At 41.0% G+C, this 72089-nt stretch overlaps 5 protein-coding genes and 1 long non-coding RNA gene across 8 annotated transcripts in view; 5 read left to right on the top strand and 1 right to left on the bottom strand.

Annotated features, from left to right (window-relative positions):
• LOC146520362 (uncharacterized) overlaps nt 1-4423 on the top strand; it is a 17558-nt gene extending 13135 nt beyond the window's left edge. For both annotated transcript variants that reach the window (XM_085157032.1, XM_085157031.1), the window contains one exon: nt 3535-4423. In XM_085157032.1, the coding sequence (XP_085013158.1) occupies nt 3535-3963 (429 nt within the window). In that variant the 3' untranslated portion in view covers nt 3964-4423. The remainder of the gene's footprint in view (nt 1-3534) is intronic.
• Nucleotides 4424-41707: 37284 nt separating this feature from the next.
• Nucleotides 41708-44532, top strand: LOC146520361 (uncharacterized). Its single transcript, XM_085157201.1, has 3 exons — nt 41708-41823; nt 41953-42063; nt 42987-44532. Exons 2-3 carry the CDS (start codon nt 42026-42028, stop codon nt 44419-44421), a joined length of 1473 nt encoding a protein of 490 aa, XP_085013327.1. The 5' UTR covers nt 41708-41823; nt 41953-42025; the 3' UTR covers nt 44422-44532.
• Nucleotides 44533-47819: 3287 nt separating this feature from the next.
• Nucleotides 47820-62189, top strand: LOC146520359 (uncharacterized). Of its 2 annotated transcripts, none has more exons than XM_085157199.1 (4): nt 47820-49113; nt 58712-59102; nt 59232-59342; nt 60312-62189. In XM_085157199.1, exons 3-4 carry the CDS (start codon nt 59339-59341, stop codon nt 62180-62182), a joined length of 1875 nt encoding a protein of 624 aa, XP_085013325.1. In that variant the 5' UTR covers nt 47820-49113; nt 58712-59102; nt 59232-59338; the 3' UTR covers nt 62183-62189. The 2 variants fall into 2 exon arrangements, with proteins under 2 accessions (XP_085013325.1, XP_085013324.1); XM_085157198.1 differs by lacking the exon at nt 47820-49113 and adding an exon at nt 54846-54933.
• On the bottom strand, nt 51412-52076 carry LOC146520360 (uncharacterized). Its single transcript, XR_014873738.1, has 3 exons — nt 51887-52076; nt 51670-51800; nt 51412-51578 (listed from the first exon to the last, which is right to left on the bottom strand). It is a non-coding gene; the product is annotated as an uncharacterized LOC146520360 (long non-coding RNA).
• A 569-nt stretch (nt 62190-62758) lies between the features above and the next one.
• LOC146520358 (uncharacterized) lies at nt 62759-66259 on the top strand. The gene is made up of 3 exons (XM_085157200.1): nt 62759-62872; nt 63002-63112; nt 64083-66259. Exons 2-3 carry the CDS (start codon nt 63075-63077, stop codon nt 65674-65676), a joined length of 1632 nt encoding a protein of 543 aa, XP_085013326.1. The 5' UTR covers nt 62759-62872; nt 63002-63074; the 3' UTR covers nt 65677-66259.
• A 1221-nt stretch (nt 66260-67480) lies between these two features.
• On the top strand, nt 67481-70845 carry LOC146520357 (uncharacterized). The gene is made up of 3 exons (XM_085157607.1): nt 67481-67526; nt 67590-69656; nt 69786-70845. Exons 1-2 carry the CDS (start codon nt 67481-67483, stop codon nt 69065-69067), a joined length of 1524 nt encoding a protein of 507 aa, XP_085013733.1. The 3' UTR covers nt 69068-69656; nt 69786-70845.
• Nucleotides 70846-72089: the final 1244 nt, after the last annotated feature.

Genomic DNA, 72089 nt, shown 5'->3' with positions numbered 1-72089 from the left:
AAAACATGACACTAATTAATTGAAATTAAGGTAACACATTTTCCTTCTTTGACAACTTCATTTAAAAAAACACAGTTTTTCAATTGGTGACCTTGAGACACTTAGTTGCTGCTGTATGTCCATCGTTTCCAGTCTCTGTGCTAAGCTGAGCTAAGCAGCTGTTTAGTATGCAAACATGAAAGTGGTGTCAATCTTCCATTGGAGCCTTGGTAAACATATCTGTATCCGCCAACATCCTTAGTCTCATGAAGAACCGCACCCATTGCATTGCCAGGGTTCATAATTGGATGCCCAAATGTATTTTACAACTAAATGAGGGCAAAATAAATGTTTTAGTAGATCCCAAGGCTTCACTCCGTGTTAACTTGCGTGACGGAAAAAACCCGAAGCATGCCAAAAATGTGGGTGTGATCTTAGCTTGTAGAAGCACATGCTCACTATCTCCAAGCCGGCCTTTTATCATCTTTGAAAAACAACATATGTACAGTTGTAGGTGCTTCCTGTCACAGTCTCAGCCTTTTCTGATGCTTTTATTTTCAATAGAAAGTTATGCACCTTTTCCTACTGTAACAATGCAGCTATTAAGTAAATATATGCATAATTATATTTCACCAAATCAAAGGAATAACCCCAACAGTCAAACATTGACTTGGCGACAGCAGGGAAGAAAAACTCCCTTTTAACAGGGGGAAAACTCAAGCATAGCCAGGCTCAGGCAGGGGCAGCCATGTGGTGTGACAGGTTGGGGGTGAAGGGTGGTAGACAAGATAAAACACATGCTGTGGAAGAGAGCCATAATAAGAGATTAATAACTAATGATTAAATGCAGAGATGTGTTTAAACACATAGAAAATAAATAAGGGAAGAAGAATCAGTGCGTCATAGGAAGCCCTCAGCAGTCTAGGCCTATTACAGTGTAACTGGGAGGATTCAGGGTCATCTGATCCAGCTGTAACTATAAGCTGGAACAAAGGGTGGGTGTCTTTTATATCCAAACTGGGAGTTGGTTCCACAGAAGTGGGGCCTGAAAGCTGACGGCAGAGTTGCAGGGAGAGTCTTAAATAAAACCAAAAAGTTTAAACATCCTTCTTATTTCTTCTTCTCTTCGCCTCCCAGTAAAATAATTTCTCACTACTTGTAAAATCGATGAATGACAGCCTCTTTTCACTCTGTCGATGTGCTTCCTGAATCTAGACCTCCTGGCATCGCTTGAATCACAAAGCAAATACTGAATGATTTCTAAATCATCTAGTTTTATGGTCCCACTCTACCACTTACTACAACTACTACTGCTACACCAGTGTGTTCTTTTAAAAAGAGACTCAAAGCGTATCTCTTTTTGCACGTGAGTGATCAATGGGGAAATTTTTCAGGATCAGTGTTATTTTTATTCCTATATCTTTCATCCTGCTGATCAAAATCCCTTTTTAAAGTGTAAAAGGTGATCGTGGCTCAAGAGTTGGCAGTTCGTCTTGTAATCAGAAGGTTGCCGGTTCGAGCCCCGGCTCCGACAGTCTTGGTCGTTGTGTCCGTGGGCAAGACACTTCACCCGTTGCCTACTGGTGGTGGTCAGAGGGCCCGGTGGCGCCAGTGTCCGGCAGCCTCGCCTCTGTCAGTGCGCCCCAGGGTGGCTGTGGCTACAATGTAGCTGCCATCACCTGTGTGTGTGAATGTGTGGATGACTGAATGTGTAAAGCGCTTTGGGGTCCTTAGGGACTATGTAAAGCGCTATACAAATACAGACCATTTAATCTCTTATTTTAGAAGTTTTTGCCTTGTGTAATGTCCTTCTTTTTCCTTCTGCTTTGAAGCTTGTTAAGTCTATGCCTGTCATATGAAATGTGCTATATAAAGAAACTTGACATGACTGGAGTTGGTAACAACTTGAAATAGTGCATTTATCAAAGTGTCTTTTTGTTCTTCACTGACAGTTTTTTATATTAAGGTTCATCTAAGTTTAGAAAAATTGAATGTGAAAAGCTTTAATAACATACAGTATTGTGCTAAAGTCTTGAGCCACCCCTCATTTCTTTATGCTTGGGCAGGAAAAGTATATAAAGCAAAAACAGAGTTTGTACAATTCTCATTTTGAACCTTTTTTATATGACTGCATGTTTTTTCAACACAGTCTGAAGTCTGTTAGGCAGCCTTTCTGCAATTTCTTGAAGTAGTCTTCAGGAATAGTTCTCTAGGCTTCTTTGGATGTTGGCTGCCTTTTCTTTTGTTCTGTCAAGATGATCCCATACTGCTTCAATAACTTGAAGGTGTGAGCTCTGGGCTTTAATCACGTATTCTTTTACTGCCTTGGTAGTGTGTTTTGGATCATTGTCATATTGTCATGCTAATAAAATGTTTTCCAGAAGGTAATGCATGGTGGATTTTTTTCTGCATTCATAAATTCCATCAGTTCCAGTAAGATCCCCACCAGCTAAAATTCAGATCCAAATCATGACAGCACCTCCACCATGTAGACTTACTGTTTTATCTTGCACCTCAGCTGGCTCATGATGATTTAAACTAAATTTTCAAATTTGGATTCATCACTCTATAAGACCTGCTGACCCTGATTTTCAGTCCAGTTATTATGTGATTTGTATATCTCAGCCCTTTCTCTCTGTTTCCCTTCTTTAAGAATGGCTTCTTGACACCTTTCCATTGAGGCCATTTCTGATGAGGCTTCAGTGAACAGTAGATCATTGAAGGCCCAGATGCTTCTCTCAGGTTTATGCTGGATCCCCCCCGACCCCCCTCCCTGTTTCTGAAGGACATGACTTTCAGATACTGTTCCTCACACTGCAGGCTTATAGCTCTTTGGGAATTTCATCATTGTTAAACATGTGAAAAGTAGCCGTTGTTCAAAGAAGGAAAGCCTCAAGAACCATTGCTCAAGATCACTTAAAAAAAAAAGTAAAAAAAATATATAACAAAATCAGGGTTGGATCAAGAGTTTGCACAGTACTGTATATAATTTAAATCCTATGTAATATAATTTAAAGCATTTGTTTCTGTGTTTGTGTGTTGATCCATGAACCTTTCACCAGCAGAGCATCACTAAGTTGAAACACAACAGCACAACCATGCTTTGTTCATTATTGAAGAAGGATGCCTCGTGCGAATAAAGGTGGCATATTTATAATGACGTGCCGTGCGTGTTTGCACTGATAGAGTATTTAAAGATGAATAGGTTTCACATTTATTGGTGTTTAACTCACTCACTCTTGCCCCGAATCCACTGGCTTTCATCTCAGAGTACTCAGTCTGAGTCAGTGAAGTGTTGTTTGCATGTTTTAGCTTATTTCAGTCATGTAATATTAATGGACGTGGAAATAACACAGACACTTTGCACCCTCTCTTTTCCATTTGCAACAAAGCTTATATGTCGCTTGCTAATGCGTGTGTGAGTGTAAGAATCCTACACTGCATTATAGATAAGTTGCCCCACATATAATAGAATAAATATGAGAAACTGTTGTCTGCAGAAGTGTTACACACACCCTGAGTCAGACATCTCCTCTGTCTTTCTTTTTTCTGCAGCTTTCACACTCTTCTCCCAAACCTCAAAAAAAGAGGGTCCAACGTAGTCCGAATTTCTTTGATAATATGTCATCTCTTCACAAAACGTCAACCAGACCACCGCAACCACTGGTGACGGGTACTGTGGGATCTACAGCCGGACGGAAACGGGTCTCCCAAAGCCAGCAGAGCCAGGATTCAGTAGCACAGAACCAAACTCCTTATCCAAACTCCTCCTTACTCCATATGAACCCACAGATCCAGCTCAGTACTCCGTCTCACAACCAATCATCCGGACCGGAAGTGCAGGACGGGAGGACTCCATTTAACTTGAGTTTCAGCCGGCTGTACAACCTTAAGGGGATGAATGGCAAAGTGAACAAGACTCCAGAACACAGTAAAAGAGGCAGCGTGGCCACTCCAGCACATGAGAGTAAAACCACCAGCTAACGTGGTCACTGGTCATCACGTCTTTTTAATGTTACTGCGTCAGGCGAAATCACCACTGGGCCAATGTTTATATACCAAAACATGTTGTTACCTCTTTCTTGACTCCTTGACATGACAAATTTTTTATGTTTGCATTTAAACTCGTGGAGATTTATTTTTCATATTTAAATCCAGCTGCCTGCCAAGTTTACAGCGAGCTTTCTTCCCCGGGAGGTCATGACTTCAGGTGCAATAAAAAAGACTAGACCAGAGTTTGCATACATTTTTAATAACTTGGATAAGGAAACTGAAATAGTGTGTTTTCATTCTCCAACCTCGGGCGTCAGTCAAAGAAAACAAAAACTCTTACATCAATCAGCTCTTTGACTTACTGTATTTAAACATGCTGCACATATACAGCGGATAAAGCAAGAAGAAAAACAATATATTATTGGCATTACTGGATGACTCCCATATGTTTTTGTGGATTAACGTATGGCTTTAATATCGTATTTTCTATTTTTTTTTTTTTTAATTTTGCTGTTTGATTAATGGGGATTGATGAAAATGTACGTTAATAGTGTTTAAAACTGGTCCCATCACATTTTTCTTTTTATTAAAATGTACACACCTAACTGCATTTACATAGGACTATATTATATACCATATTAAAGTTCCGGCTGTTATCTAACATTACTTTACATTTAATAAAGAAAACGCTCAGCATTTTGTGACTTTTTTTTTTACAGCACTCTGGAGCATTTGTCCTTAATTTGTAATATATTTTTTCTCCTCTGTATATCTGTACATTCAAAAAGGGGGTGCATGTTAAAAAAATGAAAACAGAATTATAATTTTATTTAGGTCATTTGGTATTGTTACACTGAAAGGCTAAAGAGCAGTTTTCTTTTTTCACATCAAATGTATTTTTTTAGATTCTTAATATTTTTGTCCTGGAAGTGACTGTGCCAACAGACTTGCTGCCTCTGAAGACAGATAAAGATGTTCTGAAGAATTGCTGCAGGAATGCACCAGATAGTGCACAGGTTTTTCCAAATGAGAGTGGAAATGTGCAGGATGACCAAGATGCTAAAAATCACAAATATCAAATGTCGTTTGATGGTAAAAATCAATAAAATAAATAAAGAAGCATCTTCTGTCTGTAATGTTATAGTTAATGGACAATGCATTTTTAATGAATGTGCAGCATGCTTACGCCTTTGCCAAATATTTTGTATTTAACTGTTAAGTGTCCACATTAGTGTGTTTGTAGTGGATTTAGATAGATTTAAGATGAATTCAGCTCTTTTGAATCCACTGCAGACAGGTAGACATCTGCAAGCATGACTTCAGAGCTCACTTCATGTGAGCTTACACATATGGTCATGAGCTGTCACCATATTTATGACTTCAAATTAGATTCAGATTTGCAGAAAGAGTTGAATTATGCAAATAAAGAGAGGAAAATAAAGCTCTGTCTTTAAATGGCTGGAAAAAAAAAAGAATATCCTTTCTGAGCAACATACTAACATCTTATAATTAAACATCTTATAGTTAAAAATGTTTCACTTGATAGGAAACTATCACTGATGCACGTAACATGAAGTACAGATACATTAAGAAATGAAAGACTAAATAGATGATAGTTTAGGTTGCGGCTTTGGGAAGGCCATTCCAGCACATTAACGTTAGCCTGCTTTATCCAGCCCAAAACCAGTTTTGCTGTGTGTTTGGATTGTCCAGTTGGAACACCCAGATGAGTCCAAGTTTCAACCGTCTAGCTGTTGATTTGAGGTGAAGTTGAATAAATTGGAGGAAGCCCTGCTTCTTCATTATTCCATCCACTTTGTACAACGTACCAGTATGACTGGGAGCACAACAGCCACAAACATGATGATACCTCCACCATGCTTGACAGCTGCTACAGTGTTCTTAGGTTTGAAAATCTCACCTTTACTCCTCCACACACACTTCTTGTCATTGTGGCCAAATGCCTCAATCTTTGTCTTGTCTGATTAAAGAATTTTCTCTAAATAACATTTGGCTTGTCCAAGTGAGCAGCTTCAGCTTCTTTTTTGGTCAACAACCTTGCACTCCATTGTGAGATAAAACTTATTTCACTCTCTATGGCGATATTGGTGTTCCAGCTGTTTCCAGTTTATGGCAGGGTTGAGCCTTGGTGGTTCCTGAGTTGCTTCCAATTTCATCTCATCTGTGGGTGACAGTTTGGATCTTCTTCTAGACCTTGACAAAATTTTTGTCAATTAATATTCAGATTGGCAACAAAGTAAAGGAAGTTATGTGAGTTATGAAAATCTGTTGGGAAATATGTGTGTTTTAATCTATGAAATGTGAGGCATGTAATTTAAGTCTTCTTTCCGTTAAAGGCATGCAATGATCCATGTCACTGCTCTGCATGTTTTAGATAAGAAGAGGAAGGGAAAGTAACAGGAGACGTCTAATGCAGTCGTGCAAACACGCTAACACATTCCTACACTAGGTTTCACATGCTACAAGTCATTGGAGGTCAGGTCCTGGGTGTGGCTTGCCTCCACGCATTTGTTGAATCATATTTTCACTTAAAAATACATTGTTTGCTAAGCACATGGCTCATAGAAAAATATAGGATTAGATGATTATATGTTTGATATACCTTTATTAGTCCCACAAGGGGAAATTTCATAAGGCTGCCGACCTATTGCACGCAATGGCGGCGCCATCTTACCCTCCGACCATACATACATTACACAAAACATCACATGGGGAAGACAGGTCAGAGAGGTATAACAATGGAAAAATGCACCACATGAGGAAAGATAAGGAGAAAAAAAATAACTCCCCCCAGACTGAGCTCCAACAGGGAGATCAGTTTGACAACAGAAAAAAACACCTCTGCACATAGCACATGAAAAAAAAACTCTTAATACACCAAAGAAACACATGACAAGCAACAGGGGTGGGTAAAGGGTGAGAGACAGCCGATTTAGACAGTACATCCGGGCCTGCAGCTTGTGTGCTGGTCTCCTTGATCCACCGTCAGCATCGGAAGGGAATAAGCATCGAAGGCATTTGGAAAGGGAGGGGGATGAGTGTGTGCATATCAGTGTATATGTATGTGTGTGCGTGTCCAGAGTTCAGCTGAGACAGTATGTATGCAATAAAGTGTAATTACACAGTATTTTGGAATAGTACTTTTGTCCTGTCAGATCATGTAAGGTTAATATGGTCTATATGCAAGTTATAGCAACATTACAAAAACCATAAAAGAAAATAGTACATAATTTCGATATGCAATATGCCTTAAAAATTGTTTTCTGGGTCACACATCCAAACTTAAAACGAATCAGGTGGTCAAAACCCATGTGACAAGAGGTGAATGTGAATGTCTTCCACGTGCCACTTGTGTTGTTGTGCATGTGACCACAGTGCTCTTGAAACTTGATGCATCTACAGTCATGAAGTTTTTACAGACCTGCACACCTGGGAAAAAATAAGTGCATCCCATCATTTCAAAAGCTTGCAGAACCACCTTCAGGAGCAATGACCTAGACTAATCAGTTTATAGGTGACTATCAGTCTCTCCGATTGTTGTGGAGAAATTTTGGGCCAGTTCATGAAGTTTGCAGGCATTAGTTTATCTACATCTACAAGTCCTGCTGCAGCACCTCAATCAGGGTGAGGGCCGGACTTGAGGTCTGGGGCATTGCAACACCGTGATTCTTATCTTTCTCACTTATTCTGCTCTAGATTTGCTGCTGTGTTTGGATCACTGGATGAGTTTGGACTGCTGTCGGATAGATGGCCTCACATTTGACTCAAGAATTCTTCGCTAGCCAAAAGACTTCATGGTTGACACAGTGACTGCAAGCTGCCCATGTCCTGTGGCTACAAAAAGCCCAAATCATCACCAGTTTTTGTTCAAAGTAAGGAAAAAAAACAACAAAACACAAACAGGACAAAAACAAAGACCTCCTGGCTGATAAACCTACAACTTAAAACAGGACCACTATCTCTTGGTGGCTAGGCGCCCAGGCACCAGAAGCCAAAACACACCTTATGCATAACGGCAATACGCAGTTGGAATTTGATAAAACAACATTATATAATGCTCTAGGATAATAATGTGTTTCAATTAAACATGCCATAAGCTTGCAAATAGCATCTTTTATGTTATCTACTTGTGATGCTAGATGATCTGATCCTGACTTTGTGTTCACTGCTTGTTGCTATCTCGACTAAAGCCAGAAAATTACGATCTAAGCAAGTGGGTGGATCCGGGGTTTGGATGGTTCAGACATGCAGCAACCCCAAGGGGAACAAAACAGAAGAAAAATGCATCAGCGACGTGAATGTGTGCCAGATACATAACCTATATTGTCAGTAAGCTGTGCAGTGTTAACTGGGATCAGCACCTACGCATAAGACTTATTCATTACCTCTCTGCCCAGCTCAAAAATAATCCAGATCTTTTTGTTTAGTGAGACACACTCACACACACACACACCCTCAAACATGCGACAGCACTGTCATGATGATGGTTTTGTTTTTGTAGATGAGTGTAAGATTGGGATGGCTCAGTCCCAGAATAGCACACCATGCACAATGAAACACACACACGCACAATTTAAATAGAAACCATCCACTCTCCTCTTGGCTATTTATATGGAGATGAGAGCCTTGAATACATGGTGAACATGCACGCACACAGGCGCGCGCGAGAGCGTAGAAGTCAGCGTAACATCATTCATTCAGCTGATCGCTCCAAGCTCATCATAAATGAAAATGCCAGATTTACTCTCAGAGGTTGCAACACACAGAAGAATGACACAATGGGCTCTCTCTCTCACACACACACACACACACACACACACACACACAAACACACACACACTGATTCAAAACTGTTTTAGGTCACTGCTTTGTGTACAGCCCTTTGGGCCCTTTAGCTGCCAAGTGTCCCACTCACACTCACACACACACACACACACACACACACACACACACACACACAAATGAAAGCATTGTTTGCACTGCTGTACAGATGCACAGGTCTGAGAGTCTTGTGTCTGTGGGCATGGTAAGGTGCAGGTGACCTGGGGATTAATTCAAGACATCCTTTGATGCCAAAAGTTTCTGACACTTGACACGAGTAATTCTGTAATTAGTGCCTTTTCATGCTCGGCCCACCCTCTGTGTAATGAAGTGTCCTTTTAGCCAGTTTGGACTCGACTGCGGACACACGTGTCATTTAATGATGTAAGCTTCAGTTTTTCTGGGTGTCTCTGTTTAACTCTTGAATCAGCTGTGTGAATGAAGAGGAAAGTAATGCTCTGATTCTTTAAATAGCTGGAGAAATGTTCATATCATCCTTTCTGAGCAAAAGCGGATGATGACATACTAATGTCTGATAGTGAAATATGTTTGTTGAAAATGTTTCACTTCATTGAACCTATCACTGATACATGTAATAAAAAGTACTGACACATTAAGAAATAAAAGGCAGTTGTGGTGAGACATTTGCATCCACTCATCTGGGCTTTTAATGGTTCCTCTGAACTGCTCTTTTCCGATGGTGGGATAATTGTACAGCATACATCTTTAATAACTTTAAAAACTGAGAACACGGTGCACAGGTTTGAATTTATTTTGGATTTTCTTGAATCCACACAGGGTAAAAAGTATACATGGATTCAAATATGTACATATACCCCACTAATATCTGATTAAATGTCATTTAGCAAGTTGCACCTCAATCAGATGCTTTTGGTAGCTATCGACAAGCTTCTGCCAAAGCTCCGTCTGGATATTTAACCACTCTTCTTTGTACAATTGGTAAAGTTAATTTGAATCGGTTGTTTACTGGCATGAATCTGGCTTTCAAGCATAGTCCTCGAGGTCAGGGCTTTGTGAAGACTACTCCAGAAGCTTAATGTTAGCCTGCTTTATCCATTCAAAAAACAGTTTGTGTGTTTAGGATCATTGTCTTACTGGAGCACCCAACTGTGTCCAGTTTCACCCGTCTAGCTGTTGATTTAAGGTGAAGTTGTATAATTTTTGGCTGTAGTCTTCTTTTCTCTTTATTCTAGCCAATTTATGCAATGTACTAGTAGCACTGGCAGCAAAACAGCCACAAGTATGATGCTACCACCATTATGATGCTACCACCTGGGTTATTCCTGAATATCCACAACAAGTGATGACACATCTGAATAACTTTTACTTGTGTGCAGTTGTTTGAAGTGATGATCTCAGAGTCTGCAGTTGGTTAAAAATGGCTCCAAGAGACTTTCCCAACATGTGTAGATTTAAAATTTTCCCTCTTACATACATCTTAACTTAGTTCTTTAGTTTCCCGTTGTTCTGAGTGTTGGTCAAATTGATGAGTGCTGTCAAACAAATCAACTTTTCACTAATTTGAGTCTATATGTACACTTTTGACCATGGGTGGATGAGAGAAAATCCTAAATAAATTCCAATTGTACACCCAGTTCTTGTTTTTGAAGTCATTAAAGATGTGTGCTGTACAGTCATTCCATCCTGGAAAGTAAAAGTAAAAGAAATAATTAAAAGCCCACAATTACAATGACCATCGTGCCAATGACGACTGGCTGCAAACTATATGACTTATTTGTTTTCTGCATTCACCAGCTAAATCACAGCCTAAACCAACTAAATTATAAAGATTTAAATGTACCCCTAGAGAGACACCCTGCAGTGGATTAATATTCTCTTTAAGCAACAAATTCTAATAAAAATGTCTAATTTTAAAGTGTCTCTGCAGTCACAGATATTGAACATTTGTAGATTTTGTGAGAATATAGGTGTGATTGTGCTCAGTTCTTTGAAGCAGCATTAAAAATAGCGGTAGCAGCTTGCAGAAGCTGCAGGGCTCATCCCATCACACAACTGTTTAGCTGCCCAGTAGTTTTATCAACTGACTTCAGTTTGACTACTTTTCTTAGGGAGGTATAAAACACCACGGACTCAGACGCTGAATGCACAGACTTCATTAAACGCAACTCTCTCATGTTCTCTTGTACTCTGGGGACCCTACAGTTTATAGTATCAGCTAAAACTGTGCTGCAGAAAGTATCTGGCACAGGATCAGACTACCTATTTGGGTAGAAAAGAAAAAAGACAATCCCTGCTAACAAAGACAGAGTCAGTCCTTTACAAAATAAGATGCACCTCACCCAGATGAATTATGTGTCTGGATCCTCCGGGAGGAAGGGTGTGTTACATACTTCATGGGGCAATCAGGTGCATGGGCTTGTTTGCGAAGTTTTAAAGATCACAGCCTTGTTACAGTTCGTTTTCATTGTTGGTTTAATGTATCATAGTTAATCTACTAACCTGCTTTCTGTTATATGCAGAAGGGGAAATACCATTAAACTGTTGATTCTGTCTAAGACCAAAAGAGGCATTCACAGTCATGCAAATATGCACTCCTGTTGGAAACTAAGTCCAAGTGCTTCCTGGAATTGAAAGGGTAAGCAATAGCTTGGTGCAGCTAATCATAGGCACTTGAATAACTGACAATCAGAAAGTGTGAGCACCTCTACAAAAGCTTGGCTGAAACTGGGTCATGTAAGAGGACATTGATCCCAGGCACAGCAGCAAATCTACAACAGAATGGGTAAAACTGTTGCAATGACCCAGTCAAAGTCCTGACCTCAACATGATTGAAATGCTGGGATGGGACCTTAAGAGAGCTCTGATAAATAAAAGCTGCAAACAATGAACTGGAGCAATGCTGTAAAGAAGACCGGGCCAAAATCCCTCCATGTAAGATGTAGTAATGTAATGTAAGAGACTGATAAAATCACACAGTAATTGCTTAAGTTGGTTCAAGCTTTTAAATCGTGGTGCTGTACTTACCTTTCACAGGTTTGCAGAGAGTCTTTTTCACATCACTGTACATTCACAAGACCCACTGCATGTAAACATTAACTGTAACTTTCCTTTGTGAAATCATGGGCTGAGTTCCAATTGTCCACTAGTTCCCTCATTCATCCACTCAAAGTATTAGCCACATTTTAAACTAACTCAGGAGCTAAGGACCAGTGTCATTGTGGACACTGGTTTGATGGAATGCTTCTATGTAATTATGTACAGCATAAACCACAGCAAAAAAACAAAACTTTATTTACAACATAATTCAGCTGAACTACATCCACCTTCAAAAGGATGATGGAAGCTAGTCATCAGGCCCTTCAGTCAGTTTACTATTTTTTCACACCTGACTGTAAAACAGCAACCTCATTAGTCAATGACATACCTAAGCAAACCCTTGACAATCCTCTTTTCTGACTCTTAGAATGACCAAAATGTATTAAATGGACTTACTGATTTAGTCTGTATGATCAGAAACGAGTTGTCACAGCTGTCTGGACAGAGGGCTGATTTCCCATAGACTTCTATAGAACTAGAAGTCTCTTTGTAACCACAGGTTTTTGTCCCCCTGCTGGCCATTAAAGGGAATCTAGGTTTAAGTCTTTTCCTCATAAAGACAATTTTTGGCAAACTCTCCAGTACCCTTAACAACGCGTTTTGACACATCAGTATATTTTAATAAAGATGCATGAGGACCATCAGATTAGTTTCCCGGGTTTTCTGCCTAACTACCAACCTAGTTAATGACGGTGGTCTCTGCATAGGTAGAGGCCACCCTCATTAACTTGATGCACACCCAGTCCATTTGTTTCACAAAATGTTGTTTTACAAAATGACCACTCAGTTCAGAAAAAAGCTTTAAGAGTTACTCCTAAGCTTTCAAGAGGGTAGGCAGTTAAAACGACTGACTAAGCGCTTCCACTCTTCAGACCTACAAACTACATCCATCTTTGTATTCTGAAAGGACTTTGAGATGGTCTTAAAACATAAATTGTCTTAAAACATTGTATAAAACATAAAGTCCCCTTTGTAAATGTTGGTTATTCTAAGAGCAAGAAGGAAGGATATCCAGGATATTCACTAGCTACAAAGCTGTTAGCTTCATAGCTGCTAGCTTCAAGTTACCTCGATTTTATAACAACAGGTTTTTGGTACTGTGCCTAAAATTAAGTCTAAAGATATGTTCTCATTTCACTCTACAACATGCAATATCTAAGTTAGAAAATTATAATCTTATATCTTGAAGCTTTTTATGTGTCCTATAAGAGGGCTAAATATGACGACAGTTAGCTTAGCAGTTGTAGTGTTTTGACAGTCTTTGTAAAGAGTGTCTTCTCTGCATCTGATGCTTATTCTCTGCAATAATAGAGAAGTCCATTAAAATTCCAACTCAGGTTTTTGTCAAAGGAGCTATGGCGACAAAATTAGGTCATCCATGGTGCACTTGATTGATTTTCTTAACATTTTAATGACATCATAACCCTCTCTCCTAAATGTAGACAGCTTTACACACCTGGTCTATGGGGAAAAACAGTCTTTTGGTTTTAGAGGATGACTACAAAAACCTCTAAGGTGTGTGAGTGCTGTCTGCATTTAACTTATACAGTAGAAGGTCTTGCTATTAACAACTGTCATTTTTCTCAGTTTGGTCTGGGCTAAATCAACCACTAAAGGTGGAAGAAGAAGAAAAAAAAGTCCCAAAGACATATATGCAAGTTCAAACTTTAGTCACAGTCTCACACTGAATGTCCCTCGCAGCAAACCTTTGATTTTTGGATCTGTTGAGCCCGAGTAGCAGGGGGAGTAAATATATAATAAAAAGCTTGAGGTCACACAGACCCACCCACACATGCCATTCTGTGGCCCACTCCTTCCTATGGCATGCAGCTGGTTGTTAGAGTGACATCTAATTAATCTTGTCAGAGAAGGTTAAGAAAAAGAAGAGACAAGGGAGAGAACAAAATTGAAGAAAGGCAGGGGGAGAGATTTTGTAAAGCGCTCCATTTGCCTCTTGAAAAACAATTAACTTCACTAAAGCGATTTATCTCGGCTTCACGCCGCAGACAATTGGTTGTAGCTGAACTTTTACTTCACTAAATCCAGAGTGTGTTTGCATACCAGGGATGAAGGCTAAACGTTTTAAGCTCACAAGATAAGCTAGGTGTCACTGGAAATCTACACAGTGTTTTAGCAGGATGTTCACTCATCCAATCCTCGATCTCTGTTTTAAGTCCACAGGGTGGAATGAACTCTGAGCCAGCAATTTAACCTTTACCATAGTTCGCAGGAGGCAATGTGTTGTATGTACAAATGTGATTATGTTATAGGCTGAATCAGGAAATATAGATAGATATCTGCACAGGTTTCCTTGCAAATATATAAGCAATATAAGAGGAATTCATGGAGGTTATATGGGAGTATTTTACGAGAGCACTTTTTCTCAGAGGCACTAATGAGCAATAAGAGGTTTTTTCTTTTTACTGCCCCACACCACAAAATGAGTGTAACACTATATCTGCAGCGGGCAAGGAGGTCATTGATTAACTCATCAGGGTCCAAATTTTCTGCCTTTCAAAGTCATTTTCCATTATATCTTCTCCCTGTGCAGTTGAAAATCTGAAGACATTTAAGTGTGGAGGTCACAGTAGACAAATCATTATCATGAAGCTATATTTATCTTACAGTGGTTGTGAAGTCTTGCATTAAAAGTGTATATAGCTGAAAGTCTACCACATTTATATTTTTACATATTTCACATAGAGGTGACCTTCACTGAGACTCGTTTTGGGTGTTTGTGGCTGTCAGATTTCTGTCAGAGCGTGCACTGAGCAACACAGCTGATGCAAACACAGGACACACAGCAATCGTCTGTGGCTTCCTGTGGAACAATGTTGCTCTGCACTCTTTTTAAAAGCTGCTCAGGACGGCTAGATTGAACACATGCACACACACACACAAAGGTGATCCAAAAGTCTACATTCTCCAGCCTCACGTGGAAAACCATGAGACTACATTGCCATCTGCAGGTTTTCAAGTTTAATGACCTTGTTGACCAACCATTTTGCATCTCTTCAGGAGCCCTTCTAGGCACTGTAGATCTACAACCTGCAGAATATGTGAGTGTTTAAATACACATTATAGTGCAAAACTGCACTTAATATGTTGTCATAAAGAGAACTCACTGTAGTACAAAGATGGAAATTAAGAGTAATTTAAGACACAGCCTCTGTCTCCCTCTGGTGCAGGAAAAGAGGAGGTGCATCTCTGCTCAGCTACTGTATCCACAAGTGTTTAAAAAGACATCTCTAGACCCAGCGGGCCTAGCTAATTATAGGCCAATCTCTAACCTTCCTTTCATATCAAAATATTTTGAAAGCGTAATTGTCAAACAGCTAACAGATCATCTGCAGAGGAATGGCTTATTTGAGGCGTTTCAGTCAGGTTTCAGAGCTCATCACAGCACAGAAACTGCTTTAGTGAAGGTTAGTGAAGATCTTCTTATGGCATCTGACAGTGGACTCATCTCTGTGCTTGTCCTGCTAGACCGCAGGTACTGTGCTGCAGTGGTTTGTATCATATCTATCTAATAAACTCCAATTTGTTCATGTAAATGGAGAGTCCTCTTCACACACTGAGGTTAATTATGGAGTTCCACGGGGTTCAGCGCTAGGACCAATTGTTTACTTTAAACATTCTTCCCTTATCAGAAGAAGGCATATCATACATTTTCACTGCTATGCAGATGACACTTTATCTATCCATGAAGCTAGATAACACACACCAATTATTTAAACTACAGGAATGTGTTAAAGACATAAAGTCCTGGATGGACGCTAACTTTCTGCTTCTTAATTCAGATAAAACTGAGGTTATTGTACGCGGCCCTGAAAATCTGGAAAATCTGGTATCTAACCAGATTCTTACTCTGGATGGGATTACCTTGGAACATTAATTTTTGACCAGGGCATGTCCTTCAACACACATATTAAGCAAATATATAAGACTGCTTTCTTCCATCCATCCATTAAAAACTAATTCATGTATTTATTACTTCCAGGCTGGACTACTGTAATTCATTATTATCAGGATGTCCTAAAAACTTCCTGAAAAGCCTTCAGTTAATTCAAAATGCTGCAGCAAGAGTGCTGACAGGGACTAGAAAGAGAGAGCATATTTCTCCTGTTTTGGCTTCCCTTCATTGGGTTCCTGTTAAATCCAGAATTGAATTTAAAATCCTGCTCCTCACATACAAGGTCTTAAACAATCAGGCCCCATCTTATCTTAATGACCTTGTAGTACCATATCACCCTATTAGAGCACTTTGCTCTCGCACTGCAGGCCTACTTGTTGTTCCTAGAGTATTTAAAAGTAGAATGGGAGGAGAGCCTTCAATTTTCAGGTCCCTCTTCTGTGGAACCAGCTTCAAGTTTGGATTCAGGAGACAGACACTATCTTTACTTTCAAGATTAGGCTTAAAACTTTCCTTTTTGCTAAAGCATATAGTTAGGGCTGGACCAGGTGACCCTGAATCCTCCGTTAGTTATGCTGCAATAGGTTCAGGCTGCTGGGGGATTCCCATGATGCATCGAGTAATTCTTCTTCAGTCACCTTTCTCATTTACTATGTTTTAATAGACCTCTCTGCATTGAATCCTACTTGTTATTAATCTCCGTCTCTCTTCCACAGCATGTCTTTCATTCTGTTTTCCTTCTCTCTCCCCAACCAGTCGCGGCAGATGGCTGCCCCTCCCTGAGCCTGGTTCTGCCGGATATTTCTTCCTGTTAAAAGGGAGTTTTTCCTTTCCACCCTCTCCAAAGTGCTTGCTCATAGGGGTCATATGATTGTTGGGTTTTTCTCTGTAAGTATTATTGTAGGGTTTACCTTACAATATAAAGCGACTGTTGTTGTGATTTGGCACTGTATAAATAAAATTGAATTAATACAAGAAACGTAATAGTCTATTATGTATTAATAGTATGTAGAAAGTACACCCTCTTTCAAGTCCAAGATTTTACCTATTAGGAAAAATTATAAATTAAAATCTCATCCTCAGCAGGTGTTAAAATAAGATAAATAGAACATGAGATGAACAACAAAACATGATTCATTATGTGTTTACTGAAGAAATTTTAAGCCAAAATGAAGTAGTTGGACGTGAAAAATGACGCTGGTACATTATGACAGATGTTATGTAACTACATTCTTTATGCACATTGCAACATAAGTGTGCATAAAGTTATACTGGTAAGTGAAACCCTCTTCAGAGTGTCTTTAACTGGGAGGAAAGTTGTTTACTCATAATCAAATATATGTAGATGCAAGATTGCTTTTAGAGTGGGGCTACAGGCCAGAGACACAGGGAAAAAGTTGGAGCCACTGAATCATCTTACTGTAGGGGAGCTATTCGTAAAATCAAGAGTGCTGTGGCTCACTTTAAAAAACAGGAAATAACATCCGAATAATTTTTCCTCTAAATACAAGAGAAAGTGATACATTTCCTTGAAAATTGTTTTCAAGGAAGAACATGAACCACACAGGCTGTTGGCTATAAATTGCTAAAGCTGCACAGTCATGTGCAAAAGGTTAAGGTAAATGTCTGTGAAGGTTCTCAGTCATCCAGGTCATCGTAGTCTAAGGAGCTTGGAAAGAAAAGCGTCTGGACTTCTTTAAGTTGCTTGAAGACGTTTCACCTCTCATCCGAGAAGCTTCTTCAGTTCTAAGGGTCAAATGGTCGGGAGTCCCAGATTTAAACCGTTGGAGTTTCTCCCCAAAAGAGGGACAAAATTACCCCCTGATGATCTTCTACCTAATCACTTGATCCAAGATGTGAAAATGGGTGTGGGTCACAATCAGCCAGGGTTTCGGGTGAGCTCATTGTGAAACCCATCCCCACCCTATCATTTGATTTCCTAAAGTCAGATGGCCCAGGGTGTGAGTGGGCATTAAGGCCTCTGGGAAGGGATCTCAAAACTGAATTATAGATGGCAGACAGTTGGTGTCGTAAACCACCGCCTCTGTTCAAAGATGGTCGCTCACAGTGGACATAAATGGCTTCTTTCACTCCTCTTTCAGGTAAGGTAAATGTGTGACCCCTGCCACAGTGACACAAAGTTCAATACAAGATCAGTAAATTTACATCTTGGATTCAGCAAAGAGTTAAGTATCTTCAATTCAGAGAGTGCAGAGGGAGTCTAATGAAACTAGCTATTGAATAACGAGAAAAAACTGAATATAAAGTAAAAATATCCTGCATGAAAATCAACTGTCTTTGTTGTCCCCTTACCAATGCACGAAACACACACAGAAGAGAAGCCAGAATTAAAAAACAAAACATGACGTGCATAGGTAAGGGGTGTGTGTGCCTGTGACACACACACGCAGACCTGATAAAAAGAATACCTTATGTTTCATCCTTGCTATTGTTAAGATATAAATAGATTATATCTCAATAAGAGAGGGTGCGGAGAAGTCATTGAAAAACAGTCCTGTGTTTGCCACTGCATAACTAATCACACTAAATAATTTCAAACATTTTAAGCTTTTATTAAAGTTGGAGCTTCCCTGTGCAGTTGAAAATCTGAAGACATTTAAGTGTGGAGGTCACGGTAGACAAATCATTATCATGAAGCTATATTTATCTTACAGTGATTGTGAAGTCTTGCATTAAAAGTGTATATAGCTGAAAGTCTACCACATTTATATTTTTACATATTTCACATAGAGGTGACCTTCACTGAGACTCGTTTTGGGTGTTTGTGGCTGTCAGATTTCTGTCAGAGCGTGCACTGAGCAACACAGCTCATGCAAATACAGGACACACAGCAATCGTCTGTGGCTTCCTGTGAGACAATGTTGCTCTGCACTCTTTTTAAAAGCTGCTCAGGATGGCTAGATCGAACACATGCAAACACACACACACACACACACACACACACACACACACACACACACACACACACACACACACACACACAATGACCTTGTTGACCAACCATTTTGCATCTCTTCAGGAGCCCTTCTAGGCACTGTAGATCTACAACCTGCAGAATATGTGAGTGTTTAAATACACATTATAGTGCAAAACTGCACTTAATATGTTGTCATAAAGAGAACTCACTGTAGTACAAAGATGGAAATTAAGAGTAATTTAAGACACAGCCTCTGTCTCCCTCTGGTGCAGGAAAAGAGGAGGTGCATCTCTGCTCAGCTACTGTATCCACAAGTGTTTAAAAAGACATCTCTAGACCCTAGACTCTAACCTTCCTTTCATATCAAAATATTTTGAAAGAGTAATTGTCAAACAGCTAACAGATCATCTGCAGAGGAATGGCTTATTTGAGGCGTTTCAGTCAGGTTTCAGAGCTCATCACAGCACAGAAACTGCTTTAGTGAAGGTTACAAAGGATCTTATTATGGCCTCTGACAGTGGACTCATCTCTGTGCTTGTCCTGCTAGACCTTAGTGCAGCATTCGATACTGTTGACCATAATATCCTATTAGAGCGATTAGAACATGCTGTAGGTATTACAGGTACTGCACTGCAGTGGTTTGTATCATATCTATCTAATAGACTCCAATTTGTGCATGTAAATGGAGAGTCCTCTTCACACACTGAGGTTAATTATGGAGTTCCACAGGGTTCGGTGCTAGGACCAATTCTGTTTACATTATACATGCTTCCCTTAGGCAGTATCATTAGAAGACATAGCATACATTTTCACTGCTATGCAGATGACACCCAGCTCTATCTGTTCATGAAGCCAGATAACACACACCAATTAGTTAAACTGCAGGAATGTCTTAAAGACATAAAGTCCTGGATGGACGCTAACTTCCTGCTTCTTAATTCAGATAAAACTGAGGTTATTGTACTCGGCCCTGAAAAGCTTAGAAATATGGTATCTAACCAGATTCTTACTCTGGATGGCATTACCTTGGCCTCCAGTAACACTGTGAGGAACCTTGGAGTCATTTTTGACCAGGACATGTCCTTCAACGCACATATTAAACAAATATGTAAGAATTCTTCCATTTGCGCAACATCTCTAAAGTTAGAAATATCCTGTCTCAGAGTGATGCTGAAAAACTAGTTCATGCATTTATTACTTCCAGGCTGGACTACTGCAATTCATTATTATCAGGATGTCCAAAAAACTCACTGAAAAGCCTTCAGCTAATCCAGAATGCTGCAGCAAGAGTACTGACAGGGACTAGAAAGAGAGAGCATATTTCTCCTGTTTTGGCTTCCCTTCATTGGCTTCCTGTTAAATCCAGAATTGAATTCAAAATCCTGCTCCTCACATACAAGGTCTTAAATAATCAGGCCCCATCTTATCTTAATGACCTTGTAGTACCATATCACCCTATTAGAGCGCTTCGCTCTCGCTCTTGCAGTGCAGGCCTACTTGTTGTTCCAAGAGTATTTAAAAGTAGAATGGGAGGGAGAGCCTTCAGTTTTCAGTCCCCTCTTCTGTGGAAGAGAGTTTTTCCTTTCCAGTCACCTTTCTCACTCACTATGTGTTAATAGACCTCTCTGCATTGAATCATATCTGTTATTAACCTCTGTCTCTCTTCCACAGCATGTCTTTTATCCTGTCTTCCTTCTCTCACCCCAACCAATCGCAGCAGATGGCCGCCCCTCCCTGAGCCTGGTTCTGCCGGATATTTCTTCCTGTTAAAAGGGAGTTTTTCCTTCCCACTGTCGCCAAAGTGCTTGCTCATAGGGGGTCATATGATTGTTGGGTTTTTCTCTGTATCTATGAAGCGCCTTGAGGCGACTTTTGTTGTGATTTGGCGCTATATAAATAAAATTGAATTGAATTGAATATGTAAGACTGCTTTCTTCCATCCATCCATTAAAAACTAATTCATGTATTTATTACTTCCAGGCTGGACTACTGTAATTCATTATTATCAGGATGTCCTAAAAACTTCCTGAAAAGCCTTCAGTTAATTCAAAATGCTGCAGCAAGAGTGCTGACAGGGACTAGAAAGAGAGAGCATATTTCTCCTGTTTTGGCTTCCCTTCATTGGGTTCCTGTTAAATCCAGAATTGAATTCAAAATCCTGCTCCTCACATACATGGTCTTAAATAATCAGGCTCCATCTTATCTTAATGACCTTGTAGTATCACCCTATTAGAGCACTTCGCTCTTGCAGTGCAGGCCTACTTGTTGTTCCAAGAGTATTTAAAAGTAGAAGGGGAGGGAGAGCCTTCAGTTTTCAGGTCCCTCTTCTGTGGAACCAGCTTCAAGTTTGGATTCAGGAGACAGACACTATCTTTACTTTCAAGATTAGGCTTAAAACTTTCCTTTTTGCTAAAGCATATAGTTAGGGCTGGACCAGGTGACCCTGAATCCTCCGTTAGTTATGCTGCAATAGGTTCAGGCTGCTGGGGGATTCCCATGATGCATCGAGTAATTCTTCTTCAGTCACCTTTCTCATTCACTATGTTTTAATAGACCTCTCTGCATTGAATCCTACTTGTTATTAATCTCTGGCTCTCTTCCACAGCATGTCTTTCATCCTGTCTTCCTTCTCTCTCCCCAACCGGTTGCGGCAGATGGCCGCCCCTCCCTGAGCCTGGTTCTGCCGGATATTTCTTCCTGTTAAAAAGGCGTTTTTCCTTTCCACCCTCTCCAAAGTGCTTGCTCATAGGGGTCATATGATTGTTGGGTTTTTCTCTGTAAGTATTATTGTAGGGTTTACCTTACAATATAAAGCGACTGTTGTTGTGATTTGGCACTGTATAAATAAAATTGAATTAATACAAGAAACGTAATAGTCTATTATGTATTAATAGTATGTAGAAAGTACACCCTCTTTCAAGTTCAAGATTTTACCTATTAGGAAAAATTATAAATTAAAATCTCATCCTCAGCAGGTGTTAAAATAAGATAAATAGAACATGAGATGAACAACAAAACATGATTCATTATGTGTTTACTGAAGAAATTTTAAGCCAAAATGAGGAAGCAGGACTTGAAAAATGACACTCTTACTGCTTCCATAGGAATTGAGAGGGTAAGTAACATTCAAGTGCTACTAATCAGATGTATTTAATAAACTGATCATCCGCGAGTGTGACCAAATCTCTAAAAGAACAAGTTTTGGCAGTTTGCAGGTATGTGTGTTAACACAATGCCTAGGAGGAAATACATAAATAACACATACATACATGTTTCTGTTCATAAATCTGGCAAGTATTAAAAGGACATTTCTAGCCAAGTTCAAGTCCATCATTCTGCAGTGAGTAATATTATTCATAAAATGAAAACATTCAAGGAAAACACTTGCCGGTCTTCCCAGCAAATTCACTTTAACTGGAAAACAAGAGCACTATTAGTTAGTTGGACGTGAAAAATGACGCTGGTACATTATGACAGATGTTATGTAACTACATTCTTTATGCACATTGCAACATAAGTGTGCATAAAGTTATACTGGTAAGTGAAACCCTCTTCAGAGTGTCTTTAACTGGGAGGAAAGTTGTTTACTCATAATCAAATATATGTAGATGCAAGATTGCTTTTAGAGTGGGGCTACAGGCCAGAGACACAGGGAAAAAGTTGGAGCCACTGAATCATCTTACTGTAGGGGAGCTATTCGTAAAATCAAGAGTGCTGTGGCTCACTTTAAAAAACAGGAAATAACATCCGAATAATTTTTCCTCTAAATACAAGAGAAAGTGATACATTTCCTTGAAAATTGTTTTCAAGGAAGAACATGAACCACACAGGCTGTTGGCTATAAATTGCTAAAGCTGCACAGTCATGTGCAAAAGGTTAAGGTAAATGTCTGTGAAGGTTCTCAGTCATCCAGGTCATCGTAGTCTAAGGAGCTTGGAAAGAAAAGCGTCTGGACTTCTTTAAGTTGCTTGAAGACGTTTCACCTCTCATCCGAGAAGCTTCTTCAGTTCTAAGGGTCAAATGGTGGGGAGTCCCAGATTTAAACCGTTGGAGTTTCTCCCCAAAAGAGGGACAAAATTACCCCCTGATGATCTTCTACCTAATCACTTGATCCAAGATGTGAAAATGGGTGTGGGTCACAATCAGCCAGGGTTTCGGGTGAGCTCATTGTGAAACCCATCCCCACCCTATCATTTGATTTCCTAAAGTCAGATGGCCCAGGGTGTGAGTGGGCGTTAAGGCCTCTGGGAAGGGATCTCAAAACTGAATTATAGATGGCAGACAGTTGGTGTCGTAAACCACCGCCTCTGTTCAAAGATGGTTGCTCACAGTGGACATAAATGGCTTCTTTCACTCCTCTTTCAGGTAAGGTAAATGTGTGACCCCTGCCACAGTGACACAAAGCTCGATACAAGATCAGTAAATTTACATCTTGGATTCAGCAAAGAGTTAAGTATCTTCAATTCAGAGAGTGCAGAGGGAGTCTGATGAAATTAGCTATTGAATAACGAGATAAACCAGATTATAAAGTAAAAATATCCTGCATGAAAATCAACCGTCTTTGTTGTCCCTTTACCAATGCACGAAACACACACAGAAGAGAATCCAGAATTAAAAAACAAAACATGATGTGCATAGGAAAAGGGGTGTGTGTCTCTGTGACACGCACACGCAGACCTGATAAAAAGAATACCTTATGTTTCATCCTTGCTATTGTTAAGATATAAATAGATTATATCTCAATAAGAGAGGGTGCGGAGAAGTCATTGAAAAACAGTCCTGTGTTTGCCACTGCATAACTAATCACACTAAATAATTTCAAACATTTTAAGCTTTTATTAAAGTTGGAGCTTCCCTGTGCAGTTGAAAATCTGAAGACATTTAAGTGTGGAGGTCACGGTAGACAAATCATTATCATGAAGCTATATTTATCTTACAGTGATTGTGAAGTCTTGCATTAAAAGTGTATATAGCTGAAAGTCTACCACATTTATATTTTTACATATTTCACATAGAGGTGACCTTCACTGAGACTCGTTTTGGGTGTTTGTGGCTGTCAGATTTCTGTCAGAGCGTGCACTGAGCAACACAGCTCATGCAAATACAGGACACACAGCAATCGTCTGTGGCTTCCTGTGAGACAATGTTGCTCTGCACTCTTTTTAAAAGCTGCTCAGGATGGCTAGATCGAACACATGCAAACACACACACACACACACACACACACACACACACACACACACACACACACACACACACACACAATGACCTTGTTGACCAACCATTTTGCATCTCTTCAGGAGCCCTTCTAGGCACTGTAGATCTACAACCTGCAGAATATGTGAGTGTTTAAATACACATTATAGTGCAAAACTGCACTTAATATGTTGTCATAAAGAGAACTCACTGTAGTACAAAGATGGAAATTAAGAGTAATTTAAGACACAGCCTCTGTCTCCCTCTGGTGCAGGAAAAGAGGAGGTGCATCTCTGCTCAGCTACTGTATCCACAAGTGTTTAAAAAGACATCTCTAGACCCTAGACTCTAACCTTCCTTTCATATCAAAATATTTTGAAAGAGTAATTGTCAAACAGCTAACAGATCATCTGCAGAGGAATGGCTTATTTGAGGCGTTTCAGTCAGGTTTCAGAGCTCATCACAGCACAGAAACTGCTTTAGTGAAGGTTACAAAGGATCTTATTATGGCCTCTGACAGTGGACTCATCTCTGTGCTTGTCCTGCTAGACCTTAGTGCAGCATTCGATACTGTTGACCATAATATCCTATTAGAGCGATTAGAACATGCTGTAGGTATTACAGGTACTGCACTGCAGTGGTTTGTATCATATCTATCTAATAGACTCCAATTTGTGCATGTAAATGGAGAGTCCTCTTCACACACTGAGGTTAATTATGGAGTTCCACAGGGTTCGGTGCTAGGACCAATTCTGTTTACATTATACATGCTTCCCTTAGGCAGTATCATTAGAAGACATAGCATACATTTTCACTGCTATGCAGATGACACCCAGCTCTATCTGTTCATGAAGCCAGATAACACACACCAATTAGTTAAACTGCAGGAATGTCTTAAAGACATAAAGTCCTGGATGGACGCTAACTTCCTGCTTCTTAATTCAGATAAAACTGAGGTTATTGTACTCGGCCCTGAAAAGCTTAGAAATATGGTATCTAACCAGATTCTTACTCTGGATGGCATTACCTTGGCCTCCAGTAACACTGTGAGGAACCTTGGAGTCATTTTTGACCAGGACATGTCCTTCAACGCACATATTAAACAAATATGTAAGAATTCTTCCATTTGCGCAACATCTCTAAAGTTAGAAATATCCTGTCTCAGAGTGATGCTGAAAAACTAGTTCATGCATTTATTACTTCCAGGCTGGACTACTGCAATTCATTATTATCAGGATGTCCAAAAAACTCACTGAAAAGCCTTCAGCTAATCCAGAATGCTGCAGCAAGAGTACTGACAGGGACTAGAAAGAGAGAGCATATTTCTCCTGTTTTGGCTTCCCTTCATTGGCTTCCTGTTAAATCCAGAATTGAATTCAAAATCCTGCTCCTCACATACAAGGTCTTAAATAATCAGGCCCCATCTTATCTTAATGACCTTGTAGTACCATATCACCCTATTAGAGCGCTTCGCTCTCGCTCTTGCAGTGCAGGCCTACTTGTTGTTCCAAGAGTATTTAAAAGTAGAATGGGAGGGAGAGCCTTCAGTTTTCAGTCCCCTCTTCTGTGGAAGAGAGTTTTTCCTTTCCAGTCACCTTTCTCACTCACTATGTGTTAATAGACCTCTCTGCATTGAATCATATCTGTTATTAACCTCTGTCTCTCTTCCACAGCATGTCTTTTATCCTGTCTTCCTTCTCTCACCCCAACCAATCGCAGCAGATGGCCGCCCCTCCCTGAGCCTGGTTCTGCCGGATATTTCTTCCTGTTAAAAGGGAGTTTTTCCTTCCCACTGTCGCCAAAGTGCTTGCTCATAGGGGGTCATATGATTGTTGGGTTTTTCTCTGTATCTATGAAGCGCCTTGAGGCGACTTTTGTTGTGATTTGGCGCTATATAAATAAAATTGAATTGAATTGAATATGTAAGACTGCTTTCTTCCATCCATCCATTAAAAACTAATTCATGTATTTATTACTTCCAGGCTGGACTACTGTAATTCATTATTATCAGGATGTCCTAAAAACTTCCTGAAAAGCCTTCAGTTAATTCAAAATGCTGCAGCAAGAGTGCTGACAGGGACTAGAAAGAGAGAGCATATTTCTCCTGTTTTGGCTTCCCTTCATTGGGTTCCTGTTAAATCCAGAATTGAATTCAAAATCCTGCTCCTCACATACATGGTCTTAAATAATCAGGCTCCATCTTATCTTAATGACCTTGTAGTATCACCCTATTAGAGCACTTCGCTCTTGCAGTGCAGGCCTACTTGTTGTTCCAAGAGTATTTAAAAGTAGAAGGGGAGGGAGAGCCTTCAGTTTTCAGGTCCCTCTTCTGTGGAACCAGCTTCAAGTTTGGATTCAGGAGACAGACACTATCTTTACTTTCAAGATTAGGCTTAAAACTTTCCTTTTTGCTAAAGCATATAGTTAGGGCTGGACCAGGTGACCCTGAATCCTCCGTTAGTTATGCTGCAATAGGTTCAGGCTGCTGGGGGATTCCCATGATGCATCGAGTAATTCTTCTTCAGTCACCTTTCTCATTCACTATGTTTTAATAGACCTCTCTGCATTGAATCCTACTTGTTATTAATCTCTGGCTCTCTTCCACAGCATGTCTTTCATCCTGTCTTCCTTCTCTCTCCCCAACCGGTTGCGGCAGATGGCCGCCCCTCCCTGAGCCTGGTTCTGCCGGATATTTCTTCCTGTTAAAAAGGCGTTTTTCCTTTCCACCCTCTCCAAAGTGCTTGCTCATAGGGGTCATATGATTGTTGGGTTTTTCTCTGTAAGTATTATTGTAGGGTTTACCTTACAATATAAAGCGACTGTTGTTGTGATTTGGCACTGTATAAATAAAATTGAATTAATACAAGAAACGTAATAGTCTATTATGTATTAATAGTATGTAGAAAGTACACCCTCTTTCAAGTTCAAGATTTTACCTATTAGGAAAAATTATAAATTAAAATCTCATCCTCAGCAGGTGTTAAAATAAGATAAATAGAACATGAGATGAACAACAAAACATGATTCATTATGTGTTTACTGAAGAAATTTTAAGCCAAAATGAGGAAGCAGGACTTGAAAAATGACACTCTTACTGCTTCCATAGGAATTGAGAGGGTAAGTAACATTCAAGTGCTACTAATCAGATGTATTTAATAAACTGATCATCCGCGAGTGTGACCAAATCTCTAAAAGAACAAGTTTTGGCAGTTTGCAGGTATGTGTGTTAACACAATGCCTAGGAGGAAATACATAAATAACACATACATACATGTTTCTGTTCATAAATCTGGCAAGTATTAAAAGGACATTTCTAGCCAAGTTCAAGTCCATCATTCTGCAGTGAGTAATATTATTCATAAAATGAAAACATTCAAGGAAAACACTTGCCGGTCTTCCCAGCAAATTCACTTTAACTGGAAAACAAGAGCACTATTAGTTAGTTGGACGTGAAAAATGACGCTGGTACATTATGACAGATGTTATGTAACTACATTCTTTATGCACATTGCAACATAAGTGTGCATAAAGTTATACTGGTAAGTGAAACCCTCTTCAGAGTGTCTTTAACTGGGAGGAAAGTTGTTTACTCATAATCAAATATATGTAGATGCAAGATTGCTTTTAGAGTGGGGCTACAGGCCAGAGACACAGGGAAAAAGTTGGAGCCACTGAATCATCTTACTGTAGGGGAGCTATTCGTAAAATCAAGAGTGCTGTGGCTCACTTTAAAAAACAGGAAATAACATCCGAATAATTTTTCCTCTAAATACAAGAGAAAGTGATACATTTCCTTGAAAATTGTTTTCAAGGAAGAACATGAACCACACAGGCTGTTGGCTATAAATTGCTAAAGCTGCACAGTCATGTGCAAAAGGTTAAGGTAAATGTCTGTGAAGGTTCTCAGTCATCCAGGTCATCGTAGTCTAAGGAGCTTGGAAAGAAAAGCGTCTGGACTTCTTTAAGTTGCTTGAAGACGTTTCACCTCTCATCCGAGAAGCTTCTTCAGTTCTAAGGGTCAAATGGTGGGGAGTCCCAGATTTAAACCGTTGGAGTTTCTCCCCAAAAGAGGGACAAAATTACCCCCTGATGATCTTCTACCTAATCACTTGATCCAAGATGTGAAAACGGGTGTGGGTCACAATCAGCCAGGGTTTCGGGTGAGCTCATTGTGAAACCCATCCCCACCCTATCATTTGATTTCCTAAAGTCAGATGGCCCAGGGTGTGAGTGGGCATTAAGGCCTCTGGGAAGGGATCTCAAAACTGAATTATAGATGGCAGACAGTTGGTGTCGTAAACCACCGCCTCTGTTCAAAGATGGTTGCTCACAGTGGACATAAATGGCTTCTTTCACTCCTCTTTCAGGTAAGGTAAATGTGTGACCCCTGCCACAGTGACACAAAGCTCGATACAAGATCAGTAAATTTACATCTTGGATTCAGCAAAGAGTTAAGTATCTTCAATTCAGAGAGTGCAGAGGGAGTCTGATGAAATTAGCTATTGAATAACGAGATAAACCAGATTATAAAGTAAAAATATCCTGCATGAAAATCAACCGTCTTTGTTGTCCCTTTACCAATGCACGAAACACACACAGAAGAGAATCCAGAATTAAAAAACAAAACATGATGTGCATAGGAAAAGGGGTGTGTGTCTCTGTGACACGCACACGCAGACCTGATAAAAAGAATACCTTATGTTTCATCCTTGCTATTGTTAAGATATAAATAGATTATATCTCAATAAGAAAGAAGAAGTCATTGAAAAACAGTCCTGTGTTTGCCACTGCATAACTAATCACACTAAATAATTTCAAATATTTTAAGCTTTTATTAAAGTTGCAGCTTCATCTGTTCTTGGTGATGTGTGCAAACTGTCAAAGCATTGATATTAATATTATAAATATTAATAGCAAAACTAACAAAGTGCAAAATATACATTTCAATTTATTAAAGAGAAAACAGAAAAGTTTGAGCTAAAATATACTTCTCTACAGCAGCTGAGTAAAATTACGGTTCCTTCCCTGTACAAATATTAATGTCACACTCAAGGTGAGACTGCTGCCACACCTGCTCCTACAGCATTTTTATGCCTTTGTTTAATTAATTTCACTGAACAGACCGGTTACTGGGCTTGTCAAAATTACAGATTAGTATTAATACAAACGAGCCAACCTGTGCAATAAATAAGTGAGTATATATCATTCCCTTATTCATTGTTTTAGACAGATATTTCCCTGACAAAGTCAAATGTATTCTGAAAATCTTGATTTTAACTATAAATTTGCCATTTATATAAAAAGATTATGAGCTGCAAGAGATATTTTTCTGTTTCAGCAATACATTTCAGTCTTTTCATGAGTCTAGTGATGTTACATCCACATTATAATATGCAAATCACAGTGGATCAATAAAGACACAAATCACCTTCATATATTGAGTTTCTGATAGAAAACAACAGTGATTTATGTTTGCATGATGTATTTATCCATAGAAATAATGGTGTCACATCACAACAGCAAGAATTGCATTGCATTTAATCGCGGGGAAAAACGTATCATGATAATTTAACAGTATACTTAAAACATGATGTCAAACTATACAAATGGGATGCTGTTTCAAACTTTGCATATGTGCTTTGACTGTTTCTAGCTCAGGTCACAGACTTATATTGATTATGGCTTTACAGTAACTACAGCCGGACAATGTCCATGGCTCGTGCCATTATAGCCGAAACATTGTTTGTTGTGCTAAGCCTTTCGAAAAGAGTAATGAGGAACACACACACACACACACACACACACACACACACACATATATATATATATACACACACACATTAAACTGTAGGTAAATGTACATTAAATCTTCAAAAGGTTTTGAGGGATTTAAAAAATAATGCACTGCAATATTTCATGTAGTATGAGGTAGGAATTATCTCACCATGGCTATTCATTCCATACTCTACCAGGTTTTATCAACTCTGACCAGTATTAATGGAGTCACATTAATTTAGTAAGTAAAGAAATGCAAGACATGCATGAATATGTAACTAAAATAATATTACATAGCAAAAGAGAAAATGAGGACGCTGTTGCATACCCTTTTTGTATCAATGTACAATTGAACAAAGGGTGTGGTAGTGTATCACACCCTTTGACAAATGAATTTTCTAAATGTTCATGCTTTAAAAAATTAAACACACCCAATCCTGAATTCACCTGTTCAGTATATAAAGTGTAGCAGTGCTCCTGAGGTTTAGTATCAGTCCAGGGAAACTAATCTGTAGAACTGACCTGTTCATCACAATGAAGGTGACTGCTCTGATCCTTCTCTTGAGAATATCCAGCACAGGGAACTACACTTTTTCTTATCATTCAAGATTTGATTTAAGCATGAGATAAGATTATTGCATGTGATAGACCCAATTAAAATAAAACAAACAAACAAACAAACAAACAAAAACAGGAGCCTTTAAGAAAGATATGCCAGACTTTTTGTTTTAGTTTATAAAATCTGTTTCTGAATCTGTTTGGCAAACTGATGTGGAAATATTTCACTTTGTTCAAATTATTTTACTGAGTGGATTAGGTCTACTTCATACTAGAAATAAGGAAAAGTGATGACCAAATATACGTGAAGGACATAATGATGGATATTAGGACTAGTACTTTGTTGAAAATCTTAGTTCAGTTTGTGATGTGGATGCCACAACCTGTTATCTTGTGAATTGTTTGAGTGTGTTTGGGAAAATAGACTTAACCCAGAGATAACCCGGGGTTGAAGTCCAACTTAATATTGCAAAAAATAGTGCTGCATAAAAAAGTGCTGATCACATCTTGTGGTCAGATTCAATTCAAGATTCAAGATTCAAGATTATTTATTTGTCACATGCATAGTTATACAAGTACAGCACACAGTGAAATGTATCCTGACATGCTCCTCGACAGTGCAAAAGGGGAGAGAAGAACATTATATACATTAAGTGAATATATACATTGGGGGACACTATGTGCAGCAAGTGGCATTGTGTGCATCGTTATCGTTGTTGGAGATGGCGCCCATCACCACTGTGTCATCAGCAAACTTCACAATGGTGTTGGAGCCATGGGTGGCCACACAGTCTGAAGTATAGAGGGAGTAGAACAGTGGAAGAGGACACACCCCTGTTAATGGTGACGCTGTTAGAGACGCATCTATCCACCCTCACCACGTGAGTTCTGCAAGTGAGGAAGCACGCTGTGCGCCACGTTATTGTTTACATGAGATGAATTACAGAATGGCAGATAGAGACGAAATACTGTTAATCTTACTATCTTCAGGTTTTACAGGCTTACATATACACACGCAGTTACTGTCCCTCCATTTAGAAAGGCAGAGGCGTCACAGTGTGATTATTTTACGTGTAGTTGTTTTTTTTCATGTGTAATAATATTCAACATTGCTATCAATACATTTTTTCAAAAAATGCCTCTGTGCAAAATGGGTTTAAAAACATAAACAACTGTGGGATCCTGTTTGTCTGTGATTTGAACAGCCCAGCGCTGCTCCCGACACAGGGAAAACCAATTCTGCAGGGGAGACCTACCTTGGCACTTGTGCAGGTGAAGCCAAAGGGAAGATATGCTTCACCATATTTTCTAGTCTTTGGCTTAGAATGAAGTTGGTTTGGAAACATGTTCAGTGACGCTTCATCTCCTGCTTTGCGTTTCTGTAGGCGCCCCGTGCTAGCAGTGCCCCCCCCCCCCCCCCTTTTTTTTTTCATTCCGCTCCCCCCCTGCAATGGCCCCACACTTTGGGAAGATCTGCACTAGTTGGTGCTACCAATGCCATAAAAATTATAACATTTTAAATATAGACTCAGAAACTGTTAAATGGTTGACAGTTGTTGGAGCAGGCTTCCGTGATTTAAATTATCCTTATTTCATTAACCTTAAATTAACACTAATGTAGTGTTTCATGTCACTTTATTAAAAAATATATTTATACAGATGTTAAAGGGATTAACAGCATTTCATAAATCTGTGCAACAGCTTAAAAAATAGAAGAGATAAAGACTCTTTAATAATACCAGTATAGTGGGGTATTTAAAAACCTGTAATCTTTCATTTTAACTTCAGTCCTTTCATTATTTCTCTCCTAATTGCAGCTGGAGCCCTTCAGTGTGAAACCTGCACAGATCCGATGTGTTTATTCACAGCAGCAAAAACATGTTCTTCAGAGACCATGTGTGTTACAGCTACTATTTTAGGTAATCTTTTCTTCATATTATTTCATACAGTTCAGTAAATTTCAAATACCTGTGAAGCTATGTGTGCTTTCCATCAACATTAATAAAATTCATCATTAAAAATATTAAAATTACTTTGCAGCTACCTCATCTGGAACTACGGCAACACAAATCTACAAGGCATGTGCATCTTCCTCCCTGTGTCCAACTACGGGCTCTCAGACATTTTCAGTTGACCTGGGTGTTCAAAGTGCTCTTGCATCTGCCACATGCTGCAACACGGATAACTGCAACTCAGCAACTCTGGCTGGTAAGTAGAAATCAGTTAAGTTAAAGACACATAACCGAACAGACATGACAGAAAGGGATAAGAAACAATATTCTGATATCTGCTGAAATATTCTGTTCTAAAATGAAATTATGTTCTTTTCTGTTTCAGCCCCTACACCTCATTCAAGTAACGGTAATATTTGTAGCATGGAGGTACTGATTAATCTGTCAGTTATTGTCATGACTAATCATTTGTATAAAACAAGAGCTGAACACAAAGAGATAAATGTCCATCACAAAACGAGCAAAGTAAAGAAAATACACATGAAAACATCAAGAGGAGCACTTTGATTTCTTGATGATGGAAAAATCAGTTACCTGCTTTAAATGAAAAAAAAAAAAAAAAAAACGTGTGATAATAGAACACCGAGTGTAGGAACACTGTTCATTAAAAGGAAATCACTTTGGCTTCTGACATTGTGAGTACATGTTTTCAATAACTTGAATGTGAAAGTCACGAAACAACTGACTGAAAATCAGGCTCTGTTCGTGTGTCTAATTAAAAATTGTTTATTGGTGGGTATGGTATTATACATTAGAAATGTTGAACACACAACTCAGGTCTTAGAGTACACACAAAAGATGTTAGATTACTTTTTATGTACAAGATATTTATGTTTGCTAAATGGAAATAGTTTACTGAAATGATGCCTCGAAAACTTTTCGAACTTATACCCATTAATATTATATTTTTATATAAGTATGTCTTGATTTTCAAAGGCTACTACACAGTCATGTATGTCTAAAAATATGTGAAATTGTTGAAACTGGGATTTTTCATCTACAGTGAACGTTGGCACCAACAATTTTCCAGCTTACGGCTGTGCATCCAGCAACCTGTGTGCAGCTGCTTCAAGCCTGGGTTCTCTACCTTTCATGCAGAGTGTTGGTACCATAAAAAGTGGACCAACCTGTACTTTACCCACAACAACTGCAGCACCAACGACAACCACAGCTGGCCCAACCACAACGATTGCAGCACCAACCACAACAACAGCTGCTCCAACCACAACAACAGCTGAACCACCAACAACAACAGCTGCTCCAACCACAACAACAGCTGCTCCAATTCCGACCACAGCTGCACCAACCACGACAACAGGTGCTCCACATGGTGGTGCTACACATGCCATAAAAATGATAACATTTTAAATATAGACTCAGAAACTGTTAAATGGTTGACAGTTGTTGGAGCAGGCTGATAGGTTTGTAGCTTAAACCTATTCGCTGGAACGTTGAAGACAATATAATTACACAGCAAAGCAAGACACGAAGTAGGCAAAGATCTTCATGTTTCTCGTGCACGGGAGAGAACCGGACAAACGCCGTTCCTTCGCTTGACCCCAGTTGCTCTCGTCCGCTCCCCCGTAACACTGCTCTTTTATTGAGGTTACATGAATATGCATAGGTTCATTAACATATGCCGCCTATATACAAACAAAGAGTACCTTGCCTGTGTGTGTGTGTGTGTGTGTGTGTGTGTGTGTGTGTGTGTGTGTGTGTGTGTGGTCAGAGTGTGACCCCATAAATGACTTCCCTAAACCTACTGGTCTGGAAAGTCTAGCACTTAGCCTAAAACAGATATAGCCACGTTTATCCTACCATAAAACAATAAAACAAGGTACGACCTCTTCCCATGCTCCCAGGATGTAGGTGTGGATTCCAGAACACTCTGGAATGCACACCAAGCCTTTGCAGACTATTAAGGATCACACATCCTATCACTACACAATTATTTAAACACCTCTACCAATCTAAGACTAATTATAAAACTCTAAGCACATATAAGTAGATATTTCTAAGCATAAATGACAATCAACATTACAAAACCTAACATTCCCCCCTTTTTGACCTTTATGCTAGAAAAGTTCCCAGTTATGATCACCTCATGTCTGACAGTGTAAATGCAACCATTTTTATACACAGCATATGTCAATCACCCTAAATTACTTTAAAAGTACACAGTTTAACAAATGTATTAGCAGTTATCCCATTCCTCATTGATCTCATCCAATGGTAAACTGCATCCTACGAGCAAACAAATGAATTGTTAATAGTCAAAAGAGAAATTAACATTTTCAAAAACATCCCAGCTCTGCGGTGATCACCCATCATCTGTGCAGAGTGGTTTTAGTTCGGCAGGGCGTCATGAATGTCTCTTCCAGTTGTTTCCATCACTGTCCATAGGACCAGAGTCCAAAAGTATGTAGAATAAACATTCAAACATACCAGTTGGTTTTGTTGTTTGTCAACATGGGTCTCAGCTATCTCCAAAGCTGCAGACCTCTTCAGCACTCTAGTTTTATGGCCTCTATCAACCCCCATCACCTCACTTCAGGCCTTCGTCCTGCGAGGGGGATACTTATGACTCCTCCATTGTCCATGCTCTGCAGAAAAACCCCTCTGTGGAAAGGGTGCTGGGTCCAGTTATCTTACTGCTGTTAAGATCCCAGCAGTCTTCAGAGTGTCATCGTATGCACAGTACAATGACACAGCATTAGGTGATGTTCATAGGAAACTGCTGCCATCACCACCATAGCTTCTGGTTCCTGTGCTCTTCACAGAATCATGATGCCATCCTTGGACTCCCTCTGCGCTGTCGATGGAGCTTGGCATGCTCCCCTCATCCTTCAGGTGCCCGTCTGTTGTCCACAATCTCCTCTGTTGGCCTCTGGAAAGCCCCCTTGGCACAGCTCTCATTCCAACGCAGCTTCAGTTCCTTGCTGTGGCTCCAAAGTCTGATCTCATGATGGGCCCCAACCAGCTCGACCTTTGACCTCAACCACTGCCAGGGCTGTCAGCTATGCCTGGAATGGTTCTTGTTTCTCACTGGGCCTCTGAAGATTTCTCAGGAGATGACTGCTGCACCTGTATTTCCTTGCTAGGAGGAAAAACTTCTATTTGGAGAGCATGTCAACAATCATCAAACCACATTCTTTAGTTCAGTGAACCTCACTTATAGGCCATCAAAGCCTCATCTGAACATGGATGCACCACTTGCATAGGTTTAAAATACCCATAAATGAACTGTTAATCACACAAATCACTGCAACAATAATAAAAAACATTGTTTCATGTTAATCCTGGACCCCCCCTCTTGACGCATGGACACTCCCATGAGTCAACTCATCAACCCTAGATTCCTGTCTTAAAGAAAAAAGGTTAGCTAGATCACGTCTCAGGCAACATCAGGGTGTCTCCTCCGGAGTAGCTCCGTAACCCTGCAATAAAAGATGTTAGTGTGTTTTTTGCATACTAAGTTTGCTTAACACCAGGCTCCGCCAGGAGCCTGCATACACACCATCATGGCCTGGAAAACAAGATCTGGAAGTGAAATCAAACTTCACACTTATAAACAATTGTATCATAAGAGAAATAAAGCATTCAACATCAGCAAGACAAGTATCATGTGCAGGTTTTCTCAAATCAGTAAACTACAATTATTTCCATAATTCGCCTCAGACATGGATCATCCCATGTGCTCAGTTAACATTAATGTAATCGGTGACTTCCCTTAAGCAAAGTCACTCCACTCATGTATCACTAGGAGCTCAAAAGTGGCCAGTTAATGAGCTCCATATTCAACTATTCCATAAACAATGCATCTCTTATTTGTTTTTCCTCATGTCACTTGTCCGCTTCTGCCGAATCCTCTACATGTACTCTTAGAAAAACAAACATTAGCAACACACATAGATGGTGACCAGGCGCAGGTCGACAGGTTCCAGAGGTGCTATAAAAAGACCATAAAGTTAGCCATCCATAGCTGTGGAAAGAATGTTATTCACATCATCAAAGTAACCTTCACATTTTCCCAAAACACAGTGCAACAGCATCACCACTCATAACCTGTAAACACAGTTTTCTTCACACATAAACCCAGAAATCCTATAGTAGGAAAAAAAACATCAACCAGCTGTCCTGGTATAAATCACATGATCAAGTCACATGAAGAACTGTAATGCTGTAGAAAAGAAAATGCAATGTTAGCGCTGCGCAGATGTATACACTCTTTCTCACAGTTTCCTCTGTGAGCAACACAAGGTAGTGAATAACACCCCTGGTAGATGCACAGACACAGAAAGTGGCACTTAAAAGGTTAAACCATCACGCAACCTCGAATGTTGCTGGCATCTTTCTGCTCCTGTAAAAAGAAACACACATAGATTAATCTGCACCTTTGTCAGGTGGGGGTTAACTTCACACAGTCGTGTTACATCAGTAAAGTCTTGTCAGCTTCTGTCAGCTTTTACTCATTCATTCATACATTCATTCTTTCTTTGCTGATAGTGGAACCTATCGTCGCATTTAGTTTCCACTCTCAGCAAAATGACGTCATTTCAAAAAGAAAAAGGAGAACTTTAGATCGGATTACCTCGCTGAATCCTTTTTGGACAGGAACTTACTTTCTAATTGTCCCCAGATAAGTGACTTTCTCCGGAGCCCATTTAATGTGGAGAAGCTCACTTGTAACAATTTTCTCGACAACGTGTCGTACAGTGCTTTCTGTTCTAATCGTGCAGATCTGCTCAAACAGAGATTATCGAACAAAACTTTCAGTGCACAGTGAAAGTAACAAAATAAAAAGGCCTTGTTAAGTCATGACACATGCTCCTCATCTCAGGAGGGTAAATCATACCATTAGCACGGTTTATCATACCATCATACTAATTGGCAGGCTCAACTTCACAACAAAAGAAAAATCATCAGCTAGATTAACTCCAAACCAACCATCAGCTGCACAACACACAACATAACCCTAATATGTTATTAGATATGAGTTTAATCCCCAGGTCTGTGCTTTTCACTCAGTTAGGCCACAGACCCATTTTATTCAGTTTTCCTTTTTCCCCCATCATCACAAAACATGTGACATGTTGTCATGCACTTCACAAAAGAAGTTTGTTCTGATGTATTCAGAGTTGTGTATCTAGGTACAGGATTCACTTGCACATCAAAACAGGAAACTCAGTGTTTTAGAGTCTCCACTCAACACACAACAAACTCCAACACATCCCATTCACTCGTGCTAGAATTCAGTCACCTTTCCTTAATCTAAGAACGATCAACTAATTTGCATATCAGCTATTAACCCACTAAGATGACAGGACAACAGAAATGCATATTCAAAATGTTATCACAAAAATAGAATTTCCCTCATACAGTAAATTATTTGTTCTGCACCAATCAAGCAGAAAGCATCTCCCAATTCACTATATTAACAACTAAATTTATTGTCTGATCACTGGGTGGTCAAACCAGAATCTTTTTTTCCCACAAAAATTAAACTGTTGTCCTGCAACCTAGAGAGTCAATTTTTTTTGCATTGGATAAATTCAGCATTTGATAACAAGTGTCTGTTAAATTGACACTATTTTAACACTGATGAGAGACAACAAGCTGATTTTCATTGTGTATTTGTGTTATTAGGCAGGTTTAATCAATGTCTGTGGAGCTGCATATCCAGCAGGGCATGTTCTTAAAGCTGCCTTTCCTACACATTTCTCTGCTATTATTTGATCATCTCTTAACTAATGTGCTATGAGTCCACTGGTCTTTGCATCACACTAAGTGACTTGGACAAGATGGTAAACAGACTCACATGCTTAAGATGTTGTCTAATCTTCATGAGCTCTCTTGTGTTTGTGTTAGTAGGGTTAATGCATGTTCTGCTTGTGTGTGTGATTCTGTATATGTTTCTTTTTTGCAGTGTTTCAGACTCCTTCACAACTTTCCAACTTAAGCAGTCAGTTTTCTTTTCCCCAGGTTTGCTAACCCCAAGTTTGATTTCCCATATTAAACAACAAAATTCCTATGTGTTCTCACCACTGCTCTCACTCTGTTGTCCTCTCCCACTTCAACAGTCCAACAGCCGGCAGTTGTCCTTCAGCTTTGTCCTGTATTTCACTGTCTCTTCTTGCCATTTTCTCCAAAAGTGGCAAATGTCGAACTCCAGCAGTCTCCTCAGTTCTCCTCAAATGTTTTTGTCACATGCACAGTGAAGTTGCAGCTTGTTGGAAACACAGTGCCATTCATCCAATCAGGCAGGATGATGGGTTTGCTCTTCTTCTCTGATGCTGTTTGTCCACACTGCTGCTGCTTGCTGGGACTCTTTGCCCAGGACTTTGCTGCTGTCTCTTTGTCTGCCATGTTATTGCTCTTTGGAGCTGCATTCCTTGTCTTCAGGGAGGAGTGAGAGCTCGCTTATGAGGTTGAGAGACACATGGTGCTGTAAATAAGTCAGCCAGAAACTTGGCCTGAATGTTTCTAATGATGTTAAACTATAACTTTCTTCCGACCGCTGCATGTGGAAAATTGATTCAGGTCTGCTTTTCATCTGAAAGTGACAAACTAAGACATGTTCATTATTATTATCACTGCTTAATCAACACACATCTCTCTCTCTCTCTCTCTCTCTCTGTTTTTGTGAACAGTCCTTTAAGCAGAAAATGAGATTGTAGTTGTTCTTGGCTGATCAACACAAAACAGATTATTTTTCATCTACAATGTAAATTTTGTCTCTCTTGTACTCTTTTTTTTTTTCTTCTTTACAATAGCTGGTGACCTGCAGAATCACCGCACTCACAATCAGAGGCAATTACTTTTACACAGCGCACAAAAACACTGTGACATCAGACACATTCACACTCACTTTTTTCATCTGCGCAAATAAATAATTTGGCCAATGGCATGTGCCATGGTGATCCATAAATATGATTACAAGTTTATTTAATTATTTTTCAACCCAACAAAACAAATAAACAAAAACATGATGCTGATGCTATGAACACGCTACACACATGAGTCAAGATGCAGGAAAACTGCTGCGCATCTGAAAGAAGAAACTGAACTCACGGAAACGCTGCACACTCCAGTTATCACAGTTATCATGGTTCTTTTTCCCTCTCTTTGAAGAGTTCTCAGCCAGCTCCTGATCTGATAATGTGTAGCTTGCTCATCAGCTCAGAAGAGACCACAACGCAACCTCACACAGTGGTTGCGTGCTTTGCCCCACAGTGGCAAAGACTTGCACTTTCATATTCAATTCAGCTTCTCCATCATGTACTTTTAGATGTTTCATACAGGGTTCAGCATATTAGTTGTTTTCATAGGTGTGCTCTATATCTCAACAATGGCTCATATTAGGATGACAGTTTTTCAGACAGGTCAAGTGCCTCTATGCGCGCAATTATTAAAATATTTACCTATATCACTTCATCTCATATGTCATTGTACCGAATTTGAGCAACCCTAAGATTAATGCAGATTACTTTTAACAACTGACACAGACGTACACAAACAGCACAAATAGGCCTTTAACTTTCCCCAGCCTGCGTGAACCCGCACGGCATAGGCGTCGCTCTCTTTTGTTTATAGGCCTGCGATTAACCGCACGGCTCAGGTCCGCGTGAAACCCGCGCGACCGTGCTCGCGTGTACCCGCGCAGCTAAGGAGCCGTCGCTCTCTTTTAAAAAAAATACTACTAATACTAAATACTTTGTGCTGCCAGGAGCGAAGTCCAACATAAACGTCTGTCACCCTCTGACGCACTCTTGGTTGCTTAGGAACCCATGATAACAACAAGAGCCTGTGTCACAGACCACGTGTTCTGCTCCGCACCCACTCACACAAACACACTCAAACACAACAACAACAACACAAAATAGGCCTATTGTCCAGCACAGTCTGGACCCCGCGGAACTTCTCAACGCCCCACAAAGCGGCGGAGAACTCACCTCTCGCTCCACAAAGCAGCGAGGAACTCAGTTATCGCTCCACAAAGCAGCGAAAAACTCACTTATCGCTCCACAAAGCAGCGAAAAACTCACTTATCGCTCCACAAAGTAGCGAACTTCTCAACGCCTCACAAAGTGGCGGAGAACTCACCTCTCGCTCCACAAAGCAGCGAGGAACTCAGTTAGTGCTCCACAAAGCAGCGAAAAACTCACTTATCGCTCCACAAAGCAGCGAAAAACTCACTTATCGCTCCACAAAGTAGCGAACTTCTCAACGCCTCACAAAGTGGCGGAGACTGCACAACCACACGGTTATAGAGTCGGGCTCTAGGAACTTACTTGGTGTTGCTTAGCGTGTAATATCAGCCTCGGATCCCGCCAATCGTCATTCATCGAGGAGGAAAGACAGACAGTTAATCCACAGGAACTTCCTGGCTGACGTCAGTCTTTCAGTGTGTCTCTTCTCCCCTCGGTGAATGTCGACTCCAGGGATCCGGCATCGAAGGACCAATTAATGATAGGTTTGTAGCTTAAACCTATTCGCTGGAACGTTGAAGACAATATAATTACACAGCAAAGCAAGACACGAAGTAGGCAAAGATCTTCATGTTTCTCATGCACGGGAGAGAACCGGACAAACGCCGTTCCTTCGCTTGACCCCAGTTGCTCTCGTCCGCTCCCCCGTAACACTGCTCTTTTATTGAGGTTACATGAATATGCATAGGTTCATTAACATATGCCGCCTATATACAAACAAAGAGTACCTTGCCTGTGTGTGTGTGTGTGTGTGGTCAGAGTGTGACCCCATAAATGACTTCCCTAAACCTACTGGTCTGGAAAGTCTAGCACTTAGCCTAAAACAGATATAGCCACGTTTATCCTACCATAAAACAATAAAACAAGGTACGACCTCTTCCCATGCTCCCAGGATGTAGGTGTGGATTCCAGAACACTCTGGAATGCACACCAAGCCTTTGCAGACTATTAAGGATCACACATCCTATCACTACACAATTATTTAAACACCTCTATCAATCTAAGACTAATTATAAAACTCTAAGCACATATAAGTAGATATTTCTAAGCATAAATGACAATCAACATTACATAAAGACTCTTAGTATAGTGGGGTATTTAAAAACCTGTAATCTTTCATTTTAACTTCAGTCCTTTCATTCTTTCTCTCCTGATTGCAGCTGGAGCCCTTCAGTGTGAAACCTGCACAGATCAGACGTGTTCAACCACAGTAGCAAAAACATGTTCTTCAGAGACCATGTGTGTTACAGCTACTATTTTAGGTAATCTTTTCTTCATATTATTTCATACAGTTCAGTAAATTTCAAATACCTGTGAAGCTATGTGTGCTTTCCATCAACATTAATAAAATTCATCATTAAAAATATTAAAATTACTTTGCAGCTACCTCATCTGGAACTACGGCAACACAAATCTACAAGGCATGTGCATCTTCCTCCCTGTGTCCAACTACGGGCTCTCAGACATTTTCAGTTGACCTGGGTGTTCAAAGTGCTCTTGCATCTGCCACATGCTGCAACACGGATAACTGCAACTCAGCAACTCTGGCTGGTAAGTAGAAATCAGTTAAGTTAAAGACACATAACCGAACAGACATGACAGAAAGGGATAAGAAACAATATTCTGATATCTGCTGAAATATTCTGTTCTAAAATGAAATTATGTTCTTTTCTGTTTCAGCCCCTACTCCTCAGTCAAGTAACGGCCTACTATGTAACTATTGTTCCACCTCTCAGTGCAACACACCATTGCAATGTCAGGGAGTGGAGGACCAATGCTTTCAATCAATGAGTGAGTCTTCATCATGCATACTTTAACAAAAAGCATCTTTAAATTTGGTTTTTGCATAAAATGAATTCAACAAACATTCTTTTTTTTCAATCAGTCAGGAAAACCATTACCAAGCATTTTATCCGTATTTGTAATGAATGTGATTTTGTACTTTAAATCGTTAAAGATGAAGATTTGATAATCAGTGTAGGAAATGATACATATTTGTCCACAACACATAAATATATTAGTTAAGAAGTATTCCCAAAAATTAAAAAAAAAATAAATCAATATTTGTAGCATGGAGGTACTGATTAATGTGTCAGTTATTGTCATGACTAATCATTTGTATAAAACAAGAGCTGAAAACAAAGAGATAAAAGTCCATCACAAAAAGATCAAAGTAAAGAAAATACACATGAAAACATCAAGAGGAGCACTTTGATTTCTTGATGATGGAAAAATCAGTCACCTGCTTTAAATGAAGAAAAAAAACATATGTGATAATAGAACACCGAGTGTAGGAACACTGTTCATTAAAAGGAAATCACTTTGGCTTCTGACATTGTGAGTACATGTTTTCAATAACTTGAATGTGAAAGTCACGAAACAACTGACTGAAAATCAGGCTCTGTTCGTGTGTCTAATTAAAAATTGTTTATTGGTGGGTATGGTATTATACATTAGAAATGTTGAACACACAACTCAGGTCTTAGAGTACACACAAAAGTCACAAAAGATGTTAGATTACTTTTTATGTACAAGATATTTATGTTTGCTAAATGGAAATAGTTTACTGAAATGATGCCTCGAAAACTTTTCGAACTTATACCCATTAATATTATATTTTTATATAAGTATGTCTTGATTTTCAAAGGCTACTACACAGTCATGTATGTCTAAAAATATGTGAAATTGTTGAAACTGGGATTTTTCATCTACAGTGAACGATGGCACCAACGATTTTCCAGCTTACGGCTGTGCATCCAGCAACCTGTGTGCAGCTGCTTCAAGCCTGGGTTCTCTACCTTTCATGCAGAGTGTTGGTACCATAAAAATTGGACCAACCTGTACTTTACCCACAACAACTGCAGCACAAACCACAACCACAGCTGGCCCAACCACAACGATTGCAGCACCAACCACTACAACAACTGCTCCAACCACAACAACGGTGGCACCAACAACAACAACTGCTGCTCCAACAACGACAACAGCTGCTCCAACCACAACCACAGTAGCAGCAACAACTGCTGCTCCAACCACAATCACTGTGGCACCAACCACAACAACAGCTGCTCCAACCACAACCACAGCTGCTCCAAACACAACCACTGCAGCATCAACCACAACAACAATAGCAGCAACAAAAACAACTGCTACTCCAACAAAAACTGCTCCAACCACAACCACTGCTGCTCCAACCATAACCACTGCAGAACCAACCACAACCACTGTGGCATTAACCACAAGCACAGCTGCTCCAACCACAACCACAGCTGCTCCAACCACAACCAAAGCTGCTCCATCAACAACGGTGGCACCAACAACCACAACAGCTTCTCCAATCACGACAACGGTGGCACCAACAACAACAACTGCTGCTCCAACAACGACAAAAACTGCTCCAACCACAACCACTGCTGCTCCAACCATAACCACTGCGGAACCAACCACAACCACTGTGGCATTAACCACAAGCACAGCTGCTCCAACCACAACCACAGCTGCTCCAACCACAACCAAAGCTGCTCCATCAACAACGGTGGCACCAACAACCACAACAGCTGCTCCAACCACGACAACAGCTGCACCAACCACCACCACAGCTGCACCAACCACAACAACTCCTACTCCAACAACGACAACAGCTCCTCCAACCACAACCACAGCTGCTCCAACCACAACAACGGTGGTACCAACAACCACAACTGCTGCTCCAACCATGAAAACAGCTGCTCGATCCACGACAACGGTGGCACCACCAACAACAACAACTGCTGCTCCAACAACGACAACAGCTGCTCCAACAACGACAACAGCTGCTCCAACCACAACCACAGCTGCTGCAACCACAATCACTGTGACACCAACCACAACAACAGCTGCTCCAACCACAATAACTGCTGCTCTAACCACAACAACTCCTGTACCAACCACAACAACTGCTTCTCCAACAACGACAACAGGTGCACCAATCACAACAACTGCTGCTCCAACCACAACCACTGCAGCAGCAACCACAACAACATCTGCTCCAACCACAAGCACTGTGGAAGAAACCATAACCACAGCTGCTCCAACCAAAACAACAGCTGCTCCAACCACAACCACAGCTGCTCCAACAACAACGGTGGCACCAACCACAACAACAGCTAATCCAACCACAACAACAGCTGCACCAACAACGACAATAGCTGCTCCAACCACAATAACTGCTGCTCCAACCACAACAACAGCTAGTACAACCACAACCACTGTGGCGCCAACCACAACAACTTTTGCTGCAACCACAACCACTGTGGTACCAACCACAACCACAGCTGCTCCAACCACAACCACTGCAGCACCAACCACAACAACAGTAGCAGCAAAAACAACAACTGCTGCTCCGACAACAACAACAAATGCTCAAACCACAACAACAACGGTGGCACCAACCACAACAACAGCAGCCCTAACTACATCCACTGTGGCAACAACCACAACAACAGTGGCATCAACGACAACCACTGTGGGAACACCCACGTCCACCGCAGCTCCAACAACGACAACAGCTGCTCCAACAACGACAACAGCTGCTCCAACCATAACCACAGCTGCTCCAACCACAACCACTGCAGCACCAACAACAACAACAATAGCAGCAAAAACAACAACTGCTGCTCCAACAACAGCTGCTCCAACCACAATAACTGCTGCTCCAACCACAACAACTCCTGTACCAACCACAACAACTGCTACTCCAACAACGACAACAGGTGCACCAATCACAACAACTGCTGCTCCAACCACAACCACTGCAGCAGCAACCACAACAACATCTGCTCCAACCACAAGCACTGTGGAAGAAACCATAACCACAGCTACTACAACTACAACAACAGCTGCTCCAACCACAACCACAGCTGCTCCAACCACAACCACTGCAGCACCAACCACAATAACAGTAGCAGCAAAAACAACTGCTGGTCCAACAATAACAACAACTGCTCCAACCACAACAACAACTGTTCCAACAACAACTGCTGCTCCAACCACAAACACTCCTGCACCAACCACAACAACTGCTACTCCAACAACGAGTAAAACTGGGAGGGATGGCCTCCTCCCATATCTGCTTCAAGATTATACACATTGGTCTGGGCAGGTGTATTGTTTTTTTGTTTTTGTTTTTTTTTTTGGGGGGGGTTCTCTTTCTTTCTCTTCCCCCCCCCTCCTTTGTATATACTTATTTAGGTATATAAATATGTATGTATAGACATAGATATATGATCGTTTATATAATGGTAATTACATTTTATGTAAAAAGGAGGGGGAGAGGAAGGAAGGGAAGGGGGAAAAAAAGAAAAAAACTGTCACTGTAAATGAGATACATACTTTGTTGCCTGATTTGAGATATGAGTTGACCCTCATATCTTTTTTATTCAAAACATTTCATTTGTTCTACAGACAGGCACAATTAAACCCAACATTTAGCTTCATCGTTATTAGGGTTTTTATGCGTGATATCTGTTTGTAGACTTATATTATTGTATGTAATTATACATGTATATTGTATACTGAGGTAGGATCAAATAAGTATACCTTTAAGTCTGTTTGTACCAACCCTTTCTTTGTCTCATTATTGTTTAAAGTGTATTTTGTTGTTATTTTAGTCATGTTCAAAATAAATCAATCATTCAGTGACAAAAAAGAAAAAGAAAAAAAGAAAATAGAAACCATAAGATAAGCCTGGATGCTGATGTATTATATTTCCTTGGGAACTCACAATCCTCTCTAAAACGAACACTATAATAGAAAATCTCCATGGGTAACAGAAGTTTAATTCCTGTATTCCAAATTGTTGTAAAAAAAAAGTTGTATGAGTTACTTTAATTTAAGCTGACGAGTAACTTGTAAGTCTGTTCAGAGGTTCTGGCAGAGGATATGAGAAGACCTAACTACATAGTTATTTTCATGGTCAAAATTTTTTAAATGCAGCCTTTGCACATGAAATTGTGTTTTCTTAGTAAACATTTGAATTAATTCTAGTTTTAGTTTTCTCAGGTTGTTAATTATAGGTTCTTGAGGTGAGTGTAGCAAAGGCATCTTCTAATGACTTACCATTTTATTCTAATTCTAATATGAGTTTTTTCACATTATGTGTTTCATAGCACATGAGAATATACAGATGAGGTTGAAGCAAAAGCAAAACACCACAAAACATCAGGTAAGAGGAGCCAACAATTAGGGGTGGGTTTCAATAATCGATTTTCCGATCAAAATCGATTTTAGCTTAACTAAAGCATATCGATTCATTAAAATCCTGAATGGATTTTTAAATATAAATGTATTTTGCCAGAAACGCCAGAATCTCAGGTTAAACCTCACAAAACTATTTTAACAAACACCAAACAGCTAAAACAATAAATGAGAGCAGGTAAACGGAAAAAGACGTTAACACAAATCAATGAGATGTTGGCTTTCTCACCCGATGGCACGTACAAGGACACGCCGTCGGGGCTGAAAGCCGACACCTTACTGATTCTGATGCAGGTCAGGTTCGCGCTTTGCGCTAGATTCTGAAGCTGCAGGTTTCATCCCTCTCCAACCAAAATGCACTGAACCAGAAGCAAAAGAAGATCAAAACTAAGCTTCACATTTCGCTTCACATAAACATCGTCATGCATTCCCTCTTACTTTTGTTGTTTTGCTTCCACCACGATAAAATCGTACTTCCTGCAAAGCTCTCTCTCCCTCTCTGTGTATCTTAAGAACAGTTTCCCATCTAAAAATCTCCATTTCCTGTATTACTCGCTTATGCTGTTTATTTAACGATTTCCGACAAGAGCCTCATTTCTACTGTTCAAGAAATGTAAACTTTTTAAAATTATGACCAATTGCAAAATGCTTAGCTGTGCCTCTAATAAAACCTGTGTAACTTTACTCTGCTTAACTTCAGCTGCATCGAGTAATGTTCAGATGTTGATTCATGTTTTTTTTTCTTTCGTTTTTGTTCTACTGCAGAATATTTTTAAGGTTATCGGCTATAAAAAGCCAGGCCAGGAAAAACTCTTTCATGTTTTTCTATGTTTTATCCTCAGTTACACTGACACAAAGGGATCTGCTGTGATGCTCACACCTCTGATGAAGTCTCACAAGTGTCAGAACTGATAAATGATCAGAATTATAATATTTCTGACTGCCTGAGGCAAAATTCCCCCAATTCAAATCGAATCGAATCGAAATTGTGGATTGAATTGAATTGGGACGTTGTGAATCGGAATCAAATCGATTCTAGAAATCAGTGACGATCCCCAGCCCTACCAACAAAGCCAGCAGTTTCCAGCTTACTGATGTGGCATCAAATGAAGATCTTCCTTCTTCTAAATAGCAGGCTGATCACAGGATTGTCAAAAGGTGAGTTACTTTACGCAACCAGGAGGAAAGGACAGGACGTACATAAGATGGGTGTGTGTGCCTGTGACACATAAGGTGACCTGAATCAATGAACACCTGAATAACTTTATTGTTTGCATTTCAACATGCTTCTAATTAGATAATTAGACATAATTAGAGATTGCAGCAGACGTCAGTATGATAAGGTGTGGCAAAGTCATCAGAGAGCAAAACAGCCCTGTGTGAAAACATTCCTGAGTTTACTATTATTTAACTAATTACACTGAGTCATTTTAATTATGTTGATCTTTAAACATAATAGAGTTGCAGCTTCCTCTGTACTTGGAGATCTGTTTGAACTGTCAAATAAACATGTCAAGAGCAAAATATATATTTAGATTTATGAAACAATAAAAAACACAGACAGATGAGCTTCCGTGGTTAATACTTCTTATAGCTAAATCATGTTTGCTGTGCTAAGCCTTTAGAACAGAGCAATGAGGAATCAATAAATAATTTCAAATGTAGATACAGCAATACAGCATTAAATCATTATTAACACATCTTTAAAAGGGTTTGAGGGATTTCAAAAATACTGCAGTGCAATATTTCATGTAGTATTAGGTAGGAAGCTCTGACTATTCGTTCCATACTCTACCAACTTTTATCAAATTTGCTCCATGTTGTGCTTTATAGTGGGCTGGTTGCGGATCCACATGCAGAACTCAGGATGCAGAACAGGAGCAAAAAAAACCCCAACGTTTTATTGTTGGAAATTCAACATAATTCAGCAGGAAAAGACTACCAGATAAACTATCATAAAAAAAATCCCACGAAACACTGGGCACAGGAATACACAATGTGGGAGGACATAATAATAATAATAATAATAATGGATTGGATTTATATAGCACTTTTCAAGGCACCCAAAGCGCTTTACAATTCCATTATTCATTCACTCTCACATTCACACACTGGTGGAGGGAAGCTACAGTTGTGCACATGACAGTGAACAGAGGGATACTTGGACAAAATCAGACAAAACTCCAAACACTGGGTCCTAGTACCAGAAAACACCAACACATCCATAAAAAAATACCCATAATAATTTTACAAAGCAAAAGACAAAATGAAGACTCAGTGACACACCAAAGGAATCCTTCTTGTTCATTTATAATTAGAGATGAAACAGGTTTTGCATACCCTTTTTGTTTAAATGTACAATTGAACAAAGGGTGTGGTAAAGTGCTCTGACAGATTTATTTAAAAAGAGAGGACATGAGTGTTTGAATGTTCACGCTGTAAAAATGTAAAGACACGCAATCCTGAGCTCACCTGTTCAGTATATAAAGTGTAGCAGTGCTCCTGAGGTTTAGTATCACAGTCCAGGGAAACTAATCTGCAGCACTGACCTGTTCATCACAATGAAGCTGACTGCTCTGATCCTCCTCTTGGGAATATCCAGCACAGGTAACTACACTTTTTCTTATCATTCAGGATTTCAATAAAGCACTTCAAATCTAACACTAAAACACTTTGAATTTAACAGTAAAAGAAAACAACCAACCAAACAAAAACCTTAAAATTTATTTTATACATGTATTAAATGTCTTTTCCCAAAAACATCCAAACACTTTACAAGAGGATCACTTAGTTATGTTTGTGGTGGATCGAACCACAAACATAACTAAGTCTCTTTCCATTGACAGGAAAACAAATATCTGTCAGCATATCCGTAGGGAATATAGATTATTACATGTGATAGACCCAATTAAAATAAAACAAATAAATAAACAAACAAACAAACAAAAACAGGAGCCTTTAAGAAAGATATGCCAGACTTTTTGTTTTAGTTTATAAAATCTGTTTCTGAATCTGTTTGGCAAACTGATGTTTGATGATTCACTTTGTTCAAATTATTTTACTGAGTGGATTAGGTCTACTTCATACTAGAAATAAGGAAAAGTGATGACCAAATATACGTGAAGGACATAATGATGGATATTAGGATTAGGACTTTGTTGAAAATCTTAGTTCAGTTTGTTAAGTTTAGGGCCTGGATGGCTTGAGGTTAGAAGCTCCTCTTGAGTCTCTCTGTCCTTGCCTGGATGATACGGAACCTTGGAACAGTTTGTTGCCAGGATGGGATGGGTTCTTCAGTATCTGACCTGCTCTAGTCCAGCATCTCCTGGTGTAGGTGTCCCTAAGGGGGGAGGGGCAATCCTGCAGCAGCATTCTGCTGTACTGATTACTCTCTGAAGAGCTTTTTGGTCCTTAACACAGCTGTTCCCAAACCAGGATGTGATGTTCTGTGTGAGGATGCTCTCCACAGCGCCTGCATAGAAAGTCCTGAGGATCACCAGCGAGACCCTGAACTTTCTCAGTTGTCGGAGGTGGTACAGGCACTGCCTAGCCTTTTTGGTCTAGACCCGAATATGAGCAGACCATGTCAGGTCTGAGGAAATGTGGATACCGAGATACTTGAAGGACTGCACCCTCTCCACTGGAGCTCCATTGATGATAATGGGCTTGTAGTCTCTGTGCTGACTCCTTCTGAAGTCCACCACTAGCTCCTTGGTCTTGCCGACGTTCAGCTGGAGGTGGTTATCCTGGCACCATGATGCCAGATTCTTCACTTCGTCAATGTAGGCCTCCTTATCGTTGTTGGAGATGGCGCCCAACACCACTGTGTCATCAGCAAACTTCATAATGGTGTTGGAGCCATGGGTGGCCACACAGTCTGAAGTATAGAGGGAGTAGAGCAGTGGCGAGAGGACACACCCCTGTTAATGGTGACGCTGTTAGAGACGCATCTATCCACCCTCACCACGTGAGTTCTGCAAGTCAGGAAGTCCCGCACCCATGCACACAGACAGCTGTTGAGTCCTAGATCCCTCAGCTTTGTGAACAGTCTGCTGGGCACTATTGAGTTAAACGCTGAACTGTAATCAACATTCTTTTCTTGCACTAGTTCAGTGGTTCCCAAACTTATTTTGCTAGGCCCCCCTTTGTTTTACAAGAAAAATGTTCACGCCCCCCGCCCCCTTCTTGCGCGTTTACGCGCGCACGCAAGCGCGCTAACACATCCTCCAACCACACACACCCATATTTTGCTCCATCGCGGTTTATTTCACACCTCGAATATTTAGTAAACAATTAAACAAATACAAGTAATCTGCAATAAATGACAGGTAGTAATAAAATAAACTACTAACTCTTTTAGGCTACGTCCACACCTACACGGATATTTTTAAAAACGCAGCTGTTTCGTCCACACGTAAAATGCGTTTCGAATCACCAAAAACGGAGATTTTTTTTAAACCCTTTTTTGCATTTACGTGTGGACGAGGAATTTAGAGTTTGTCACTCAACGTCAAAGGTATGTGCCTTTTTTTCACGTCACGCTGTGCGCCACGTTATTGTTTACATGAGATGAATTACAGAATGGCAGATAGAGACAAAATACTGTTAATCTTACTATCTTCAGGTTTTACAGGCTTACATATACACACGCAGTTACTGTCCCTCCATTTAGAAAGGCAGAGTGTGATTATTTTACGTGTAGTTGTTTTTTTTCATGTGTAATAATATTCAACATTGCTATCAATACATTTATCAAAAAATGCCTCTGTGCAAAATGGGTTTAAAAACATAAACAACTGTGGGATCCTGTTTGTCCGTGATTTGAACAGCCCAGCGCTGCTCCCGACACAGGGAAAACCAATTCTGCAGGGGAGACCTACCTTGGCACTGTTATGCTGAGTGAACGGACTCTATGGCAGAACACACAGAAGCGCAGAAAATGCAAGGAGTGCTCTTTATTTGTGGTGTCAAAATTATATGAAATTATACAAAGGGACAAACAGAGGGAAACCAGGGGAGGACGCTGACACGTATTCGGAGGGAAAGGGGTTACCCGCGCACGCAGGGTGGATCTATAAGAAAAAGAAAAACGAAACTTTAGAGGGAGATGCCAAACCACCGGTAAGAAACAGCAACAAACATGGGGAGAGTTGGAGAGCTCACTTGTCACACTGGCTGTACGGGCTCGGGCGGGGATTCTCGGGATGTGGGAGAAACGCTGTAAATGATCTCCGTAGTGATCCCGGAAATGCGGCTTCACAAACAGCTGACAGGTAAGCGGGTGATGGATCCGGCTGAAGATACAAGACAACAGGTAAGCAAACAAAATCCCAGACATAGGTTGGCCGTAATGCACACCGCGGAGAATTAAACACGTTACCACTCGAGGAGGTGGCAATACTCCGACACCAGACGTCAGTCGCGCTGCTCCTAAGTAACGCTCCATCAAATGACGTCTGATGCACCGCCGGTGTGTCAGCATCCCGTGACACACCACCCCGCCTACCTGAGCTGAAAACAGAAGCAGACCCCGTGACACCACACCAGAGAAACCCCACCAACTCCTAACAGGCACTTGTGCAGGTGAAGCCAAAGGGAAGATATGCTTCACCATATTTTCTAGTCTTTGGCTTAGATTGAAGTTGGTTTGGAAACATGTTCAGTGACGCTTCATCTCCTGCTTTGCGTTTCTGTAGGCGCCTCGTGCTAGCAGTCTCCAAGCCTTTTGTTCCCCCCTCCCCCCCCCCTTTCATTCCGCTCCCCCCCTGCAATGGCCCCACACTTTGGGAAGGTCTGCATTAGTTGGTGCTACACATGCCATAAAAATTATAACATTTTAAACATAGACTCAGAAACTGTTAAATGGTTGACAGTTGTTGGAGCAGGCTTCCGTGATTTAAATTATCCTTATTTCATTAACCTTAAATTAACACTAATGTAGTGTTTCATGTCACTTTATTAAAAAATATATTTATACAGATGTTAAAGGGATTAACAGCATTTCATAAATCTGTGCAACAGCTTAAAAAATAGAAGAGATAAAGACTCTTTAATAATACCAGTATAGTGGGGTATTTAAAAACCTGTAATCTTTCATTTTAACTTCAGACCTTTAATTGTTTCTCTCCTGATTGCAGCTAGAGCCCTTCGGTGTAGAACCTGCACAGATCAGACGTGTTCAACCACAGTAGCAAAAAAATGTTCTTCAGAGACCATGTGTGTTACAGCTACTATTTTAGGTAATCTTTTCTTCATATTATTTCATACAGTTCAGTAAATTTCAAATACCTGTGAAGCTATGTGTGCTTTCCATCAACATTAATAAAATTCATCATTAAAAATATTAAAATTACTTTGCAGCTACCTCATCTGGAACTACGGCAACACAAATCTACAAGGCATGTGCATCTTCCTCCCTGTGTCCAACTACGGGCTCTCAGACATTTTCAGTTGACCTGGGTGTTCAAAGTGCTCTTACATCTGCCACGTGCTGCAACACGAATAACTGCAACTCAGCAACTCTGGCTGGTAAGTAGAAATCAGTTAAGTTAAAGACACATAACCAAACAGACAAGACAGAAAGGGATAAGAAACAATATTCTGATATCTTCTGAAATATTCTGTTCTAAAATGAAATTATGTTCTTTTCTGTTTCAGCCCCTACTCCTCAGTCAAGTAACGGCCTACTATGTAACTATTGTTCCACCTCTCAGTGCAACACACCATTGCAATGTCAGGGATTGGAGGACCAATGCTTTCAATCAATGAGTGAGTCTTCATCATGCATACTTTAACAAAAATCATCTTTAAATTTGGTTTTTGCATAAAATGAATTCAACAAACATTCTTTTTTTTCAGTCAGTCAGGAAAACCATTACCAAGCATTTTATCCATATTTGTAATGAATGTGATTTTGTACTTTAAATCTTTAAAGATGAAGATTTGCTAATCAGTGTAAGAAATTATACATATTTGTCCACAACACATAAATATATTAGTTAAGAAGTATTCCCGAAACTTTAAAAGAAAAGTCAATATTTGTAGCATGGAGGTACTGATTAATGTGTCAGTTATTGTCATGACTAATCATTTGTATAAAACAAGAGCTGAAAACAAAGAGATAAATGTCCATCACAAAAAGAGCAAAGTAAAGAAAATACACATGAAAACATCAAGAGGAGCACTTTGATTTCTTGATGATGGAAAAATCAGTTACCTGCTTTAAATGGAAAAAAAAAACATATGTGATAATAGAACACCGAGTGTAGGAACACTGTTCATTAAAAGGAAATCACTTTGGCTTCTGACATTGTGAGTACATGTTTTCAATAACTTGAATGTGAAAGTCATGAAACAACTGACTGAAAATCAGGCTCTGTTCGTGTGTCTAATTAAAAATTGTTTACTGGTGGGTATGGTATTATACATTAGAAATGTTGAACACACAACTCAGGTCTTAGAGTACACACAAAAGTCACTACAGTAAGATTTCAAGTTTCAGCACTGTCAGCAAACAGAACAGATTAAAAAAGATGTTAGATTACTTTTTATGTACAAGATATTTATGTTTGCTAAATGGAAATAGTTTACTGAAATGATGCCTCGAAAACTTTTCGAACTTATACCCATTAATATTATATTTTTATATAAGTATGTCTTGATTTTCAAAGGCTACTACACAGTCATGTATGTCTAAAAATATGTGAAATTGTTGAAATTGGAATTTTTCATCTACAGTGAACGATGGCACCAAGGATTTTCCCGCTTACGGCTGTGCATCCAGCAACCTGTGTGCAGCTGCTTCAAGCCTGGGTTCTCTACCTTTCATGCAGAGTGTTGGTACCATAAAAAGTGGACCAACCTGTACTTTACCCACAACAACTGCAGCACCAACCACAACCACAGCTGACCCAACCACAACAATTGCAGCACCAACCACAACAACAGCTGCTCCAACCACAACAACAGCTGCTCCAACCACAACAACAGCTGCACCACCAACAACACCAGCTGCTCCAACCACAACAACAGCTGATCCAACAACGACAACAGCTGCTCCAACCACGACCACAGCTGCTCAAACCACAACCACTGCAGCACCAACCACAACCACAGCTGGCCCAACCACAACGATTGCAGCACCAACCACAACAACAGCTGCTCCAACCACAGCAACAGCTGCTCCAACCACAACAACAGCTGCACCACCAACAACAACAGCTGCTCCAACCACAACCACCGCTGCTCCAACCATAACCACTGCAGCACCAACCACAACCACTGTGGCATTAACCACAACCACAGCTGCTCCAACAACAACAACAGCTGCTCCAACCACAACGGTGGCACCAACCACCACAACAGCTGCTCCAACCACAACAACAGCTGCGCCAATTCCGACCACAGCTGCACCAACCACGACAACAGGTGCTCCAACCACAACAACAGCTGCTCCAACCACAACCACTATGGCAACAACCACAACAACAGCTGTTCCAACCACAACAACAGCTGCTCTAACTACAACCACTGTGGCACCAACCACAACAACAGCTGCTCCAACCACGACAACAGCTGCTCCAACCACGACCACAGCTGCTCAAACCACAACCACTGCAGCACCAACCACAACCACTGTGGCATTGACCACAACCACAGCTGCTCCAACAACAACAACAGCTGCTTCAACCACAACCACAGCTGCTCCAACAACAACGGTGGCACCAACAACCACAACAGCTGCTCCAACATCGACAACAGCTGCTCCAACCACGACAACAGCTGCTCCAACCACGACCACAGCTGCTCAAACCACAACCACTGCAGCACCAACCACAACCACAGCTGGCCCAACCACAACCACTGCAGCACCAACCACAACAACAGCTGCTCCAACCACAACAACAGCTGCTCCAACCACAACCACTATGGCAACAACCACAACAACAACTGATCCAACCACAACAACTATGGCAACAACCACAACAACAGCTGATCCAACCACGACAACAGCTGCTCCAACCACAAGCACAGCTGCTCCAACCACAACCACTATGGCAACAACCACAACAACAGCTGTTCCAACCACAACAACAGCTGCTCTAACTACAACCACTGTGGCACCAACCACAACAACAGCTGCTCCAACCACGACCACAGCTGCTCAAACCACAACCACTGCAGCACCAACCACAACCACTGTGGCATTGACCACAACCACAGCTGCTCCAACAACAACAACAGCTGCTTCAACCACAACCACAGCTGCTCCAACAACAACGGTGGCACCAACAACCACAACAGCTGCTCCAACCACGACAACAGCTGCTCCAACCACGACCACAGCTGCTCAAACCACAACCACTGCAGCACCAACCACAACCACAGCTGGCCCAACCACAACCACTGCAGCACCAACCACAACAACAGCTGCTCCAACCACAACAACAGCTGCTCCAACCACAACCACTATGGCAACAACCACAACAACAGCTGATCCAACCACGACAACAGCTGCTCCAACCACAACCACAGTAGCAGCAACCACAACAACTGCTGCTCCAACAATAACAACAGCTGCTCCGACCACAACAACAGCTGCTCCGACCACAACAACGGCTGCTCCAACCACAACAACAGCTGCTCCAACCACAACAATGGCTGCTCTAACTACAACCACTGTGGCACCAACCACAACAACAGCTGCTCCAACCACAACAACAGCTGCTCCGACCACAACCACTACGGCACCAACCACAACAACAGCTGCTCCGACCACAACCACTACGGCACCAACCACAACAACAGCTGCTCCAACCACGACAACAGCTGCTCCGACCACGACAACAGCTGCACCAACCACAACAACAGCTGCTCCAACCACGACAACAGCTGCACCAACCACAACAACAGCTGCTCCAACCACAACAACAGCTGCTCCAACCACAACAACAGCTCCTCCAACCACAACCACTGTGGCACCAACCACAACAACAGCTGCACCAACCACAACAACAGCTGCTCCGACCACAACCACTACGGCACCAACCACAACAACAGCTGCTCCAACCACGACAACAGCTGCTCCGACCACGACAACAGCTGCACCAACCACAACAACAGCTGCTCCAACCACGACAACAGCTGCACCAACCACAACAACAGCTGCTCCAACCACAACAACAGCTGCTTCAACCACGACCACAGCTGCTCAAACCACAACCACTGCAGCACCAACCACAACCACTGTGGCATTAACCACAACCACAGCTGCTCCAACAACAACAACAGCTGCTTCAACCACAACCACAGCTGCTCCAACAACAACGGTGGCACCAACAACCACAACAGCTGCTCCAACATCGACAACAGCTGCTCCAACCACGACAACAGCTGCTCCAACCACGACCACAGCTGCTCAAACCACAACCACTGCAGCACCAACCACAACCACAGCTGGCCCAACCACAACCACTGCAGCACCAACCACAACAACAGCTGCTCCAACCACAACAACAGCTGCTCCAACCACAACCACTATGGCAACAACCACAACAACAACTGATCCAACCACAACAACTATGGCAACAACCACAACAACAGCTGATCCAACCACGACAACAGCTGCTCCAACCACAAGCACAGCTGCTCCAACCACAACCACTGTGGCACCAACCACAACAACAGCTGCTCCAACCACAACAACAGCTCCTCCAACCACAACCACTGTGGCACCAACCACAACAACAGCTGCTCCGACCACAACCACTACGGCACCAACCACAACAACAGCTGCTCCAACCACGACAACAGCTGCTCCAACCACGACCACAGCTGCTCCAACCACAACAACAGCTGCTCTAACTACAACCACTGCAGCACCAACCACAACCACTGCTGGCCCAACCACAACGATTGCAGCACCAACCACAACAACAGCTGCTCCAACCACAGCCACTATGGCAAAAACCACAACAACAGCTGATCCAACCACGACAACAGCTGCTCCAACAACAACCACAGCTGCTCCAACCACAACAACAGCTGCTCCGACCACGACAACAGCTGCTCCAACCACGACAACAGCTGCACCAACCACAACAACAGCTGCTCCAACCACAACAATGGCTGCTCCGACCACAACAACAGCTGCTCCAACCACGACCACAGCTGCTCTAACTACAACCACTGTGGCACCAACCACAACAACAGATGCTCCAACCACAACCACAGCTGGCCCAACCACAACGATTGCAGCACCAACCACAACAACAACTGCTCCAACCACAACAACGGTGGCACCAACAACAACAGCTGCTCCAACCACAACCACTGAAGCACCAACCACAACCACTGTGGTATTAACCACAACCACAGCTGCTCCAACAACAACAACAGCTGCTTCAAGCACAACAATGGCACCAACAACCACAACAGCTGCTCCAACCACGACAACAGCTGCTCCAACCACGACCACAGCTGGCCCAACCACAACCACTGCAGCTCCAACAACGACCACAGCTGGCCCAACCACAACGTTTGCAGCACCGACCACAACAAAAGCTGCTCCAACCACAACAACAGCTGCTCCAACCACAACAACTATGGCAACAACCATAACAACAGCTGCTCCAACCACAACAACAGCTGCTCTAACTACAACCACTGTGGCACCAACCACAGCAACAGCTGCTCCAACCACAACAACAGCTGCACCACCAACAACAACAGCTGCTCCAACCACAACAACAGTAGCAGCAACCACAACAACAGCTGCTCCAACCACGACCACAGCTGCTCTAACTACAACCACTGTGGCACCAACCACAAGAACAGCTGCTCCAACCACAACAACAGGTGCTCCACATGGTGGTGCTACACATGCCATAAAAATTATAACATTTTAAATATAGACTGAGAAACTGTTAAATGGTTGACAGTTGTTGGAGCAGGCCTCCGTGATTTAAATTATCCTTATTTCATTAACCTTAAATTAACACTAATGTAGTGTTTCATGTCACTTTATTAAAAAAAATATATTCATACAGATGTTAAAGAAATTAACAGCATTTCATTAATCTGTACAACAGCTTAAAAAATAGAAGAGATAAAGACTCTTTAATAATACCAGTATAGTGGGGTATTTAAAAACCTGTAATCTTTCATTTTAACTTCAGTCCTTTCATTGTTTCTCTCCTGATTGCAGCTGGAGCCCTTCAGTGTGAAACCTGCACAGATCAGACGTGTTCAACCACAGTAGCAAAAACATGTTCTTCAGAGACCATGTGTTTTACAGCTACTATTTTAGGTAATCTTTTCTTCATATTATTTCATACAGTTCAGTAAATTTCAAATACCTGTGAAGCTATGTGTGCTTTCCATCAACATTAATAAAATTCATCATTAAAAATATTAAAATTACTTTGCAGCTACCTCATCTGGAACTACGGCAACACAAATCTACAAGGCATGTGCATCTTCCGCCCTGTGTCCAACTACGGGCTCTCAGACATTTTCAGTTGACCTGGGTGTTCAAAGTGCTCTTGCATCTGCCACATGCTGCAACACGGATAACTGCAACTCAGCAACTCTGGCTGGTAAGTAGAAATCAGTTAAGTTAAAGACACATAACCGAACAGACATGACAGAAAGGGATAAGAAACAATATTCTGATATCTGCTGAAATATTCTGTTCTAAAATGAAATTATGTTCTTTTCTGTTTCAGCCCCTACTCCTCAGTCAAGTAACGGCCTACTATGTAACTATTGTTCCACCTCTCAGTGCAACACACCATTGCAATGTCAGGGAGTGGAGGACCAATGCTTTCAATCAATGAGTGAGTCTTCATCATGCATACTTTAACAAAAATCATCTTTAAATTTGGTTTTTGCATAAAATAAATTCAACAAACATTCTTTTTTTTCAATCAGTCAGGAAAACCATTACCAAGCATTTTATCCGTATTTGTAATGAATGTGATTTTGTACTTTAAATCTTTAAAGATGAAGATTTGCTAATCAGTGTAGGAAATTATACATATTTGTCCACAACACATAAATATATTAGTTAAGAAGTATTCCCGAAACTTTAAAAGAAAAGTCAATATTTGTAGCATGGAGGTACTGATTAATGTGTCAGTTATTGTCATGACTAATCATTTGTATAAAACAAGAGCTGAAAACAAAGAGATAAAAGTCCATCACAAAAAGATCAAAGTAAAGAAAATACACATGAAAACATCAAGAGGAGCACTTTGATTTCTTGATGATGGAAAAATCAGTTACCTGCTTTAAATGAAAAAAAAAAACATGCGTGATAATAGAACACCGAGTGTAGGAACACTGTTCATTAAAAGGAAATCACTTTGGCTTCTGACATTGTGAGTACATGTTTTCAATAACTTGAATGTGAAAGTCACGAAACAACTGACTGAAAATCAGGCTCTGTTCGTGTGTCTAATTAAAAATTGTTTATTGGTGGGTATGGTATTATACATTAGAAATGTTGAACACACAACTCAGGTCTTAGAGTACACACAAAAGTCACTACAGTAAGATTTCAAGTTTCAGCATTGTCAGCAAACAGAACAGATTAAAAAAGATGTTAGATTACTTTTTATGTACAAGATATTTATGTTTGCTAAATGGAAATAGTTTACTGAAATGATGCCTCGAAAACTTTTCGAACTTATACCCATTAATATTATATTTTTATATAAGTATGTCTTGATTTTCAAAGGCTACTACACAGTCATGTATGTCTAAAAATATGTGAAATTGTTGAAACTGGAATTTTTCATCTACAGTGAACGATGGCACCAAGGATTTTCCCGCTTACGGCTGTGCATCCAGCAACCTGTGTGCAGCTGCTTCAAGCATGGGTTCTCTACCTTTCATGCAGAGTGTTGGTACCATAAAAAGTGGACCAACCTGTACTTTGCCCACAACAACTGCAGCACCAACCACAACCACAGCTGGCCCAACCACAACAATTGCAGCACCAACCACAACAACAGCTGCTCCAACCACAACCACAGCTGGCCCAACCACAACGATTGCAGCACCAACCACAACAACAACAGCTGCTCCAACCACAACAACGGTGGCACCAACAACAACAACTGCTGCTCCAACAACGACAACAGCTGCTCCAACCACAACCACAGTAGCAGCAACCACAACAACTGCTGCTCCAACCACAATCACTGTGGCACCAACCACAACAACAGCTGCTCCAACCACAACCACAGCTGCTCCAACAACAACGGTGGCACCAACAACCACAACAGCTGCTCCAACCACGACAACAGCTGCACCAACCACAACCACAGCTGCTCCAACCACAACAATGGTGGCACCAACCACAACAACAGTAGCAGCAACCACAACAACATCTGCTCCAACCACAAGCACTGTGGAAGAAACCATAACCACAGCTGCTCCAACCACAACAACAGCTGCTCCAACCACAACCACAGCTGCTCCAACCACAACAACGGTGGCACCAACAACCACAACTGCTGCTCTAACCACGACAACAGCTGCTCCAACCACGACAACAGTGGCACCAGCAACAACAACTGCTGTTCCAACAACGACAACAGCTTCTCCAACCACAACAACAGCTGCTCCAACCACAACCACAGCTGACCCAACCACAACGATTGCAGCACCAACCACAACAACAACTGCTCCAACCACAACAACGGTGGCACCAACAACAACAACAGCTGCTCCAACCACAACCACTGCAGCACCAACCACAACCACTGTGGTATTAACCACAACAACAGCTGCTCCAACAACAACAACAGCTGCTTCAAGCACAACGATGGCACCAACAACCACAACAGCTGCTCCAACCACGACAACAGCTGCTCCAACCACGACCACAGCTGCTCTAACTACAACCACTGTGGCACCAACCACAACAACAGCTGCTCCAACCACAACCACAGCTGGCCCAACCACAACGATTGCAGCACCAACCACAACAACAACTGCTCCAACCACAACAACGGTGGCACCAACAACAACAACAGCTGCTCCAACCACAACCACTGCAGCACCAACCACAACCACTGTGGTATTAACCACAACCACAGCTGCTCCAACAACAACAACAGCTGCTTCAAGCACAACGATGGCACCAACAACCACAACAGCTGCTCCAACCACGACAACAGCTGCTCCAACCACGACCACAGCTGGCCCAACCACAACCACTGCAGCTCCAACCACAACCACAGCTGGCCCAACCACAACGTTTGCAGCACCGACCACAACAACAGCTGCTCCAACCACAACAACTATGGCAACAACCATAACCACAGTAGCAGCAAGCACAACAACTGCTGCTCCAACAACAACAACAACTGCTCCGACCACAACAACAGCTGCTCCAACCACAACAACGGTGGCACCAACAACAACAACAGCTGCTCCAACCACAACCACCGCTGCTCCAACCACAACAACGGTGGCACCAACAACAACAACAGCTGCTCCAACCACAACAACGGCTGCTCCAACCACAACAACAGCTGCTCCAACCACAACAACAGCTGCTCCAACTACAACCACTGTGGCACCAACCACAAGAACAGCTGCTCCAACCACAACAACAGGTGCTCCACATGGTGGTGCTCCACATGCCATAAAAATTATAACATTTTAAATATAGACTCAGAAACTGTTAAATGGTTGACAGTTGTTGGAGCAGGCCTCCGTGATTTAAATTATCCTTATTTCATTAACCTTAAATTAACACTAATGTAGTGTTTCATGTCACTTTATTAAAAAAAATATATTCATACAGATGTTAAAGAAATTAACAGCATTTCATTAATCTGTACAACAGCTTAAAAAATAGAAGAGATAAAGACTCTTTAATAATACCAGTATAGTGGGGTATTTAAAAACCTGTAATCTTTCATTTTAACTTCAGTCCTTTCATTGTTTCTCTCCTGATTGCAGCTGGAGCCCTTCAGTGTGAAACCTGCACAGATCAGACGTGTTCAACCACAGTAGCAAAAACATGTTCTTCAGAGACCATGTGTTTTACAGCTACTATTTTAGGTAATCTTTTCTTCATATTATTTCATACAGTTCAGTAAATTTCAAATACCTGTGAAGCTATGTGTGCTTTCCATCAACATTAATAAAATTCATCATTAAAAATATTAAAATTACTTTGCAGCTACCTCATCTGGAACTACGGCAACACAAATCTACAAGGCATGTGCATCTTCCGCCCTGTGTCCAACTACGGGCTCTCAGACATTTTCAGTTGACCTGGGTGTTCAAAGTGCTCTTGCATCTGCCACATGCTGCAACACGGATAACTGCAACTCAGCAACTCTGGCTGGTAAGTAGAAATCAGTTAAGTTAAAGACACATAACCGAACAGACATGACAGAAAGGGATAAGAAACAATATTCTGATATCTGCTGAAATATTCTGTTCTAAAATGAAATTATGTTCTTTTCTGTTTCAGCCCCTACTCCTCAGTCAAGTAACGGCCTACTATGTAACTATTGTTCCACCTCTCAGTGCAACACACCATTGCAATGTCAGGGAGTGGAGGACCAATGCTTTCAATCAATGAGTGAGTCTTCATCATGCATACTTTAACAAAAATCATCTTTAAATTTGGTTTTTGCATAAAATAAATTCAACAAACATTCTTTTTTTTCAATCAGTCAGGAAAACCATTACCAAGCATTTTATCCGTATTTGTAATGAATGTGATTTTGTACTTTAAATCTTTAAAGATGAAGATTTGCTAATCAGTGTAGGAAATTATACATATTTGTCCACAACACATAAATATATTAGTTAAGAAGTATTCCCGAAACTTTAAAAGAAAAGTCAATATTTGTAGCATGGAGGTACTGATTAATGTGTCAGTTATTGTCATGACTAATCATTTGTATAAAACAAGAGCTGAAAACAAAGAGATAAAAGTCCATCACAAAAAGATCAAAGTAAAGAAAATACACATGAAAACATCAAGAGGAGCACTTTGATTTCTTGATGATGGAAAAATCAGTTACCTGCTTTAAATGAAAAAAAAAAACCATGCGTGATAATAGAACACCGAGTGTAGGAACACTGTTCATTAAAAGGAAATCACTTTGGCTTCTGACATTGTGAGTACATGTTTTCAATAACTTGAATGTGAAAGTCACGAAACAACTGACTGAAAATCAGGCTCTGTTCGTGTGTCTAATTAAAAATTGTTTATTGGTGGGTATGGTATTATACATTAGAAATGTTGAACACACAACTCAGGTCTTAGAGTACACACAAAAGTCACTACAGTAAGATTTCAAGTTTCAGCATTGTCAGCAAACAGAACAGATTAAAAAAGATGTTAGATTACTTTTTATGTACAAGATATTTATGTTTGCTAAATGGAAATAGTTTACTGAAATGATGCCTCGAAAACTTTTCGAACTTATACCCATTAATATTATATTTTTATATAAGTATGTCTTGATTTTCAAAGGCTACTACACAGTCATGTATGTCTAAAAATATGTGAAATTGTTGAAACTGGAATTTTTCATCTACAGTGAACGATGGCACCAAGGATTTTCCCGCTTACGGCTGTGCATCCAGCAACCTGTGTGCAGCTGCTTCAAGCCTGGGTTCTCTACCTTTCATGCAGAGTGTTGGTACCATAAAAAGTGGACCAACCTGTACTTTGCCCACAACAACTGCAGCACCAACCACAACCACAGCTGGCCCAACCACAACGATTGCAGCACCAACCACAACAACAGCTGCTCCAACCACAACAACGGTGGCACCAACAACAACAACTGCTGCTCCAACAACGACAACAGCTGCTCCAACCACAACCACAGTAGCAGCAACCACAACAACTGCTGCTCCAACCACAATCACTGTGGCACCAACCACAACAACAGCTGCTCCAACCACAACCACAGCTGCTCCAACAACAACGGTGGCACCAACAACCACAACAGCTGCTCCAACCACGACAACAGCTGCACCAACCACAACCACAGCTGCTCCAACCACAACAATGGTGGCACCAACCACAACAACAGTAGCAGCAACCACAACAACATCTGCTCCAACCACAAGCACTGTGGAAGAAACCATAACCACAGCTGCTCCAACCACAACAACAGCTGCTCCAACCACAACCACAGCTGCTCCAACCACAACAACGGTGGCACCAACAACCACAACTGCTGCTCTAACCACGACAACAGCTGCTCCAACCACGACAACAGTGGCACCAGCAACAACAACTGCTGCTCCAACAACGACAACAGCTGCTCCAACCACAACAACAGCTGCTCCAACCACAACCACAGCTGCTCTAACTACAACCACTGTGGCACCAACCACAACAACAGCTGCTCCAACCACAACCACAGCTGGCCCAACCACAACGATTGCAGCACCAACCACAACAACAACTGCTCCAACCACAACAACGGTGGCACCAACAACAACAACAGCTGCTCCAACCACAACCACTGCAGCACCAACCACAACCACTGTGGTATTAACCACAACCACAGCTGCTCCAACAACAACAACAGCTGCTTCAAGCACAACGATGGCACCAACAACCACAACAGCTGCTCCAACCACGACAACAGCTGCTCCAACCACAACAACAGCTGCACCACCAACAACAACAGCTGCTCCAACCACAACAACAGCTGCTCCAACCACAACCACAGTAGCAGCAAGCACAACAACTGCTGCTCCAACAACAACAACAACTGCTCCGACCACAACAACAGCTGCTCCAACCACAACAACGGTGGCACCAACAACAACAACAGCTGCTCCAACCACAACCACCGCTGCTCCAACCACAACAACGGTGGCACCAACAACAACAACAGCTGCTCCAACCACAACAACGGCTGCTCCAACCACAACAACAGCTGCTCCAACCACAACAACAGCTGCTCCAACTACAACCACTGTGGCACCAACCACAAGAACAGCTGCTCCAACCACAACAACAGGTGCTCCACATGGTGGTGCTCCACATGCCATAAAAATTATAACATTTTAAATATAGACTCAGAAACTGTTAAATGGTTGACAGTTGTTGGAGCAGGCCTCCGTGATTTAAATTATCCTTATTTCATTAACCTTAAATTAACACTAATGTAGTGTTTCATGTCACTTTATTAAAAAAAATATATTCATACAGATGTTAAAGAAATTAACAGCATTTCATTAATCTGTACAACAGCTTAAAAAATAGAAGAGATAAAGACTCTTTAATAATACCAGTATAGTGGGGTATTTAAAAACCTGTAATCTTTCATTTTAACTTCAGTCCTTTCATTGTTTCTCTCCTGATTGCAGCTGGAGCCCTTCAGTGTGAAACCTGCACAGATCAGACGTGTTCAACCACAGTAGCAAAAACATGTTCTTCAGAGACCATGTGTTTTACAGCTACTATTTTAGGTAATCTTTTCTTCATATTATTTCATACAGTTCAGTAAATTTCAAATACCTGTGAAGCTATGTGTGCTTTCCATCAACATTAATAAAATTCATCATTAAAAATATTAAAATTACTTTGCAGCTACCTCATCTGGAACTACGGCAACACAAATCTACAAGGCATGTGCATCTTCCGCCCTGTGTCCAACTACGGGCTCTCAGACATTTTCAGTTGACCTGGGTGTTCAAAGTGCTCTTGCATCTGCCACATGCTGCAACACGGATAACTGCAACTCAGCAACTCTGGCTGGTAAGTAGAAATCAGTTAAGTTAAAGACACATAACCGAACAGACATGACAGAAAGGGATAAGAAACAATATTCTGATATCTGCTGAAATATTCTGTTCTAAAATGAAATTATGTTCTTTTCTGTTTCAGCCCCTACTCCTCAGTCAAGTAACGGCCTACTATGTAACTATTGTTCCACCTCTCAGTGCAACACACCATTGCAATGTCAGGGAGTGGAGGACCAATGCTTTCAATCAATGAGTGAGTCTTCATCATGCATACTTTAACAAAAATCATCTTTAAATTTGGTTTTTGCATAAAATAAATTCAACAAACATTCTTTTTTTTCAATCAGTCAGGAAAACCATTACCAAGCATTTTATCCGTATTTGTAATGAATGTGATTTTGTACTTTAAATCTTTAAAGATGAAGATTTGCTAATCAGTGTAGGAAATTATACATATTTGTCCACAACACATAAATATATTAGTTAAGAAGTATTCCCGAAACTTTAAAAGAAAAGTCAATATTTGTAGCATGGAGGTACTGATTAATGTGTCAGTTATTGTCATGACTAATCATTTGTATAAAACAAGAGCTGAAAACAAAGAGATAAAAGTCCATCACAAAAAGATCAAAGTAAAGAAAATACACATGAAAACATCAAGAGGAGCACTTTGATTTCTTGATGATGGAAAAATCAGTTACCTGCTTTAAATGAAAAAAAAAACCATGCGTGATAATAGAACACCGAGTGTAGGAACACTGTTCATTAAAAGGAAATCACTTTGGCTTCTGACATTGTGAGTACATGTTTTCAATAACTTGAATGTGAAAGTCACGAAACAACTGACTGAAAATCAGGCTCTGTTCGTGTGTCTAATTAAAAATTGTTTATTGGTGGGTATGGTATTATACATTAGAAATGTTGAACACACAACTCAGGTCTTAGAGTACACACAAAAGTCACTACAGTAAGATTTCAAGTTTCAGCATTGTCAGCAAACAGAACAGATTAAAAAAGATGTTAGATTACTTTTTATGTACAAGATATTTATGTTTGCTAAATGGAAATAGTTTACTGAAATGATGCCTCGAAAACTTTTCGAACTTATACCCATTAATATTATATTTTTATATAAGTATGTCTTGATTTTCAAAGGCTACTACACAGTCATATATGTCTAAAAATATGTGAAATTGTTGAAACTGGAATTTTTCATCTACAGTGAACGATGGCACCAAGGATTTTCCCGCTTATGGCTGTGCATCCAGCAACCTGTGTGCAGCTGCTTCAAGCCTGGGTTCTCTACCTTTCATGCAGAGTGTTGGTACCATAAAAAGTGGACCAACCTGTACTTTGCCCACAACAACTGCAGCACCAACCACAACCACAGCTGGCCAACCACAACGATTGCAGCACCAACCACAACAACAGCTGCTCCAACCACAACAACGGTGGCACCAACAACAACAACTGCTGCTCCAACAACGACAACAGCTGCTCCAACCACAACCACAGTAGCAGCAACCACAACAACTGCTGCTCCAACCACAATCACTGTGGCACCAACCACAACAACAGCTGCTCCAACCACAACCACAGCTGCTCCAACAACAACGGTGGCACCAACAACCACAACAGCTGCTCCAAACACGACAACAGCTGCACCAACCACAACCACAGCTGCTCCAACCACAACAATGGTGGCACCAACCACAACAACAGTAGCAGCAACCACAACAACATCTGCTCCAACCACAAGCACTGTGGAAGAAACCATAACCACAGCTGCTCCAACCACAACAACAGCTGCTCCAACCACAACCACAGCTGCTCCAACCACAACAACGGTGGCACCAACAACCACAACTGCTGCTCTAACCACGACAACAGCTGCTCCAACCACGACAACAGTGGCACCAGCAACAACAACTGCTGCTCCAACAACGACAACAGCTGCTCCAACCACAACAACAGCTGCTCCAACCACAACCACAGCTGCTCTAACTACAACCACTGTGGCACCAACCACAACAACAGCTGCTCCAACCACAACCACAGCTGGCCCAACCACAACGATTGCAGCACCAACCACAACAACAACTGCTCCAACCACAACAACGGTGGCACCAACAACAACAACAGCTGCTCCAACCACAACCACTGCAGCACCAACCACAACCACTGTGGTATTAACCACAACCACAGCTGCTCCAACAACAACAACAGCTGCTTCAAGCACAACGATGGCACCAACAACCACAACAGCTGCTCCAACCACGACAACAGCTGCTCCAACCACAACAACAGCTGCACCACCAACAACAACAGCTGCTCCAACCACAACAACAGCTGCTCCAACCACAACCACAGTAGCAGCAAGCACAACAACTGCTGCTCCAACAACAACAACAACTGCTCCGACCACAACAACAGCTGCTCCAACCACAACAACGGTGGCACCAACAACAACAACAGCTGCTCCAACCACAACCACCGCTGCTCCAACCACAACAACGGTGGCACCAACAACAACAACAGCTGCTCCAACCACAACAACGGCTGCTCCAACCACAACAACAGCTGCTCCAACCACAACAACAGCTGCTCCAACTACAACCACTGTGGCACCAACCACAAGAACAGCTGCTCCAACCACAACAACAGGTGCTCCACATGGTGGTGCTCCACATGCCATAAAAATTATAACATTTTAAATATAGACTCAGAAACTGTTAAATGGTTGACAGTTGTTGGAGCAGGCCTCCGTGATTTAAATTATCCTTATTTCATTAACCTTAAATTAACACTAATGTAGTGTTTCATGTCACTTTATTAAAAAAAATATATTCATACAGATGTTAAAGAAATTAACAGCATTTCATTAATCTGTACAACAGCTTAAAAAATAGAAGAGATAAAGACTCTTTAATAATACCAGTATAGTGGGGTATTTAAAAACCTGTAATCTTTCATTTTAACTTCAGTCCTTTCATTGTTTCTCTCCTGATTGCAGCTGGAGCCCTTCAGTGTGAAACCTGCACAGATCAGACGTGTTCAACCACAGTAGCAAAAACATGTTCTTCAGAGACCATGTGTTTTACAGCTACTATTTTAGGTAATCTTTTCTTCATATTATTTCATACAGTTCAGTAAATTTCAAATACCTGTGAAGCTATGTGTGCTTTCCATCAACATTAATAAAATTCATCATTAAAAATATTAAAATTACTTTGCAGCTACCTCATCTGGAACTACGGCAACACAAATCTACAAGGCATGTGCATCTTCCGCCCTGTGTCCAACTACGGGCTCTCAGACATTTTCAGTTGACCTGGGTGTTCAAAGTGCTCTTGCATCTGCCACATGCTGCAACACGGATAACTGCAACTCAGCAACTCTGGCTGGTAAGTAGAAATCAGTTAAGTTAAAGACACATAACCGAACAGACATGACAGAAAGGGATAAGAAACAATATTCTGATATCTGCTGAAATATTCTGTTCTAAAATGAAATTATGTTCTTTTCTGTTTCAGCCCCTACTCCTCAGTCAAGTAACGGCCTACTATGTAACTATTGTTCCACCTCTCAGTGCAACACACCATTGCAATGTCAGGGAGTGGAGGACCAATGCTTTCAATCAATGAGTGAGTCTTCATCATGCATACTTTAACAAAAATCATCTTTAAATTTGGTTTTTGCATAAAATAAATTCAACAAACATTCTTTTTTTTCAATCAGTCAGGAAAACCATTACCAAGCATTTTATCCGTATTTGTAATGAATGTGATTTTGTACTTTAAATCTTTAAAGATGAAGATTTGCTAATCAGTGTAGGAAATTATACATATTTGTCCACAACACATAAATATATTAGTTAAGAAGTATTCCCGAAACTTTAAAAGAAAAGTCAATATTTGTAGCATGGAGGTACTGATTAATGTGTCAGTTATTGTCATGACTAATCATTTGTATAAAACAAGAGCTGAAAACAAAGAGATAAAAGTCCATCACAAAAAGAGCAAAGTAAAGAAAATACACATGAAAACATCAAGAGGAGCACTTTGATTTCTTGATGATGGAAAAATCAGTTACCTGCTTTAAATGAAAAAAAAAAACCATGCGTGATAATAGAACACCGAGTGTAGGAACACTGTTCATTAAAAGGAAATCACTTTGGCTTCTGACATTGTGAGTACATGTTTTCAATAACTTGAATGTGAAAGTCACGAAACAACTGACTGAAAATCAGGCTCTGTTCGTGTGTCTAATTAAAAATTGTTTATTGGTGGGTATGGTATTATACATTAGAAATGTTGAACACACAACTCAGGTCTTAGAGTACACACAAAAGTCACTACAGTAAGATTTCAAGTTTCAGCATTGTCAGCAAACAGAACAGATTAAAAAAGATGTTAGATTACTTTTTATGTACAAGATATTTATGTTTGCTAAATGGAAATAGTTTACTGAAATGATGCCTCGAAAACTTTTCGAACTTATACCCATTAATATTATATTTTTATATAAGTATGTCTTGATTTTCAAAGGCTACTACACAGTCATGTATGTCTAAAAATATGTGAAATTGTTGAAACTGGAATTTTTCATCTACAGTGAACGATGGCACCAAGGATTTTCCCGCTTACGGCTGTGCATCCAGCAACCTGTGTGCAGCTGCTTCAAGCCTGGGTTCTCTACCTTTCATGCAGAGTGTTGGTACCATAAAAAGTGGACCAACCTGTACTTTGCCCACAACAACTGCAGCACCAACCACAACCACAGCTGGCCCAACCACAACGATTGCAGCACCAACCACAACAACAGCTGCTCCAACCACAACAACGGTGGCACCAACAACAACAACTGCTGCTCCAACAACGACAACAGCTGCTCCAACCACAACCACAGTAGCAGCAACCACAACAACTGCTGCTCCAACCACAATCACTGTGGCACCAACCACAACAACAGCTGCTCCAACCACAACCACAGCTGCTCCAACAACAACGGTGGCACCAACAACCACAACAGCTGCTCCAACCACGACAACAGCTGCACCAACCACAACCACAGCTGCTCCAACCACAATAATGGTGGCACCAACCACAACAACAGTAGCAGCAACCACAACAACATCTGCTCCAACCACAAGCACTGTGGAAGAAACCATAACCACAGCTGCTCCAACCACAACAACAGCTGCTCCAACCACAACCACAGCTGCTCCAACCACAACAACGGTGGCACCAACAACCACAACTGCTGCTCTAACCACGACAACAGCTGCTCCAACCACGACAACAGTGGCACCAGCAACAACAACTGCTGCTCCAACAACGACAACAGCTGCTCCAACCACAACAACAGCTGCTCCAACCACAACCACAGCTGCTCTAACTACAACCACTGTGGCACCAACCACAACAACAGCTGCTCCAACCACAACCACAGCTGGCCCAACCACAACGATTGCAGCACCAACCACAACAACAACTGCTCCAACCACAACAACGGTGGCACCAACAACAACAACAGCTGCTTCCAACCACAACCACTGCAGCACCAACCACAACCACTGTGGTATTAACCACAACCACAGCTGCTCCAACAACAACAACAGCTGCTTCAAGCACAACGATGGCACCAACAACCACAACAGCTGCTCCAACCACGACAACAGCTGCTCCAACCACAACAACAGCTGCACCACCAACAACAACAGCTGCTCCAACCACAACAACAGCTGCTCCAACCACAACCACAGTAGCAGCAAGCACAACAACTGCTGCTCCAACAACAACAACAACTGCTCCGACCACAACAACAGCTGCTCCAAC

Source organism: Neolamprologus multifasciatus, chromosome 4 (assembly GCF_963576455.1).
Source record: "Neolamprologus multifasciatus chromosome 4, fNeoMul1.2, whole genome shotgun sequence".
In the NCBI taxonomy this organism is placed as follows: Eukaryota; Metazoa; Chordata; class Actinopteri; order Cichliformes; family Cichlidae; genus Neolamprologus; species Neolamprologus multifasciatus.
This window is presented reverse-complemented; position numbering and strand designations above follow the sequence as displayed.

Bases quoted from the DNA above. Each gene is read 5' to 3' on its own strand.
- LOC146520361 (XM_085157201.1), top strand. From the start codon at position 42,026: ATGTCAGGGAGTGGAGGACCAATGCTTTCAATCAATGA. The intron at 42,064-42,986 runs GTGAGTCTTCAT...TTTCATCTACAG, and splicing joins CCAATGCTTTCAATCAATGA to TGAACGATGGCACCAACGAT.
- LOC146520358 (XM_085157200.1), top strand. From the start codon at position 63,075: ATGTCAGGGAGTGGAGGACCAATGCTTTCAATCAATGA. The intron at 63,113-64,082 runs GTGAGTCTTCAT...TTTCATCTACAG, and splicing joins CCAATGCTTTCAATCAATGA to TGAACGATGGCACCAAGGAT.
- LOC146520357 (XM_085157607.1), top strand. From the start codon at position 67,481: ATGGCACCAAGGATTTTCCCGCTTATGGCTGTGCATCCAGCAACCT. The intron at 67,527-67,589 runs GTGTGCAGCTGC...TACCATAAAAAG, and splicing joins GGCTGTGCATCCAGCAACCT to TGGACCAACCTGTACTTTGC.